The sequence below is a fragment of the Saccostrea echinata genome, unplaced genomic scaffold (assembly GCF_033153115.1).
Source record: "Saccostrea echinata isolate AGI-Se365-2 ecotype Australia unplaced genomic scaffold, CSIRO_AGI_Sech_v1 ptg000010l, whole genome shotgun sequence".
NCBI classification, from domain to species: domain Eukaryota; kingdom Metazoa; phylum Mollusca; class Bivalvia; order Ostreida; family Ostreidae; genus Saccostrea; species Saccostrea echinata.
The window spans coordinates 2,931,852-3,002,500 of NW_026889759.1; the positions used below are offsets into that span (position 1 = coordinate 2,931,852).

Consider the following 70,649-nt stretch of genomic DNA (forward strand, 5'->3'; position numbering starts at 1 on the left):
AACCCCGGGCTGGGGCGGAAGTGGGTATCCTTATAAAAGTGAATTTCTTTGTGCTTTCTATATATATATATATACATGTATAAGGAAATTCTTTATAAATCTTCTCAAGAACCACTGGACCAGAAAAGATAAAATTTACATGAAAGCTTCTCAATTCAAGCATGGCTTTTGGAGTAGGGTTGGGCCACAAAAGGGGATCAAAAATTCACATGGAACTATATAAGATTTTTTAAATGTTCTAATGAAATGTGATAGAACCATTTTTAGGTCACCTGAGTCACTCAGGTGACCTATTGCTATCCGTTTTTGTCCGTCGGCGTGCGTCGTGCGACGTGCGTCGTGCGATGTGTGTTAACATTTGAACATTTTTAGCTTCTTCTCTGAAACCGCTCAACCAATTTCAACTAAATTTGGCATATAGCATCTATGGGTGAAGGGGAACAAAAATTGTGAATTTCATGGTCCCTGCCCCCCTGGGGCCTGAGGGGTGGGGCTAAAACCACCAAAATTAATGCAATCTTTAAAAATCTTCTTCTTTACTCCTGGACATCAAGCAGTCAAACTGTTGGCATCATTGTAATAAGCATTGAGTCCTTTACCAAAATTGTGAAATTCATGGCCCCAGGGTCAGGGGTTCTGGTGCTAGGGCGGGGCTATATAGATCACATAGTGAAAGTGCATTATTTCTTTGAAAATCATCTTCTTTGCTCCTGGGTATTAAATAAACTAACTAAGTATATAGTTATGATGAGTAAGAGTGCCTCTTCCAAAATTGTGAAATTCATGGCCCCAGGGGCAGGGGTTCTGGTGTTAGGGCGGGGCTCTATTGATTATATAGTGAAAATTCATTAATTCATTGAAAATCTTCTTCTCTGCTCCTGGGTATTAAATAAACTAACTAAGTATATAGTTATAATGAGTAAGAGTGCCTCTTCCAAAATTGTGAAATTCATGGCCCCTGGGGCAGGGGTTCTGGTGTTAGGGCGGGGCTCTATTGATTATATAGTGAAAATGCATTAATTCATTGAAAATCTTCTTCTCTGCTCCTGGATATTAAATAAACTAACTAAGTACATAGCTAGGATGAGGAAGAGTGCCTCTTCCAAAATTGTGAATTTCATGGCCCCTGGGTCAGGGGTTCTGGTGTTAGGGCGGGACTCTATTGATTATATAGTGAAAATGCATTAATCCTTTGAAAATCTTCCCAGTTAGCACAACAACGTTATTAAAACGTTATAAAAACGTTATGAAAATGTTATGAAAACATTTTCTAAAACGTTATTACAACGTTATTTTGTGTGGTTTTTTAAACGTTATTATAACGTTTCGCAAAAACATTGTACTGTAATGTTTTAAAAACATTTTTAAAAACGTCTGGAAAACATTTTTTAAAACGTTTTCAAAACGTTTAAAAAATCAATTTTACAACATAATACACAATATATTTCTTATAAGTTAATAAATTTAAATCCATTCATTAATGTTGTCTAAACACTTTTTTTTAACACCTGCACAATAAAATTACAGTCTTCCTTCAAATGAAATTTGTACTGTTTGAAATACAAAAAGATCACAGCATCCTTTTTCCATTAGAAATTATTCTGTCGTTCACTTGGACGTCTCTATTTTCTTCTGAAAAACAAAGATTTGGACATAAAACTTGGACTAAATGATTATCCATTCATACTCGTACATTTCTTTTTAGTTAAACATATCCATGTATTAGGGCATCTGACAACTAACTACACATGCTAGTATATAGAAATCTGATGAACACAAGAAAGTATGTTTTGGCATACAGTTGTATAAATAAACAAAAATTACATGTGTAAATATATCTATATATTTATGATAACCAACTTCAAACATACCTTATCATATTCAATAAATTCCTCCTGGAAAGTATTGATCAAACCTCTTTGTCCCACCTCTCATTAAATCGTAAGTGATTGTCTTTGATGCTTTGTAAGTCTTGTAAGCAGCAGCTATTACAATGTAATGTGAAAATCATTATAAGATATGTAAATAAGTAAATGTATAAACATATTTAACAAAGGCGTCGGAAGCAAATTTAAAGTGGGGGGAGGGGTCTAAACCAACAAAAACGTTGGGGGGGGGGGGGGGTAAGCCCGAATTTTCACTTACTCTATTATGTCTATCTTTGCAAAAAAGGGGGGCTAACACCCCCCCCCCCCCGGTCCCGACGCCTATGTTTAATAGTTACATTAAAACAACACAGCATTACCAGTATTTAGATCATTTTCCTTTTACTGTATACATTTTCCAATGATTTATAAGTTGATATGTTAACTGAAGATTATTGCATTTTCTTAGCATTAATGGTGATAAAACTTACTCTTAATAATTCTTAAAAAGGGTGCACTTTTCAACCCTCTCTCCAGTATCGGTGAACTGACCCATGCAATTTGTTTGTATCATCTCCGCCCTGCATTGGAACCATTGCATTCATCTAAAATGAGTGTTATATTTTATCATGAAGAATGTGGATTTCAAAATCTTTGATTGCTAGCAAATATATAGTCAAGCCTGAGATTGATTAATTATTTCCTCTCCTTTCCATTCCAAAAGAAAATAGGTTTAATGTGGCATTGTATTCTGTAATACATAACACAAATTCGGAAAAATCTAACAAATCATTTTACATGTACATCTCTTAAGAATTATTTAACCCTGTCTTGTTAAAACCCCCTCCCACACCCATTCATATTCCCAACTATGTTTTAATTATGTTTTGAAACCCCTTACACATTTTAAATACATGTAAATAAACCAAACTTTTCAAACAATAAATCGCCCGCCTAATTCAAATGCCAATGAACTTTATAAATTCAACTCAACAAACATATATAGTTATACACCTAATTCTATGAGAATGAAAGATCTAAGATTCTAAATGCAGATGTATTTACAGCTACAATATGATTGCTTAATATAGAGAATGAATATACTATTTAAAATTTAACATACCATACGTTGACATTTGTAAGATATTCTCCTATTCCTTTTCTTTGTCTTACAAGAATGCTGCCAGGTTTTTCAAAACTGTGATTCTGTTGACCTATATAGATCACATGGAAGGATCGGCTGCATCAGCCCTGGCCATGGCATCCTGCTGTGTCACTCAATTAACTCTCGATAAACACATTATCGAAGGGGGAACTTAATTCCCATAGCACAAATAAATGACTCCACTGAATTATTTAAATTCAGGAACTTTGTTGAACAAATATTTTTTTTAGATTTTTTTTTTCTTTTACTCTCTTTTTTATATATAAATATATTTTTTACAATGGTATAAGTGATCAATATGAACACATTTCCGTGTTGTTGTTTTTTTTATTTTTTTTATTTTCGGGGGTCTAAATTTTATTATCACAGCTCAAAATCAATCATAACTCAAACTTTGGAGCTATTTATAAGAAAACAGAAGTTTTATATATATACATGTAACGCCTTACACTAAATAGTAAAAAACTTCTGATGCTTGGAGTTGGTATTTCTGTAACGTTTTTACAATGTTTTGCAAACATTTTAAGACAATGTTGTATTCATGTTGTCTGGTAACATTTGTATTTCATGAAATTTATAATAATTATTACACAAGGTATGATTTTTATTTAATCATGCTATTCAATTTATAGATACACGATATTTTATCATTATAGAAATTCATGTTAAATGCTAAATGTTTTCTGAAAACCTCCTTGCAACAGGAACAAAATGTTATGAAAAACATTTTTAAAATGATTGTATAGAACGTTTTCTAATAACGTCTTTACAACCAAAATAAAACGTTTTAAAAACATTTTATAAACGTTTTATTGAAAACGTTTTCAGATAACATCATTACAACGGGAATAAAATGTTATGAAAACGTTTTGTGCTACCTGGGTTCTTCTCTGCTCCTGGGTATTAAATTCAGTAACTAAGTACATAGTTATGATGAGCAAGAGTGCATCTTTCAAAATTTTGAATTTCATGGCCCCTGGGTCAGGGGTTCTGGTGTTAGGGTTGGGCTCTATTGATTATATAGTGAAAATGCATTAATTCTTTGAAAATCTTCTTCTCTACTCCTGGGTATTATTGAAACACATTAAATACATAGTTATGATAATCAAGGATGCCTCTTTCAAAATTGTGAAATTCGTGGCCCCTGGATCAGGGGTTGTGGTGTTAGGGTGGGGCTCTATTGATTATAAAGTGAAAATGTTTTAATTCTTTAAAAATCTTTTTCTCTGCACCTGGGTATTATTTAAACAAACTAAGTACATTGTTATGATAAGCAAGGATGCCTCTTCCAAAATTGTGAAATTCATGGCCCCGGGGACAGGAGTTCTGGTGCTAGGGCGGGGCTATATAGATCCTATAGTGAAAGTGAATTATTTCTTTGAAAATCTTCTTCTCTGCCCCTGGGTATTGCTTAATCAGACTAAAGTACATTGTTATGATACACAAGGATGCCTCTTCCAAAATTGTGAATTTTATGACCCCAGGTTTAAGGGTTCTGGTGGAAGGGGGGAGGAGGGGCTTCTATTGATTATAAAGTGAAAAAGCAAAATTTCTTTGAAAATATTCTTTCTTCTTCTGGTTAAAAAAGCAAAGAAGCTAAGTGTATAGTTATGATGAGCAAGTGTGCTTCTTCCAGAGTAGTGAATTTCATGACCTCTGGGTCAGATGTGCTGGTGTGAGGATGGGGCTCTTGATAATTTAGTGAAAATGCATTAATTCTATTAAATAATCCTGTTTGCTCCTTAGTGTTAAGCAGATAAACAAAGTGATGATGAGCAAACATATGGTCCAAGGGTCAGAAGCTCTGGTGTTTTGGGGGTGGGGGGTTGGGGGGGGGGCTCTATTGATAATATAGTGAATCTGTAGTAAAAATGCATTATTTATTGAAAAATCTTCTCCGCACCTGGGCATATCTGAGGCAAACAGAGTAAAAGTTTTTATAAGGAAGGGAATTTTTACCAGATTTTTGAACATCTGAACCATTTGGTCAAGTGTTCTGGTCCTGGCCAGGGCTCTATTAGTTAAATTCTACTGAGAGGAGTTATTCCCCTTTGCCATTTACTTTTGATAATTTATCACTGTAAATAATGTACTTGAAAGGTAAATAGAACAAGAGAATTATGCAAAAACTTTTATTGTATAATACAAAAAGTATTTCCATAGTTTTAATGATCAGATAGACTTGTAAGTAGTAGATAAATAAAAATGAGACAAAAATAACTTGTCTTGTTAAATATTCATCAAAGACCAAGAGATGCCAATGTAAGAGATTTCAACAAAGGATTAAAATAGTACAGAAGCATTGATAATTTGTTAACATACTGTATGGTGATAGTGATAAATGGGGAACAGATTAGAACCTAATTTATGAACTGTTAATGAATATTAAGACCAATTATTTTGTTGATCATGATCACCCTATTTTTCTTGCTTTTGGGCAACAAAGCTTCACCTTTCAGTTCATTTTATACTCTATGCATCCTTGAAATTGTTGTATCATACTCAGGTGACCGTTAAGGCCCTTGGGCCTCTTGTTTATTTTGGGAACATTCCCAAGCTGTGTGGATTTAATTTTTTCCAAATTATTATTAAAGTGGACTAAAATCAGGATCAAATTTTACATAATGCATGTGTGCAGGAAAACATTTTTCCTATCCATAACTTAAAGACCATGTTAGTCATATTGATATTGAAACATCCCCATGATGTGCTGAGTCAGAGACCCCCCTAGAGTTAGGGTAGGGCCGTAATATGGGGTTGTAATTTTTCATGGAAATTTAAAAGTTCTTTGAAGAACACCAGGGCTAAAGTAATTCAGGTGAGCATTATGGCCCATTCGACCTCTTTTTGGTTTTTGTTTGTTTGTTTGTTTTTTTTGTTTTTGTTTTTTTTTTGTTTTTTTTGTTTGTTCGTTTGTTTTTTTTTCTTTCTTTTTTTAATAACTTGGAAATAAAAGCAGAAAGGCAAAGTGCTGCAAGTGGAAAAAAAATCAAAAAGGCAAAGTGTAGTTACTTTTAATTATCAAGTTTCATAACAATTTTTGAACCCACGAGGGACTTATGGCTCCTGAAAAGTCAAATTCTGATGTTTCTTCCTGTTTTGGACGTCTTGGAATATGATTTTTTTTTTAAACATTTGGGATTGTATAACTATAATGAAAAAAATCAAATGGTATATCTGCACAAGATCTACCCCTTTTTAAAAAAAAAAATTATTCATGTTTGATCCCATATGTTTGAGTTGTAGCCCCTAAGATATAAATTTGTTATTTTTGGGCCTCTTGTTAGTTTCTAGACAGAATTATTTATATTTTGGTGGTAGTTGTTTTGTCTTTGTTTCCATCAGTGTCTTTGTCTAGTGATAAGGTTTGTGGCATGTACTAATTTAAAGTTCAGACAGGTGTTTATATTAAGAAAACCAAAAAAACCTGATAAATTTGTATCATCAAATAAACTGCTTTTAAAATTTGTAAACTATATTGTAGCCACTGGGGCAGGTTAATATGTTATTTAAAAGTTATATGATTTGCGCAAATTGTAAAAAACAAAAATGGCTGACTAGACAAACTCGATGTACATGCATGTACAAATTCTTTAGCTATCTGATCATCCATTTTGGAATTAAAGTATTACCTCTGAACTGTCACAGTTTTGTTAATTATGGGTCTTAGTTCAGATGAGGTTTTTTTTTTTTTTTGAAAGGGGGGATACAGCCAGGTAAGCTATTCTGCAAGGCTCCTTGAAGTGTCTCTTTTGTAGTTGTAAATATTTGTCAGTAAAAACCGAAGGACTCTATATCCTGATCATTGTGCGTTGTTGGGTGTCTTGAGGTTGCAAAATTGCACGGTTACAATGCAAAATATAATAACGCAAAATGTAATAAACTGGGATTATTACATTTTGCATTATTAAGTTTGGCGTCAAAATCAACACAGAATGTAATAAGAAATTTTTAGGAATATTATGTTTTGTGTTATTACGTTTTGCGTTGATGCCAACGCAAAATCTAATAAGGCAAAATGTAATAGGATATTTTTTGGATTATCATATTTTTTGTTAATATAATTTGCGTCGATATTAGGCAAAATGCAACAATACAAATTGTAAAAACACACTTTTTGGTCAGTTAGGTTGAGAATAATTTTCACACCTATGAATATATATTGCTTTATTATTAGCCATTTCCTGATCTACGAAATAATGCAAGTTCCATTTCAAGGGATCAAATATGCCGATTTCCTGGCTTTCAGGCATGACAATTTTTATTATTATTTTTTTAGCTCATCTGAGCCGAAAGCTCAAGTGAGCTTTTCTGATCACCCATTGTCCGTCGTCCGTCCATCCATCTGTCCGTCCGTCCGTCTGTAAACTTTTCACATTTACAACTTCTTCTCAAGAACCACTGGGCCAATTTTAACCAAACTTGGTACAAAGCATCCTTGGGTGAAGAGGAGTTTAAATTGTTAAAATGAAGGGTCAAGCCCCCTTCCAGGGGGAGATAATCAAGAAAAGAAAAAATAGGGTGGGGTCATTAAAAAATCTTCTTCTCAAGAACCACTGGGCCAGAAAAGCTGAAACTTATGTGGAAGCATCCTGGGGTAGTGTAGATTCTAAATTGTTTAAACCATGACCCCTGGGAGTACGGCAGGGCCATAATAGGGAATCCAATTTCCACATTGAAATATATAGGAACAATTTTTAAAAATCTTCTTCTCAAGAACCACTGGGCCAGAAAAGCTGAACTTTATGTGGAACCATCCTGGAGTAGTGTAGATTCTAAATTGTTTAAATCATGACCACAGGGACAGGGCCACAATAGGGAATCCAAGTTTTACATTGAAATATGTAGAAAAAAATCTTTAAAAATCTTTTTCTCATGAACCACTGGGCCAGAAAAGTTGAAACTTAAGTGGAAGCTTCCTGGGGTAGTGTAGATTCTAAATTGTTCAAACTATGACCCCGGGGTAGAGTGGGGCCACAATAAGTACTACAAGGGGGGAAATCGGGTGAAAAACAGCAAGGCCCAAATTACTCAGGTGAGCGTTGTGGACCATGGGCCTCTTGTTTTTTTTTTTTTTTTTTTTTTTTTTGTTTTTGTGTTTAGTGTAAAATAACATTCCCATGTCTTGTGTTTACGTATATTTGAGTAACTAGTATTTGATTCACCAATTATATCAAATTCCACCGATTTTAAATCATCTTTGTGTTTAGTACCACTAGTATTCAGTGGATATACAATTTTTTATGATAGAAGCGTGCAATGTAAAAAATTATCAGGAAACAAAAACTCAAAATTCTATGAGACAAAGCTTTATTTATGCATAAATAAAGGAAAATTAAATGAAGGACCTTAAAAGCATTTCATACTCCTAACCGACTCATCCACTTCGGCACAATACCTATTCATAATTTTATAACATTAAAGATACGTTTAAATCAATTTTATGATGCTTTGCGTTGAACACGATACAAAAAAAATATTGTTTTGTATAAATGTTACATTTTTATTTTATTACATTTTGCGTTGCTCTCAACGCAAAAATTACAGGCCCGTAGGAAGCAAATTCAGTTGGGGGGGGGGGGGGCACAGCCATACATTTTCAGTTGACAGTTGAGAGGGCACTACCAAAAGCAAAAATTATCTGACAAGCAAAAAAAAATAAAAAGGTCGTCAACTACCAAAAATTCCTCGACAAGCAAAAAAAAAAAAAAGTTTTTATTGAGGGGGCACAAGCATATAGTATCTATGTTTCCTATAGTAATCTATATATCGGCAAAATTATTTGGGGGGCACGCCCCTCCCCCTTGCCCCCCCCCCCCCGGTTCCTATGGCCATGAATTAAATAACGCAAAATGTAATTATCAGAAAGTACATTATTACAATCTGTGCTAATCTCGACGCAAATTGTAATAATGCAAATTGTAATAAGCCTACTAGTATTTAACATGTTTAAAGTATTTTATTACATTTTGCGTTATTACATTCTGCATTGATGTCGATGCAAAATGTAATAGCGAAAATGTAATAATTTTGTGTTGTTATTACATTTCGCGTTGTAACATTGCACTTAAAGCAGAAGCAAAGACATATAAAGATTTGAAAACTAGAAACAGGTCAATGCGTACTTGGAACCTATTATATATTATTAGAGTCTCTTACAAAACCTGTAACGTGTAAACCGGGAACACATGGAGTACAAGTGCACTGGCATCATCAATAGTGATCACGTGACCGTCATCCGGAAGTTCAAAAACGGTTGGAGAAACTGATCAAATGGATACGGGTGATCATGGTGATTAGGTTTAGGCTATAATCTTTTTATTTATTTTAAAGATATTTTTATTAAGAAATTGTCATGAAAAATGTTTTAGTGTAAGCTAATGAACTAATAAAACGTTTTACAGTAAAAATGAAATATGTACACGTTACGTGAAAGCGGATGTAAAGATAGGCCTACACGACGACGAGTTTAAAATGCTATGTAAAAATCATTGACCCTTGAAGCTTTCGTTGATTGTTAAAAATCCACGGGTATCGTGTGTAGATACACGTGATGGTATATTGATCGTAGTCAACCGTAAGCCGTAAAATACCCGAATTACTCGTTGCATTGTGTGCACAGAGAGACGATTGGATTATTCTCAAAGTGGGTGTTTCTAAACAATGTTATGTAACTGAAAAAAACGTGACGTTAGAAATGAGTTATGAAAATATAATAATTTGACTCCAATGCACTTGAGATACCATAAGAAAGTGGATATATGCTAGGAAATCGATAAAATAAACAGAGTACTAGTAGGAAGCAGACGCAAGGACTAGAGAAAAAGACTTTTCAGTGACTTGATTCAATATGACTAGGCAGCAGGAGAAGCCGAGTATGAATGGAACCACCAACGGCCACATTCCAGCATCAAAGGAGGAGAAGAAACCTAACATACTGCAGAGGGTGGCGAATGGTATCATCTGGTTCTTTGAGACAGGGTTTGAAAAGTAAGAATTTCTATTTATATGTGTGTAAACAATGAAATATGTATCCTGGCATATTGTATTTTCAACCTATTAAGATGTTATCCTTGATAACTTTAAAAAATTGTGAAAAAATTAGCTCACAAGGATTATATATGTGTCTATAAATAAAAAAAAATCCAAATTACAGTTTTGTGTTCACTTTAATCTTTATTTGCATGCCATCATATTTTCTTTGCAAAAATAAAAGCCTCTTGTATTTTTGACCAGTCTGTGAATATCTGTAGGATATTCTGCTCAAGGAAAATATATCATTTGTCTTCAATAAAAACATTAAGTAAGTTGCATATTTTGGTTACAAACATTTTATTCATTGGATGTATTTTTCCCCTTAGTGACTGTGCAATTTGAAAAATTGCAATGAAATTATGTTGCAAATTTCAATAAAATTCTGGAAGAAAAGGTCATCTCTATGGAAGAAAAAAAGTTAATTTTATCCACCCCTTTCAATATGATATTTATGCATCTTGGTGACAGAGATCTAAATTTTCTCTCAGAAAAATATTATTAAAAAAATTGGTTATTAATCAATTACAGTTTTTATTAATCAACAGGTAAAGTGGGCACAAGTAAAAAGATGAGAATTTCTCACATCAGATGAAAAAAATGAAAACAATCCTCAAAATTGATTTATTGTAGCTATCTCCACAACATCCGTATTTGTTATGTATTTTTTTAAGTTTAGCAGCCAAAAGTTGTCCTAGTGCTTGTTTATACCTGCATATTAATTGCATTTTTAATTTTTTTGCTATTTTCTTTTTAGAGGGAGAACTTGACCCCCCTCTCCATTCAATCTTGGGTCTCTGGGGTTTGGGACTTGTTCAATTAAAGAACTTTTTTTAAAGACTACTGTATTAGAGGTGTAGCAAAGAAATTGATGAATCTACAGGTATTGATAATGCAACTACATCAAATACTAAATGTTACTGTTAATTCGTAGGCTTATCGCTGGTCTTTTCAATTTTGAAAAATTCCCATTATCCCAAAATATTGATGATTTTTCCAAAATAAGCAGGATGTAGAGAAGCTTCTCAAATTTGTGTGAAAAATACTGCATGTTTTTATATTCACATGCACCTTTGTCTTCATATTCCAAAAAATTATATGTTCACACCACTAGTGACTGAATAGTCATTTTGATGTTGGTAGTCATAAGTGTTAGGAGTAGAAGATTACCACATCTTATTGCCTATTTTTCTTTTTCATTCCACATCATTGTGAGGTTTCTTTGCATTCCAGAGAGCTATCAAGCTTAAAATTGTGCATGAAAAAAGATTAACTTATGAAATTCTAATATTCTTCACTGCAACATGTGATATAATTTTTTTGTGTTATACAGCTGTATATGCAAACTTTATAGGAAAAATCAGTGTCATGTGAAATTGCCAACCAGGAATGTAATACAACACAAGCAGGTGTATGAATATTATATTAATTAGGAGAAGTTTGATTGAATGGCAAAGCATTATACATCACATGTTTTTTGGCTTGGACTAGAATAACGCTTAGTCATTGGATAACAGACATCACGTGCCTGATGTCTATATGTCATTCTGTAGATGGCTAGTTACAAAATAAAAAGGACAACATGGTTAATAAAATTATGCTATCATCCATATGTGAAAAAAAATTGTGCAAACCTAATAAGTAATAATACCACTAGACAATTAGGATTGTTAAGTTATATCAAAAAGTGTGAAATAGTTATTTGTAAATATCTTTTGTACTTTGGCAGGATTGGCACATTTATGGCAACACATCCTTGGAAGACAATACTCACCGCAACAGTTATTGTTGGCCTTTTCTGTATAGGAAATATCAAATTTGGAGAAAATGAAGACAACAGTGTGATCTGGGTGCCATCGGATTCGGAGCTTATGGAACACAAAAAATATGTGGACAGTGTATATCCATCAACAACAAGATTTTTCTACCTTATTCTTGTTGCCAACAATGTAATGGATCCTACTACAATGTATAGTGTAAGTTTTGATGAAATTTTTGTGTTAAAGTGCAAAAAAAAGTGAAAGATTTTTTAATAAACCTTACTAACCATGTACATCAATTGATAAGAAAATTTAATGAATGAGTTATAGCACGACTATTAAAAATATTTTTGACGCATTTAAGACAATTTATTTTCATATTTTAGATTTATAATATCTATGATAACATAACAGCGGTCACTTCAGACTCGGGAAATGATTATTCATCAATATGTTTCAAGTAAGTCTCTGAAACTAAATGTATCATTGATCTGATACATTTATGATAAATACATGTTTCAAATCTTTTATTATTATTAATTCTTATATGATATTTTAATCAGATGTTTGAGATTGACAATCACAAGTATTCTATGGATGATTTTATTACTTATTCTGAGACACAAAAGATGAGCTCAGCTTTCTGGCTAGTTACCAAAGGATATTTTTACAAAATTTGCATATATTTTTATTCTCTTCAAAAGACTGCACCTGACAAAAATATTTTGCTGGCTCTCATTTAGGACCATATTTGTGGATGTTTCTAGCTTCTCACAAAAGGAAAAAAAAGCACCAGAGGGACTTAAATTCTTTTTTATTTCAGTAATTTGTTATATGCAGTTACATGTAGTAGTTCATTATATGCTAGCACTAGATGGAAATTTATTAGTTTATTGTAAGAATAAATTTGTGATATTGATCTGTATTGGCTGTAATCATATTTTGCTGTACAAACCAAATCTGCACAGAGAGCTTATGCTGTATGATGCATGCACTGGATGGTGCATCTAACCTATATTTTACACTTCATTGGCTCAGGATGTAACTAGTTCAAAGCTTATCAGATGCCATACATGCATTAAGTACTGCATCTGACCTATATTTTACATTTCAAGTCTGTACATGTTTACTTTGTTCCCAGCTTACCACAAGTGACATACAGAGCAAACTCAACAATTTAGTGCATCTATGGGTGTTTTTTGTCACAACATATTTTTAGCTCACCTGAGCTGAAAGCTCAAGTGAGCTTTTCTGATCACCCATTGTCCGTCGTCCGTCCGTCCGTCCGTCTGTAAACTTTTCACATTTTCGACTTCTTCTCAAGAACCACTGGGCCAATTTTAACCAAACTTGGTACAAAGCATCCTTGGGTGAAGGGGAGTTTAAATTGTTAAAATGAAGGGCCAAGTCCCCTTCAAAGGGGAGATAATCAAGAAAATACAAAAATTGGGTGGGGTCATTAAAAAATCTTCTTCTCAAGAATCACTGGACCAGAAAAGCTGAAACTTAAGTGGAAGCATCCCGGGGTAGTGTAGATTCTAAATTGTTCAAATCATGACCCCCGGGGGTAGGGCAGGGCCACAATAGGGAATCCAAGTTTTACATTGAAATATGTAGTAAAAATCTTTAAAAATCTTCTTCTCAAGAACCACTGGGCCAGAAAAGCTGAAACTTAAGTGGAAGCATCCTAGGGTAGTGTAGATTCTAAATTGTTCAAATCATGACCCCGGGGGTAGGGCGGGGCCACAATAGGGAATCCAAGTTTTACATTGAAATATGTAGTAAAAATCTTAAAAAATCTTCTTCTCAAGAACCACTTGGCCAGAAAAGCTGAAACTTATGTGGAAGCATCCTGGGGTAGTGTAAATTCTAAATTGTTCAAATCATGACCCCCGGGGGTAGGGCGGGGCCACATTAGGTAATCCAAGTTTTACGTTGAAATATGCAGAAAAAGTCTTTAAAAATCTTCTTCTCAAGAACCACTGAGCCAGAAAAGCTGAAACTTAAGTGGAAGCATCTTGGGGTAGTGTAGATTCTAAATTGTACAAATCATGACCCCCGGGGGTAGAGCGGGGCCACAATAGGGAATCCAAGTTTTACATTGAAATATGTAGTAAAAATCTTAAAAAATCTTCTTCTCAAGAACCACTGGGCCAGAAAAGCTGAAACTTATGTGGAAGCATCGTGGGGTAGTGTAGATTCTAAATTGTTCAAATCATGACCCCCGGGGGTAGAGCGGGGCCACAATAGGGAATCCAAGTTTTACATTGAAATATGTAGTAAAAATCTTAAAAAATCTTCTTCTCAAGAACCACTGGGCCAGAAAAGCTGAAACTTATGTGGAAGCATCGTGGGGTAGTGTAGATTCTAAATTGTTCAAATCATGACCCCCGGGGGTAGGGTGGGGCCACATTAGGTAATCCAAGTTTTATGTTGAAATATGCAGAAAAAAGTCTTTAAAAATCTTCTTCTCAAGAACCACTGGGCCAGAAAAGCTGAAGCTTATGTGGAAGCATCCCTGGGTAGTGTAGATTCTAATTGTTCAAATCATGACCCCCTGGGGGTAGGGCGGGGCCACAATAAGTACTACGGGGGGGGGGGGGGAATCAGGTGAAAAACAGCAAGGCCAAGGTTACTCAGGTGAGCGCTGTGGCCCATGGGCCTTTTGTTTGAAATGTACCAAGTTTTGTTTCCCTACAGAGGGTATATCAGTCTTATAAGAAAAAACTGTAGTGTCGATTTTGTGATATTGTTTACAATTTGTTTGCCATAGTAAAAGGCTGTGATGTGATTTGCAGTCATTTTCTTTTTAGATCTAATGGAAATTGCCTGGTAACAAGTGTATTGGAGCTGTGGTCATACAATAGTGCTACCATTGGTGGTCTAAATGCAGCAACAATACAGTCAGATGTAAACACAATAACAACCAGGTAAATAATATAGCCTTGTGATTATTGCTGCTGTTTCCAATGATGATAAGTGCTGTAATGTAACTAGACAGCACATACACTTTGCTTCTGTATTTCTATATTGTATTGAATACAAGACGAATTCATATCGTTGAATTAAATGTGAATTGAATCAGTTATATTTCTTATATTGCCAAGACCAAAAAAAAAAAAAGTTGAGCATAGCTTAATTTGATTTTTTATGCCCCTGCCATAAAATGGCCGGGGGCATATTGTGTTACCTTGTTCGGTCATTCTGTCATTCAGTCATCATTGACTTTCCGTTCATTATCTCAGCAACAGTTGCATACATTCAACTCAAATTTTAAATATGGATACATCGTAAAAATACACAGGTCAAGTTCGAATTTGGTCATGGTCCAATGATTTTTGACAGAGTTATCCCTCTTGAACTTAGAAAAAACAAGAAATTTTCAGTTTCCGCTCTCTTTCTTTTGTAGGGATGTATATATAAGGTTGAAATTGCATGTGCAGGTATTTTGCCAGAAAATACAGGTCAAGTTTGAATTTGGTCGTGGTCCAGTGATTTTTGCCAGAGTCTTGAACGTAGAAAAAAATTTTTTCGTACAAACAAATTTAAAACTAAAATATGGCATTTGAATTTTTGGCTGCCTGCAGGGGCATTCGTGGCGTTACGGCACATTTAGTTTAAAAAGAATATTTGGCAGTTCTAATACAACCACAAAATTTGAAATGCATTTTAAATGATACACATAATAAATAATGACAAAAGGAGAAAAAGTGCCAATTTTAATTGGAGCAAAAATAGAATTTGTTCAGAAAAAAGGCAATGAAATCAAGGCTGTATTTAACATACTTGTATGTGAATCAATTAGAAATATCGTACCCAAAACCTATATCCATTCACTCTTGAATTTAGGTTGATAAAGTTAAAAAATAAGATTGGGAAAGTCCCAAAATTTGTTCTGACATGCATTGATAAAAACTACTTTAATGATTTACATGTATTGTATAATTATTGACATGAACCTTGCTCTTCATGCAAAGTTGAAATGCTTGGAGAAGTTGATATACTGGTATCTATGGATTGACAACATAAAGAGCTATATTAGTTAATTATCTGTAATAAATACAAATGAATAAATCCCCTTCCCTTTTCTCCACTAGGAGAAAGGGGGACATATATTGTACCGGTAAATATTAAAAAAGCATTTTTGTGTTTCACATTGTACCCCTTGTAAACCCGACTCTGAAGAAATCAGGTTACAGTTTATATTTTCCTCCATTTTAGTCCCATGTACTCATCCCCTTGGGAAGCCACAAAGTATCTTGGAGGGAGAACAACATCTGGATCAACAATAACGGGTGCCAAGGCAGCCTACATCACCTTTTATATTGATGGAGTGAGTAGTTGTACCATTACTTATGCAGCAGTGTCCAAAACTGCCTGTCTGGAAGTTCCATTGAAAACAGAAATTGCTAGGAATGTCTTAAAGATTCTTTAGTCCCACTAGAAAGTTAATACTTGTAGCTTAGGTTTGTGGCTGAACAGAAATTTTTGTAATTTATAATGGCAATATATGTATTAGCAGGGATCACTTTGGTATACCGGGTATATGTAATTTGTTAAATGCACCTGATTTTTAGCTCTACTGGTCAGAGACCAGAAGAGCTTATGCAATAGTAAGGTGTCCGTTGTCCGTCCCTCTGTCCAGCTGTCTGTCCGTCTGTATGTCTGTAAACAATTTTTCAAAACGTTACTCCTCCTACAGTTTTGGTCCGCTTTCAGTATAACTTGGCACACAAGTAGACTACACTAAGATACACAATTCAGTTTTTGATTTCGATGAACAGTGTTGCCTTGGTTACTAAAAATAGAAATTTCTGTGAGATACTTTCAAAATGCTACTCCTCCTACAGTTTTTGTTTGATTTCAATATAACTTTGCACACAGTTAGACTACACTAAGATACATAATTCTGCATATTGGTTTTTGATTTCAATGAAAAGTGTTGCCATGGTTATTAAAAATAGAAATTTCTGTGAAATACTTTCAAAATGCTACTCCTCCTACAGTTTGGTCTGATTTAATATAACGTGGCATGCAAGTAGACTACACTGAGATGCATAATGCTGTGTGTCATTTTTTGATTTTTGATGAATGATGTTGCCATGGTAACTAAAATCGAAATTTCTGTAAAATTCTTTTTAAAGGCTACTCCTCCTACAGTTTTAGTCTGATTGCAATCTTGCCACAACAAGAGGCTAAATCAAGGATCATTATTCTATTTATTGCTGTTGCAAAGTTTCAAGTCCTAGCCTTTGTTATAAGTACAAACCAGTAGAGCTACAGTCTCGACAGAGACTTCTGGTTTATGTTATTGTATCATATATATATATAGATGCAGATTGTATACATTATATTGATGTTAGGCAATTTTGAGATGATATTGATTTTGGACTTTTATCATACATGCTTTGGAAATTGTGTCCCAAAGCCAATATTTCAAATTACATTTACATGTATAAAGTGCTGTTGAAGCCAGCTGTGCTATTGAGCAGTATACCGGTAAACATTTCGCCAGCTCACTGGGGGTGATTTCCAAAATTACTGGCCAATAAAGATGTCTTGTGCATACACTGCAAAAGAGATATCCCCATCCTCTTTGTGACAGAATTTTGTTGATGAAAATTTTGACATCTTAAAGCTTATCATCTTTACTTATTCAATCCTAGACTTTACTATGAAAAATTATGAACTTTGGGATGGAATAGAAGTGAAATATGGTGCAATTTCCATATGGAGTGGGGAATAATTATGTCCCCTGACTGTACCTTTTTAATATATTCGATCAGTGCATATTATCTATTCAAGATATATTACTAAAGTCAGGTACTCTTCACACAATTGCTCCGACGAAAATAGTTCCATTCATGATCAGTAGATACAAGATTACAACAAATGTTAAGAATAATGATGTATATTTAATACGTTAAAGAAAACAAAATTAACGTAAAAAGATTTTAAGAAAATCATCTTTTCCCCGGAAAAGCAAATAAAAAGTTTTCATATTCCTACGCTCGCTGCCTCCTCAGTCTTTTTCCCGAAAATATATAGGTCATACTTCGATTGATAATGATAAATCTTTTCACCAGTTATATTACTGTCATTATTATTGTTCGTTCATTGCCTTATAATTTCTTTTGAATGGATATGTTAATCATTAACTGTGTGTTTTTTTTTCTCTCTTTTAATGAAAAACGGAATGGTTATTATGGTTAAACACCTGCAATCGTAACCTCTCGGCAAAGCAACGTAATGTTCCGAGCTCGTCTGAAAGGATCTTCGCACGTGTGTAGACTTAGGCTATTTGGTCTTGCAAGCACAGGTGTGTGCACCGTTTGCTAGAGACGCTTAGATCACGTAGACTGGGTATCAGTATTTGCTACGGAAATGAAGAAGTTTAGAACTATACACCAGTTTCATAAGAAGTGCAGGTTTTTTACTCAAGCCCTAAATTGGGCTAGAGGGGCTGAGTTATCTAAAACGAGACTAGGTCATCGATCTACTCAGTTTAAAAACACGAAAATATACTAAGTTTATCTTCAAAACATCTGTATATTCAAAATCTATATTAAGTGTTAAATGTCGGATTCAATCCTATGACGAAGGAATATTCAGTGATGCTCCATAGCCGCAACCGATCTCGCGCTTTCCTTTGCGTTTAACAACGGCCGTCAATGCATCTCTCTGGACAAGTTCATTGATTACAAGTTCATTCGTTCTAAAAGGTGACATGTTGACTATCTTTAACATCTGCCTATGGGTGATAGTAATTTAATAGCACAAAATTAAAAAAATAAATTAAAATCTATCCTTGATAGATCTATAGTTTTGCTATTTAAAAAAAATGGGCTATCTTTCATAATCCATAACGGCTAGAACATGATTTGAATTTTTTTTTTACAGAAGATTATATCATTGGAAAGTTAGATGGTACACATGTAGCACAGGCCCATATAGTACGCGGGATTTTTTTCGGAGCCCCCCCCCCCCCTTCACTTTGAAAACGTTGCTACAGGCCTGTAACATGCTATTTGGTTTGAATATTCCTGAAAATGAACGAGGTGTTAAATACATTTTTAAAATTATACGATTAATTATATTTAGTCTATGTTCTATGTGAAATTAAAACTATTTTTAGCGACTTTGTGATAGTCACTACATGCATCTACATCTAACGTTATATATGAACATGCAGTTTGTTTCCTAGTACATGCATATTTTATTCAACAAAAGATGTTGAAACTCAGTAGCCTAAATATTTTGTCGTTTTAGGATATTTATGGCACTTTTATTATGACTTTCTACAGCTTGAGTATCTCTGACGTTTTGTCAGTAAATACTTGTTTTTTTTATTAGAAATCATCTGAGCACAATGAAAATTCGAATAAATTAAAAGTCGAATATCTTGGATATGGGGTATCCCATATCTATTCTTGTTTACATGTTTATTTTTGGTTTTGTAAGTGTTGAAAATTTTACATCATTTCAGGAATAAACTTTAATTCTCAAAATAATATATATATATATATAAAATTACACATATGAATGAAGAAATTTGAAATTTAATGTATTTGTATTAAGTTTCTATCTTATATTGTTTTTTGAAAAATACTGACAAGAAAAGTTTATATGTTTATGATATATAAGAGAATCCTTGAGAGATGGTGTTTTCTTGGGTTTCAGACAAATGAAAATAACAAAACAGCTGCAATTGATTGGGAGAAAAAGGCTGTGGAAAAGGCCAAGAGTCTTCAGGAAGCAGGAATCCAGGTGTATTATTTTGCAACTGTCAGGTAGGTACATTCAATGCTTGGTAAAGTAATAATTTCTCCTTCTTAACAATTTGTGTTTTTGATTTAGTTTGCCTGCTTACATGTATAACTTTGGAAACTTTTGTGAAATTTTATCAAAGCTTTGTTTAGATGGATTTGGATAATGATTTTTTTTAGGGAATGGGAATGCTATAAATTGCCAAGCCTTTGCGTTAGCATTATACACTTTCAAAGTGTTATATTTTATCATTTTATATAATATATTATTATATTATTATTATATTATATAATGTTATATTTTGTTATGAGGGTCAGACAAAGGAACTGATGTGTCCCAATTAATTGTCACTGGAAAATCCAAATAGATTGGATATACATGTACATTATAAACTTATATAGATGGATATAAAACATGACTCAGGTTGTTTCAATGTTTATTTCAGTCGGAGTGAGGAAGGAGGTGGTGCTATTTTGAAAGATGTGACCCTGCTCACAATTGGTTATTTCCTAGTGATTCTTTACCTATTCATTGTCTTTGGGAGGCTCAACTGTGTAGAACAAAGGGTACAATATTACTAGTGCATTAAAGGGTTTTTATCACATCTCAAAATTTTTCTCAAAGTTTACCTGTGAATAAAATCATATATCTAAAAATCTTTGCTAGAAAATTGATATTGTTAATGTTTCAGCGATTCAAAGTTTGAATTTCTCAATATGCATGTTATATGCATGCATATTGCTCTGATGTCATAGGTGTCAATCCTGGTCAAGCAAAGTACTTATTGTGTATACAAAATTGCTCATTTGTTGTGTCTTTTAAACCTGTTAGTAAATAAATAAGTGATAATTGGGATAATTGACGGCTAGTAAAGTATAATTTGTGGCTTTAGGATGCACATATGTGGTTTTAGGAAGACTTTTTTCACATTTCCTGGACTTGGCTGAGATGTGAAAGGGGACCCTTTTTCTACAAATGCAAGGACTTTGTCTCCCTTCAGAACAATCGTTTATGTCCGATCACAATTTTTTCCAATACTATAAAATATTTTAAGGACATGGTACCTTTTAAAACGGAAAAAATACCCAACAGGCATTTTCAACATGCACAGAATCTAGTAGGAATGTTGTGAACTTCGTAATGGTCTTTGTAATGGCCTACGGCGCCATTGAACACTGAAGAAGTGTCATTTCTAGTACATGATATTCACTGGGACAGATAGAAGATATACAGGATTTATTTATGTATAATTTATTGAAATAATGAAGAAATAGAATTTAAAATTCTCATATTTATAAATATTTATGAAGTCAAACTTTAGTCATTTGTTCTATTTAGTCGAAGTCTTGAGTTGTCAATGGCTTGGTCTTCGGTGACCTCTCCTATTGTTGCCATATTTTCTTGGTTATTTCTCTCTGCTAGACGTTCATACATAAAAGATTGACCATCCATAACCAATAGAATATCATCGATGTCAAAACTTTCACCGATCTTATTGTGTAGTCTATTTATTTAACATCAAAATCTATTTGATATATTTATCTTACTAAAAGCTTTACTAGTTCTAGTTGACCATTGACACCTATGATGTTTCAGTACCACGTGACCCCTATCTAATTAATGGAGATTTTTACTTCGAGAACTCTGTATAACGGACGTTTTATTGCCTAATTATGACTGTTTTCAAAATTATTTCATAATTAAACGATGATTATATGTTTCAAGAATATAATAGTGTTTCATTTTAAAGAAATTTAGATCCGTGATAAAAACTCTTTAAGCTTAAATTTCTCTAGAGACTTCATAGCCAAGCTAGAAAGTAGATTTATCTGTCGTCCTACTGCTAATTTTTTATCAAATGCATATATATTTTTCTGTTTCAGATTGGTTTATCTATGGCTGGCATTATTGTGATTGGAATGTCTATAGGATTTTCCTTTGGATTATCCAGTGCTGCAGGTTGGGACTATGGACCACTTCATTCCATTCTGCCGTTCCTACTCCTTGGTAAGATGGTTTAAAATTACAAAAGTTATGTACACTTTCATTTCATCTTCTTTCATCTTCTTCAGTAATCCAGTGTTTTGTATATAAACTTCAAAGGCATTCAAATCAAATATGTCTAGACACATGAATTTTGGCATGACCATGCATATGCCTCTTTTTTGGCCAAAAAGGTCAGAATGATATAAGAATGGACAGTTTATTATGATTCTGTTTATATTAAAATTTGAAATTATACCAAAGATGTACAAATATCAAATATACAGGGAATCTTTGATTTACAGGTATTGGAGTAGATGACATGTTTGTTATTGTGGGCTCATACCAGAGTCTCAGTCACCACGAACTCAGTCTGCCCTTACCCCAGAGGATGGGAAAGTTATTACGACACGCTGGTGTGTCCATTCTTGTGACATCAGTCACTGACATCCTGGCTTTTGGAATAGGTGCTACCACAGTGAGTGATTGTTTTCTCTTACTTATTAAAGTATACATTACAACATGCTTATAACAAATTCACACTTACAGTGAAGTGATTTTCTTTCTCTGAGGTTTTAAAATGTATCTTGAAATGAATGGATATAACAAATAACATAAATGATGAAACAAAACTATTCATTCTGGGCACATTGCTATGAGAGTGTTTTACTGTACTGTGAATTATGACTTTATTATATGCAAAACAATACCATTGTTACTATTTGTAAGACAATTATTCCGTACAATAAATTAACTGGTAATACTAGGAGTTATCTCAATACATATAACATGATACAATACAAGTATCTCAATATTATGATAAATTAGAAAACAATAATAGTCTTAGTATTTTATTTCAATATTTGTCTTCTTGACAATAAATCAACAACAATTTACAGTTGAACTTCGGTATCTTGAACAAGGATATCTCGAATACCATGGATATGTCGACATTCTTTGCAAAAGTGTAAAATTTATTACAGCACATAAGGTCTGGTAAAAATATGTATTTTACCAAGCATTTACTTACCAGACCAACCTTTTTTCTTTAAAATTCAATCATATGTCAGTATGATACTGAGATTGAAAAGGGGGGGGGGGGGGGTATTCTCACTGTTAAATTGAACCTCAAATAGATCCAGAGTTGAGATTTTAAAAAAATGTTTTTATTGAAATGAACAAGCTTATTATTAATAATCTTCCTTTTTAAAATTAAGGTAGTGTACAATTCTATACAATTTTCTCTTTTTCTGGTTAATTGACACATACAAACGAAATTCACATTGTTAAAGATTTTTTTTTTTAAACTTTAAAATGCACTTTAAAATATATTTCTTTCTTTCCTGAAGTAACTCTAAAATATATTTATTCCTTTCCTGAAGTATTTCATTATGGTTACTCTTGTTTAATAATGAAAATGATTTCCCCCAACCGAATCTGTGTATGAGCTATCTATAGATCTATATTCCATGACAGAGGAAATTCGAATTGGAAATAAATGATCATGACAGGGTTGTTATAGATTAAACTTAATCATGCATTACTGCTAAATGGATAGAATAAAGGATATGTGTGGAAAATAAGACAATATGTACATATAAATTCAGATTTTTAGGCCTTAATTTTTCATCGGGCAATCGGTCCTGTATCTCGAATTTCTTTACCGACTCGAACCAAATTTTACCAGTAAAAACCGATGGTCCAGTGACTTTCACATAGACTGTGTTGAAGTAATTTTGAGATCCCAACTACTTATTCCTTATAAGTATTCTACCCTGGATATCTCGAATCCTTGGTTATCTCGAAGTATTTTCTTGGTCCCTTCAAGTTCGAGATAACAAGGTTTGACTGTATTTTATATCAAATCACAATTGCTTTGAAATTAATACTTGAAGTTCATCTATTTCATTGATTAAAAATTTACAAAAACAGTATTACATGTATGTATTTCCAAATGTCTATAAACAAGTTGAGTTTTCAAATAATTATGTAGTTCGATCATTAGTATCATTGATTGAAAATTCATCAAAAACATAACATGTACGTAATTATGAATTGCAAAAAATCTATAACTAAGTTGAGTTTACAAAAAAAAAAAAATTGTTTCAAAATTCAAATTCTTTTTAATGAAAATTACACGGGTAGTGAATCCATGATTTGTTCCGAGCTGTTAATGCCAGATTGACGATAATAGATAATAATATCCTTTCTGTATATAACACACTAATTACAAACTGAGCTTTTCTTGTCCTTTCTTCCGAGGATGCTTAAAAATGAAAATGTTTCACCACTTATCTACAACTTAATAGGTCTAAAGTGTGTTTTCAATATTAAAATATTATCTCTTGACTCTTCGTTTCATATAATTAAGCCACCATTTTCCAAGACAACTTCTTTCATTTCAATTTTTTGATAGGTAGTTTGTTTATCGTTTTGTACCAATGTATTGTAAACTGTATCTTAGCAGAAAATATCAGTTTGTATTGGTATATCATCCCACCTCTAGGTAATAAATGTATAGTTTTTTATTTCAGTTTATGGAAGAAAATATTTTAAAAGGCAATAATTGTTACAAAAAAACTCTTTTTATGTATTTTGTATTCTTTTTGAAATTTTCAGTCCTTGCCAGCTTTGAAATCTTTTTGTATTTTCTCCTGTATTGGAATTCTTGGTCTGTTTGGACTGTCCACAACCTTTTTTCTGGCTGCGTTTACACTGGATATCATGAGGACTGAGCAGGGCCGCAATGCCTGTATCTGTTGTTACAAGCACAAACCCGACTATAAGCCAAACAACTGCAGTCAGAGAAACCTGTTCAACATTTTTCTACGCAAATGCTACACACCTGTTCTATTGAAGTTACCTGTTAAGGTATGCACTTGTATTAATTCTTGACAATAGAAAGTTGGTCTTTATGTGTTGAGGCTAATGAATAGCCAATCCATTTTTGTACTGTATGTTTTTTGTATGAGTTTTAAGTGCTAGATTTTTAACTTAATTAGTCTGCAAGCTCAAATGATTTTTCTTTTTGTTAAATGTTCTCATTTTCTGTGTATTTTTACATTTTTTTCACTTCTGCAATAAAAAACCACTACACCAATTTGAACATATACAAAAAATACGGGTAATTGAGATTCAAGGTTAAGTGATGTTCCTCTTTCCAAGGTGAAGATTAAGACACAGTGGAAATAGGATGTTTCATTCAATAAAAGCTACTAGGGCAGAAATTCACATTTAGCAAATATTACAAGAATCATATCAGAAAGTTTTAATATGATTGCTCAGGTTTTTTATCTCACCTGAACCAAAGGTTCAAGTGAACTTTACTGATCACCAGTCATTGCTACAGGTCTGTTTTCATTCATCGTTGTGCATCTTGTGTTAACATTTGAACATTTTCATCTTCTTCTCTGAAACCACTGAACCCAATTCAACCAATGCAAATAGCATTTAAATGCAATCTTTAAAAATCTTTTTCTTTGAAAATGCATTATTTCTTTGAAAATCTTCTCTGCTCTTGGGTATTATTTAAACAAACTAAGTGCATGGTTACGATAAGCAAGGATGCCAGTTCCAAAAGTGTGAAATTCATGGAGGTTCTGGTGAAAGAGGGAGGGGCTCTATTGATAATATAGTGAAAATGTGTTAATTGTTTTAAAATCTTCAACTAAGTGCATAGTAAGAGGATGAGGGTTGTGAATTTCATGACCTTGGATCATGGGTTCAGGTGTTAGAGTAGGGCTGTGTTGAATTTGTAGTAAAAATGCATTATTTCTTTGATAATCTTCTCTGCTACTGGGCATATCGGAGGCAAACAGAGTAAAAGTTTTAATAAACAAGGATGTTTTTACCAGATTTGAACATTTAGACCATTTGGTCAAGTGTTGTGGTCCTGGCCAGGGCTGTATTAATTTGAATTCTACTGAGAGAAGTTATTCCCCTTTGTCATTCACCTTTGATAATTAATCACTGTAGATAGTGTATTTGAAAGGTTAATAGAATAAGAGAATTATGCAAGAATTTTTATTATTACTTTCATAGTTTTAATGATCAGGTAAACTTGTAAATAATGTGCAAGTAAAAATTAGACAAAAATAACTTATTTTTAAAATGTTTTTCTAAGACTAACAGAGGCCAATATGAGAGATAATATTTTGAGGGTAAAATAGTACTGCTGCACTAATATTTTCTTAATAGTCTGCATGGTAATAATGATTTAAAATGGGGGACAGACTAGAACTTTGTTCTAAGTTGTTACTGAATACTAGATTAATTATTTTGTTGCTAGTTCTTTTGCTTTTGGGCAACAAAGCTTCATCTGTCAGTTTATTTTATACTCTATGGATCTTCTGAATTGTTGTATTATACTCAGGTGACTGTTAAGGCCCTTTGGCTCTTGTTTTTTGGTTTTTTGTTTTGTTTTTGTTTTTGTTTTTGTTTTTTTGATTTTTTTTACTTACTTTTTTAATCAAAACATGTAAGTGACACTGATAACAAAGGAAATGGTGCTTTCAAGCATTTCTGTGACATATATTTAAAGTAGAATTTTTTGTACATGTCAGGGACCAACCTAGATCCAGACTTTAGGGAGACTTCACTTCTCCCACAAAACAAATTTAGGGAGAAGTTTTTAAAAAATCAAGGAGACGTAATATTTTTTACAATAAATAACTGACACCCCCCTCTTCAGTTTTTTAACACTTTTAAAAAAAAGTTTTATATATGTTTAAGAACCCTCTATACACTGCACACTAAAGAGTTCCAATTCCATGGTATTTTTATGCAGTTAGAGTGAGATGCCTTAGATATAAAATGAAATAAATTGAAATATTAATTTATTATTCAATTTGTAATCAATTCAAACATTCTAAACATTTCATTTGGTCTAGTTGAATTAATTGAACACCTTATTTGCATGTATTTCTGCCATTTAAGTAAGCAACAGTGATTTCAGTTCACCAACAATTCATCGTCTTTCAATATTTTTCCTGGGGATAAATGGCAGGTACCCTATGTTGAAAATTAAATAGATAAACTCCATATTTATATCTTTATATGATTTAATTTTCTCAGAGCCTAAAAATCATTTTTCATTGGTGTATAGAGGGTCCTTAAATATGAAAGAAATTTAATTAAATTTTGTTATTAAACTCTTATTCAAATCTACCTAAAGAAAATTCAATATATCAAACTACTGAACATTGTTTAGTTTTATTACAGTCATGATTGATTAAAACAAATTAGTGGACATACTGTTTTTGTGTGTGTGTGTTGGGGGGGGGGGGGGGGGGGGGGGGGGAGAGGGAATTGTTTTCCTAATTGTTTATAAGGTCACCTGAGTCATTCAGGTGACCTTTTGCTATCTGTTGTCGATCGGTCATAAACTTTTGAACATTTTGAGCTTCTTCCCTTGTAGCTGCAGAACTGTAGCTCTCCGGAAAAAAAAAATATTGACAGACTGGAGAGGTACAGTGCCACCCATAGAGAAAAACGTATATTTATTGCACACAATAATTGCGCCCAATTCTGGATTTAATCTCCAAATTCTTACCTCATCTGCACAAAAGCTCGATTTCATAAAATTTCTTAGACCTTTATCAACTACAGATGTAGTTGACATCTGCACAAAGCGCAGTGGGCTGAACTGCCTTGCCACCCAAAATGGCAGTATAAATGAGCGAAATTTTCGATGGTCTCCATTTCAGGCCCAGGTGGGCTATTACCAACGGTTATGGTGAAATGTTTTGTTGTCGAAATAGTTAAAGAATATGTTAGGAATGCTGGGCTAGTAATATTTTGAGATGGCAGTTTAAATATATGGAGGAATAAAATAAGAATCGAGCGCAATTTTTTTGTGCGCAATAAATATACAGTTTTCTCTATGGGTGGCACTGTAGCTCTCCAGTCTGTCAATATTTTTTTTTGGAGAGCTACAGTTCTGCAGCTACTCTGAAACCATTGAACTGATTTTAACCAATTTTGACATATAGCATTTATGGGTAAAGGGGAAAAAATTGTGAAATTTATGACCCCTACTCCCCTGGGGCCTGAGGGGTGGGGCTAAAACTACCAAAATTAATACAATCTTTAAAAATCTTCTTCTTTACTCCAGTTCATCAAGCACAGACTGTTGGCATGATTGTAACAAACATTGAGTCCTCTACGAAATTGTGAAATTCATGGCCCCAATGTCAGGGGTTGTGGTGTTAGGGTGGGGCTCTAATGATATTATAGTCAAAATGCAATAATTCTTCTAAAATCTCCTTCTCTGCTCCTGGATATGTACCGATGAACTAAATACATAATAATGATGAGCAAGAGTGCGTCTTCCAAAATTGTGAATTTCATGGCCCCTGGATCAGGGGTTCTAGTGTTAGGACAGGGCTGTATTGATTATATAGTGGAAATACATTAATTTTTTGAAAATCTCCTCCTCTGCTCCTGGATATTAAGCCAATCTGAGTACATAGTTATGATGAGGAAGAATGCCTCTTCCAAAAATATGAATTTCATGGCCCCTGAGTCAGGGTTTTAGTGTTAAGGCAGGGCTTTAATGATTATATATTGAAAATGCATTATTCTTTGAAAATCTTCTCCTCTGCTCCTGGGTATTAAGCTGATGAACTAAGTGCATAGTTATGATGGGGAAGAGTGTCTCTTCCAAAATTGTGAATTTCATGGCCCCAGAGTCAGGGTTCTAGTGTAAGGACGGGGCTCTCATTCTTTTCTTTGCTTCTAGATATTAAGGAGGCAAACAGAGTACACAACTGTAGTAAGTGAAGGAAGTGAGAGTTACTCCCCTTTGCTAGATGTTGTTAATCAAGAAATCCTTATATATAATTTAATTAACAGGTTATTTGATTGAAGAGAATTTGAGAATACAAGAAAGAATGTTATATATATAGAAACAAAATAAAAATGAATATTTGGTTTATATGAGCAAAGCATGCTCAAAGTCAGATTCTTGCCTGGAAAGCAATATAAAAGATTGACATAAAGATTATTTATATATTTAGCAAAAAAATTTTATTGTACACAGTATACTGTGTATACACTGTGGTGATCTGATTGACAGTAGATGAGGCTGGATAAAGTTGTTTGATACTTTATCAAAGTGGACAAAGAATCAGAGAGAGCCAGGGTGACTTATTATAATTAGTGTATCTAATGGCAAATGTATACCTAAGTCTGTGTGTACTGAATAGTAGCACTAGGCAAGTGACGAAAACATGTCTGTATATATTGAACAGGTTGGAGAGAATACTCGAAATCGGGTATTATCCGTGAAATCGCGTATAGTACTCGATATCAGGGTATCGTTGAATCCGTGAAATCGGGTATACCGTGCAACTTTCTGTAAAAACAGAAAAATAAAGCAACGGCGCATTGTGTCAGTTAGTGTTACTTGTACATCAGTATCTTGGGAGTTTATTTTTATTGAACTCAATTTAAATTGTTGTCTGACAAGTTTAAAATCACACGACAAACACTGCTGGGGTAGCAAAGAAGGCACGGTGGCGTCATTATTTTTCAGTACAAGTTCTAAAAACAAATAACAAACTACATGTCATCTGTGTTTATTTCCCTATAAATTATTCCCCAAGCTTAATTTCTTAACCTGTGCATTATTCACAAAATGTGAAACTTTGAAGAAATTTAACGACTAACGCTGTGTTATGTATTTTTTACTTAAAAATGTATGGTGTCCCTTTCACGTTAAATTTAAATTATTCCTCAGTTGGTAAGTGCATGTATTTCTCATCGATAAAGAAGACCGACGTTTTCATAAGGGAAAAAAAAAATAAAATAAAAACAAACAAACAAACATAAAAAAACAACAAAGGGAAAGCAGGTTGAAAAATTATATAAAATGAATGTCTACATGTGTACATGCATGTAAACTTAAATACATTTTTAAAAATCAACACAGTGTATATTGATAAAGGTAAAGAATCTTTAGTAAAATCATCAGTTCCTCCTATGGTGTATATATACAGTCCTGCAATTTCCGCGGGGAAAGGGGGGGTGCATATTTTTTTAAAGAAAATATTTTAACGTCAGTTTACCATGAAAATTTTCATTCAAAGAACCTGCCAATGTTTTGGTTGCATTTTGATTGATGCAAGCGACGTTATTTTACCTGTTTGTGTTTGTTTGGAAATTGAGAACGAGATGTCTTGTTAAAAGGATTTTCGTTTAGCTGGGGGGGGGGGGGAGGGGGGGGCTTGGTTCATATATATAAATAAAAAAAAATCCAATTCGCACATCTTTTCGTGTGGTTATTATACATTCTCAATATAGAACTAATATTCAAATATGAATTATATATTAAAGTTTTCACATATTATACTGTTTTTATTTTTTATACATATGAACAAACTGAAGTGGAGTGTTCAATCGCGTCCAAGCTTAAGTCTTGAGCTGCATTGTTTTTAATTAATCATCCATAAAGATTAGAGACACCTTCTTTTATTATTATTATAGTATTGGATAGACAGGGTAGATTTTCCCTTCAGAGTCTGTAGTTTATTTTAGGTTATAAAGCTTTAAACCTCATTATAATATGCTAAAATACATTATCTGATTGATTCTAGACAGTTGACAGGGAACTAAAACTTTATAATTCCCTGTCTTTTCTGTAATCTGTGATACTTATTACTCATGGTTATCACTTTTTGTTATTATTTATCTATGGTGAAAAATGTGTTAAAAAATAAACATGAAGTTTAGTTATTTTTAAAACTTGTCGAATGTGGTAGAAAATAACAGATTTCTATTTTAACCTCATATTGTTTCGGCATATAAACAATTATTGCATGAATGTTTTGGAGATATGAAGAATTCTATTCACTCAAGAGGGCAAAATAGGGAATCAATATGATTTTTATTAGATGAATAGATCTTCTCTCATTATCATGCAATGAATATATACCATTCAATGACGTTTAGCACAAAACTCTACAATAACATTTTACATTTAATTTGATTATTTTGAAAGGGGAGGGATGTTTCTCTTGGACACATGCATAACACATTCGAGGTTAATTTTCGCTTGACCGAGATAGTCCGGACAAGGAATAATTAATGTAAGCAGCTAGTAACAACTGTTATAGCTATTCACTTTTGTCCCCTGAAGTCGCCGAAAAATGGTAAAATATTGCCGACTCAGCAAAATTAAATGATACAACAGTTATTTTCTCTCACAAGCTATGTTGCTGGGAACATCATTGTCTTTGCTAAAATGTTGGAGGCGTGGTGAATCCAAAGGAAATTTTAATAATTTAAAAAAAAAAAAATAAGAAAGAATATGTCGCCTTTTATAACTTCTGGGAATTAGCTTTAATTGTCATTCTCTGTTTATAAAACATATATACTGGTACAAGATATATGTAAGGAATGCTATTCAACGACAAAAAAATCAACTGATGAAAATAGATTCATAACACACCCACCCACCCCCCCCCTCCAAAAATACTGAATAATATACGTGTTATATTAGTTTTTGCCGTAATTTGAAACATTTAAACCATTAAATAGTTTATACATTTTGTAATGAATTATTTTTATGCACAAGATGAATGTTAAAGCAATTAATGACACATAATTAAATACGATAGAAAACCCCCTGTTTAAATGTCAGATTATTTTGTGTGTGAAATGTGTTTCCGTATAAATTGAATTATTTACAAAATGTTCATGTTTGTCGTATTGATGTGGAAATATTATAAATTCCAGACTTCTGATTTTTAATAGTTCTGTTGTGTTGGGTATGAACATGAAGAAGATGCAAATACTTTTAACATTATATAAAATATTAAAGCAGAACGAACGTTTGTTTGGGTGCAGATCATGAAATGTACTAAGCACCACGGGATTTGTTGTCCTATGCGCATTAATTCAGACTTCCAAATTGTTATTTGGCTAGTGATACTGTTAGATAACATTTGTTTCTAGGTGAAAGTTGATTTGGCAAAATGCGCCATCCCATTGTTTAAGTTTTATAAGGTGATTACACCACCTATACCCGATTTCGCGGATACAACGATACCCCAATTTCGGGGACTATACGAGATTTCACGGATAATACCCGATTTCGAGTATTCTCTCCAACCTGTTGAATACCTTACACAATAGGCAAGTATTCATTGTGTTTGTATATTTTGCTTTCATTATCATCTCTGTAAGACTTGGGAAAACCAAGTATGATCCCAAGGAGATCACTCAGGTCTAGCATGTTACAATAAGCAAGGGTATTTTTTCCAGATTTTTGAAATTTTTGAGCAACATTGCTTAATCGTCTATCAGATATTTTTGTTTTATACTTCTTTGGATCCTTTACAGTGTTGTATTATACTCAGGTGACCGTTAAGACGCTTGGGTCTCTTGTGTGCAGTAACATTAAGTTTGAGAACTATAGCTTTGTTTTACAGATTGTAGTTGTGGTGATATCAGTAGCACTGTTAGGACTAAACATCTATGGGTTCTACAGCCTCAAGCAAGACTACAATGAAAACTGGTTCTTTCCAACTGATTCTTATGCCTACGAATTCTATGAGAAGAAGGATGACTATTTTCCAGGAGGAGGAGCTCGTGCTGCTGTCTACTGCAGTAAGTTGATTATGATGTCATGTTTTTCATTGTTGAAAATTGTTCCAAATGATCTTAAGTTTGCATTGAATGAATATTCTTTCTATGAGTGGGGGGGGGGGGGGGTAACTTTAAGCAGGGAAAAATTGACAAATTGACCATGAACATGCATTAGACTGCTTAAAGAAGTCAAAGTAATAAATCAACACTGTCAGATATGTTTGTGACAGAGTTTGATTTTAAAGATAAAATACTGTTAACTAATGACCTAGTATACTATTCTTTGCAACAACATTTTTGTGATTTGTCAGTATGAAATCCACCCGTGACAATAATTATCCTGACTAAGGAAACATTATTCATAAATACACCATTAAATAATGAAATTGTGGCAAGAAATATCTGCAAGGATTAGAAGGTACTGAAGTCTGTGAAAAGAATGATTGCACTTAGTGTACAAAACGTGGCCCCCGGTAAATTGCGCAAAAATAAAGTATAGAAAATAGCCCCATGAGATTAATAATGCGATTCTTCTATGTCTAAATCACAACTTTGCGAAATAACAGGAATTAAAAGTCCATAAAAATAAAGAACAAAGGTGTGTTTTGTAAGAGGGGTCACTGCAATTCATGAATTTCCATTGATATTCATAGTTATTCCGATTTTTAAAGCCTTAATACATGGTGAGCGCATTGTTGCCCAAATTTCTAAAAAGGACAGAAGGTGTATAATTGTTGGAAATTCATCATATTTAAAGGAGAATTTTGGGCAAGCCTGCGCTTGGGGTAAACTTTTTGAAAAAAGGTACAAAACACCGTTTCCTTCACTATTCACGGGTATTTACATGTCATTGACCTCATTATGACCTGTTAAATATTCCAATTTATCACGTGATTTGTAGACTCGGGTAACTTTGTGAATACCCAAAAAAATCAATAAAGCACGTGGCTTGAGCACCGATTAGAAATTCAGACCATTACATTTTCAATTGATCAACATTGAATTATTTTTTTCTGCCCAGTATTTTTAGTAGTGCCAAATTTTACTAAAATATTCATTATTTTGTAAGTAAATTTTACATTTTTGAATATTTCCAAACCGTTTTTTTTTTCTGTAATTTTGCTTATTTTTCTCTGTAATTTTGCTTACTAGTATTTTTTTTTCTCCCCATCCGTTCTTTTTGGTACATTTCCTACATTTTTTGCTTTGTTTATTTTGTATCAATTATGTATTTACGTTGACCTTGATGTAGGGAGAGGGCTAAAATAGTCTGACTCTTCTACTAAATTCTATTTACTTTTCTTAACAAATTATTCTTTAAATTAAAACATACATCTATATTGATTACAAGAATTCAATATATACAAAGGAGTTTTTTAGGTATACATGTATAAAATTCCTCTTTTTGTAAAATCCATGCCAGAAGGAAGCAATTTCAGTTTTTGGGGCACAGCCATACATTTTCAGTTGGGGGCATTATCAACTACCAAAAATTCCTTGACAAGCAAAAAAAGGGGGGTATCCGACGTAATTATTGAGGGGGCACAAGTGTATGCTATGTTTTCTACAGTGTTCTATATATCGGCGAAATTGGGGGGGGGGGGGGCTCCGTGACCCCCCTTCCCACGGTTCCTACGGCCATGAAGCGATGATAATAGTGGCATCCAATGGATATTAATATTGTTCAGGTATTAGGTCCACATTTGAAGACAGAAAAAATAATGGTGCTACCATTCATAAGAAAAATTTGACAAATGAGGGTAATGGAATTTTAAATCGGGCAAAATGTAATGATATTTTAGTTTTAGTCCTTGGATTTAGGGGTTCGCTTGGGGGCTCAATGAGTTTCCAAGGCATAGTCTACATCTTAGCAATAGCATCATTCCTCAAAATGTTTTTGATTGTAAAAATTTAGAGATTAAGTATCACTACAGCATCGCAAAAAAATGTTTTGTTTTGTTATTCCGTACACCAGTATTTACTGTGCTTAAGTACGGAGAGAGAGAGAGAGTTTTACAAACTGTATATTATTTTAAAATTTCGATATGGCACTAATCTTTTTGAAAATACAGAAGTTGTTTTTCTTTTATATTATTTTTTTCATTAACATGTTTACATGTACAAGTTGGCCTGGGGCCTGTTTTACAGAAGAACTGACGACTAAGACCAAAATCTAATTCTGCTTATAACTTTTTAATTTACATAATATCGAAAATGGTTTTCTTCTTTTTAAAAGGAATGTAGTAAGATATTTTTACGCATTCAACTTTAAATAGAATCATTAATTTTGCAAAATTTTACAATCAACTTGGGTTTTTGGTCTTAGTCGTAAGTTCTTTTGTAAAACGGGCCCCAGGCCTACTTGGTTTATTTAGTGTTGATTTTCCAAGTATACGCCATGTACCTTTCTTAAATTGTGATCCCTATTTAAAATAAAAAATATTTTCGAAACAAACGTAACCTGTCATTCACCTGTTGTTTTTTAAGTAAGCTGCTATATTTTGTTTATTTACTATACAACTTCAAGGATCTACCAGAACCTACCAAAAATTGGGAAAAATCTGGATTTAGGGAGGGATTACATGTACATCTTCAAGATCCTCCCCCGCACCCCTCTTTCCAAAAAAAAAAATTGCTTAATCCTTGAGAAGTTTAAACATGTTCTTTGTGTTTACTTTTGTGTACATTGTATATTTTTTTTATTATATCATGCTGAGTAGTTCCCAGAAGCCAGGCTATTACATGTTTTCAATCGATCGATGAAATGCCCCGCCTACTCTGAATATTAATGAGACACAATTAAAACCCAGCTCGGACATGCGCAACATTCCGGAATTAACACCCACTAGTGGGCATTTTTAATTACCTTTAATAAAACTAAAGCGTCGTTTTCAATGTAAATTTTCGTAAGTAATGTACCACACAGATAACAAAATATGGGTTAGGTGTAAAAGAATTAAGATTTGAGTTTATTAGATGATGTTAGAGGGGTCCGAAAAAGGGGCCACGGCAATATGCTTAAGTGGAAACATTCTTTCTTGCACTTAAACAAAATTGGTTTACAGTATGTTGAAGGTATAATGATTGACAGCTGGTTAAGGTTGATCTTATCAGAGGGAATATTTATAATATTGATGTAGGTAATAAATTATGGAAGATGTTTTCAAAATCAATATTTAGAAATTCTAGATTTCAAACATTTTAATAAGTAAAAACATAAACTTCATTTGGGTTTAATCTTACTGACTCATCACTTTTTTAAACGAATTTCAATGAATGTTGATCAAAACAAAATCTTTTGTTGGTTTAAGAGGTTTATCCCCCCCCCCCCCCAATAATGAAAGAGTTTAATTTCAACATGTTATTCACAATATAGATGAAGTAAGCCTTTACCCAATTACCTAATGAAATAAACAGATTCAGAATGCCTAACCCAAGGTTAACCTTGTCAGATCTTGGGTTAAAATGCTGACTTGCTGTACATTTTTGTATTTTTAGGTCACCCGAGTCACTCAGGTGACCTATTGCTATCCGTTTTTTTCCGTTGTCCGTCATGTGTTAACATCTGAATATTTTTAGCTTCTTCTTTGAAACTGCTCAAACAATTTCAACTAAATTTGGCATATAGCATCTATGGGTAAAGGGGAACAAAAATTATGAATTTCATGGTCCCTGCCCTCCTGGGGTCTCAGGGGTGGGGCTAAAACCAACAAAATTAATGCAATCTTTAAAAATCTTCTTCTTTACTCCTGGACATCAAGCAGTCAAACATGACATGATTGTAATAAGCATTGAGCCCTCTACCAAAATTGTGAAATTCATGGCCCCAGGGGTTCTGGTGCAAGGGTGGGGCTATATAGATCACATAGTGAATGTGCATTATTTCTCTCTTTGAAAATCTTCCTTTCTGCTCATGGGTATTAAATAAACTAAGAACATAGTTATGAAGAGCAAGAGTGCTTCTTTCAAAATTCTGAACTTCATGGCCCCAGGGTCAGGGGTTCTGGTGTTAGGGCGGGGCTCTATTGATTATGTAGTGAAAATGCATTAATTCTTTGAAAATCTTCTCTGCTCCTGAGTATTAAATAAACTAACTTGAGTTATGACGAGCACGGTTGCCTCTTCCAAAATTGTGAATTTCATGGCCCCTGGGTCAGGGGTTCTATTGATATATATAATGAAAATGCATTAATTCTTTGAAAATCTTCTTCATGATGGGCATGGCTGCCTCCTCAGAAATTATGAATTTCATTGCCCCTGGGTCAGGGGTTCTGGTGTTAGGGCTGGGCCTATTGATTATACATGTGTATAGGGAAAATGCATAATTTTTTTCAAAATCTTCTTTTCTGCTCCTGGGTATTATTCAAACAAAGTGCATGATAATGATATGGAAGAATGCCTCTTCCAAAATTGGGAAATTCAGGGGTCAATGAATGGGTCAGGGTTCTGGTGAAGGGGGGGGGGCTCTATTGATTATATAGTGAAAATGCATAAATTCTTTCAATATATTTTTTCTACTACTGGTTTTAAAAACAAAGAAACAAGTCTATAGTTATGATGAGCAAGGGTGCTCTTCCAGAATTGTGAGTTCATGGCCCCTGGGTCAGATGTTCTGGTGTAAGGGTGGGCTTTATTTCTTTAGTAATGTAGTGAAAATGCATTTCTTTGAAAATCTACTATGCATCTGGGCATATTCGAGGCAAACAGTAAAAGTTTTAATTTGCAAGGGTATTTTTACCAGAATTTTGAACACCTGGTAAATAATGTATATGAAAGATTAATAGAACAAGAGAATTATGCAAGAATATTTATTGTATAATACAGAAAGTACTTTCATAGTTTTAATGATCAGGTAGACTTGGAAATAATAGATGAATAAAAATGAGACAAAAATAACTTATCTTTTTAAATGTTCTTCAGAGGCCAAGAGAGGCCAATGTGAGAAGTAATAATATGGGATTAAAAAATAGACATTTTGTTAATAGTCTGCATGGTAATAGTGATAAATGGGGGACAGATAGATACTAGACCAATTATTTTGTTGATACTAATCATACTAATTTTCTTGCTTTTGGGGAAACAAAGCTTCATTTATCAGTTTATGGATCCTCTAAATTGTTGTATTGTACTCAGGTGACAGTTAAGGCCCTTGGGCCTCTTGTTAGCTCACCTGAGCTGAAAGCTTAAGGCAGCTTTTCTGATCACCTGTCGCCCGTCAGTCTGTCCATCCTTCTGTCCATCTGTAAACTTTTCACATTTTCAACTTCTCAAGAACCACTGGTCCAATTTTAACCAAAATTGGTACAAAGCATCCTTAGGTGAAGGGTGTTTAAATTGTTAAAATAAAGGGCCAAGCCCTCTTACAAGGGGAGATATTCAGGAAAAGACAAAAATAGGGTGGGGTCATTAAAAAATCTTCTTCTCAAGAACCACTGGGCCAGAAAAGCTGAAACTTATGTGGAAGCATCCTGGGGTAGTGTAGATTCTGAATTGTTCAAGTCATGATCCCCGGGGGTAGGGAGGGGCCACAATAGGGAATCAAAGTTTTACATTGAAATATTTAGGAAAAATCTTCTTCTCAAGAACCATTTGGCCAGAAAAGCTGAAACTTATGTGGAAGCATCCTGGGGTAGTGTAAATTCTAAATTGTTCAAATCATGACCCCCAGGGTAGGGTGGGGCCACAATAGGGAATCAAGTTTTTCATTGATATATGTAGAAAATATCTTTAAAAATCTTCTTCTCAAGAACCACTTGTCCAGAAAAGCCGAAACTTATGTGGAAGCATCCTGGGTTAGTGTAGAATCTAAATTGTTCAAATCATGACCCCCCACTGGCCCTAGGGGTAGGGCAGGGCCACAATAGGGAATCCAAGTTTTACATTGAAATATATAGGAAAAATCTTCTTCTCAAGAACCACTTGGCCAGAAAAGCTGAAACTTATGTGGAAGCATCCTGGGGTAGTGTAGATTCTGAATTGTTCAAATCATGACCCCCCGGGGGTAGATAGGGGCCACAATAGGGAATCCAAGTTTTACATTGAAATATATAGGAAAAATCTTCTTCTCAAGAACCAATTAGCCAGAAAAGCTGAAACTTACGTGGAAGCACCCTGGGGTAGTGTAGATTCTAAATTGTTCAAATCATGACCCCAGGGGGTAGGGAGGGGCCACAATAGGTATTACAAGGGGGAAATCAGGTTAAGAAGTTACTCAGGTGAGCATTGTGGCCCATGGGCCTCTTATTTAATTTAGGAAATTGTATTTATATTGAATTTCACAAAGTGCTGAAATCCCCTCAGATACTCTAGAGGTTGTCATGATATCATCTCATGGTAGATCTCATCAAATTCCAAAATGTGATGGTGTTTAGTGCATGATGAATTTCCCACATGAATACATGCAGAAGAACAAATGTTGGTACATTGTACTACATGAACCAATGGGATGAACAAAAACTATTGTTATAAAAGTATTATTTTGTAGTATTCACATGTTTTTAATTTTAATTTTTTTTTTTAGGAAACATTGACTATTTTAATGGAAAAGCCCGATTTGATAATTTGTACATGCAGCTGAACAGCAGTCAGTATATAGCAACAGGTTCCGTGGACAGCTGGTTCCATTCCTACACAGCATGGTTAGGGACTAACCCAGCAGCAGCATCAGGCAAAGTGGATGCTTGTATGTACAATAGGTTAAAATACTCTATCTATTGTGAGCTAAAAAATGTATTCCCATATATCAAAAATAAGTACTAGTATTTTAAGGCATTATAATAATTTACAAGGGTTGTCCCAGAAAAATGTGAAATTCTTATATATTTCCTAAACTACTGAGCTAAAAAATGTATTCCCATATATCAAAAATAAGTATTAGTATTTTGAGGCATTATAATAATTTACAAGGGTTGTCTCAGAAAAATGTGGAATTCTTATATATTTCCTAAACTACTTGACCAGAATGATTTATTTTTTGCACATTATTGGGAAATGATACAGTTGAACTTTGGTATCTCGAACACTGATATCTGGAATAGCATGGATATGTCAAAGTGATTTGGAAGTCCCAGCTACTTATTCTTGAAGTTTACCCTCTATATCTCAAATCATTGGATATCTCGAAGTTTTTTCTCAGTCCTATCAAGTTCAAAATAATGAGGTTTGACTGTATTTTAAGGAGACAAAAATTTTATGAGGTTATCATATACATAATGTAACAGCAATTAACGGGTGTTAAAGCACCTAAACTTTTTAGGTCACCTGAGTCACTCAGGTGACCTATTGCTATCCGTTTTTGTCTGTCGTCGTCCGTCGTGCGTCATGCGTTAACTTTCGAACATTTTCAGCTTCTTCTCTAAAACCGCTCAACCAATTTCAACCAAATTTGGCATATAGCATCTATGGGTGAAAGGGAACAAAAATTGTGAATTTCATGGTCCCTGCCCCCCTGGGGCCTGAGGGGTGGGGCTAAAACCACCAAAATTAATGCAATCTTTAAAAATCTTCTTCTTTATTCCTGGACATCAAGCAGTCAAACTGTTGGCATCATTGTAATAAGCATTGAGCCCTCTACCAAAATTGTGAAATTCTTGGCCCCAGGGTCAGGGGTTCTGGTGCTAGGGTGGGGCTATATAGATCACATAGTGAAAGTGTATTATTTCTTTGAAAATCTTCTTCTCTGCTCCTGGGTATCAAATAAACTAACTAAGTACATAGTTATGAAGAGCAAGAATGCCTCTTCCAAAATTATGAATTTCATGGCCCCAGGGTCAGGGGTTCTGGTGTTAGGGCGGGGCTCTATTGATTATATGGTGAAAATGCATTAATTCTTTGAAAATCTTCTTCTCTGTTCCCGGGTATTAAAAAAACAAACCAAGTATGAAGTTATGATGAGCAAGAGTGCTTCTTCCAAAATTGTGAATTTCATGGCCCCAGGGTCAGGGGTTCTGATGTTAGGGCGGGGCTCTATTGATTATATAGTGAAAATGCATTAATTCTTTTAAAATCTTCTTCTCTGCTTCTGGGTATTAAATAAAGTAACAAAGAACATAGTTATGATGAGCAAGAGTGCCTCTTCCGAAATTGTGAATTTCATGGCCCCAGGGTCAGGGGTTCTGGTGTTGGGGGGGGGGGGGGGGGAGGCTCTATTGACTATATTGTGAAAATGCATTAATTCTTTGAAAATCTTCTTCTCTGCTCCATGGTATTAAATAAAGTAACTAAGTACATAGTTATGATGAGCAAGAGTGCCTCTTCCGAAATTGTGAATTTCATGGCCCCAGGGTCAGGGGTTCTGGTGAAAGGGGGGGGGGTGGCTCTATTGACTATATAGTGAAAATGCATTTATTCTTTGAAAATCTTCTTCTCTACTCCTGGGTATTAAATAAACTAACTAAGAACATAGATATGATGAGCATGGCTGCCTTTTCAGAAATTGTGAATTTCATGGCCCCTGGGTCAGGGGTTCAGGTGTGGGGGGGGGGGGGGCTCTATTGATTATTTGCATTAATTCTTTGAAAATCTTCTTCTCTACTCCTGGGTATTAAATAAACAAACTTAGTGCATAGTTATGATGAGCATGGTTGCCTCTTCCAAAATTGTGAATTTCATGGCCCCTGGGTCAGGGGTTCTGGTGTCAGGGTGGGGCTCAATTGATATATATAGTGAAAATGCATTATTTCTTTGAAAATCTTTTCTCTCCTGGATATTAAATAAACTAAGTACATAGTTATGATGAGCATGGCTGCCTCCTCAGAAATTGTGAATTTTGTGGCCCCTGGATGAAGGGTTCTGGTGTTTTGTCGGGGCTCTATTGATATATAAGGAAAATGCATAAATTCTTTCGAAATCTTCTTCTCTGCTCCTTGGTATTGTTCAAACAAAAGGAAGTGCATGGTTATGATAAGGAAGAATGCCTCTTCCAAAATTGTGAAATTCATGGCCCATGGATCAGGGGTTCTTTTGGGGGGGGGCCTCTATTGATTTTATAGTGAAAATGCATAATTTCTTTCAAAATATTTTTTCTACTACTGGTAATAAAGCAAAGAAACAAGTGTATAGTTATGATGAGCAAAGTGCTTCTTCCAGAATTATTAGTTCATGGCCCCTGGGTAAGATTTTCTGGTGTAAAGAGGGAGGGGGGCTTTAATTATTTAATAACATAGTGAACATGCATTTCTTTGAAAATCTTGTATTCTTCTGGGCATATTCGAGGCAAACAGAGTAAAAGTTTTAATATGCAAGGGTATTTTTACCAAAATTTTGAACACCTGGATTATTTAGTCAAGTATTCTGGTCCTGGCCAGGGCTCTATGAACTTGTATTCTGCTGAGCAAAGTTATTCCCCTTTGCCATTCACCTTTGATAATTTATCACTGTAAATAATGTATTTGAAAGGTTAATAGAATAAGAGAATTATGCAAGAATATTTATTGTATAATACAAAAAGTACTTTCATAGTTTTAATGATCAGGTAGACTTGGAAATAATAGATGAATAAAAGTGAGGCAAAAATAACTTATCTTTTTTAATGTTCTTCAAAGGCCAAAAGAGACCAATGTGAGAAGTAATAACATGAGGTTAAAAATAGATATTTTGTTAATAGTCTGCATGGTAATAGTGATAAATGGGGGACAGATAGATTCTATACCAATTATTTTGTTGATGCTTATCATACTTGTCTATTTTTCTTGCTTTTGGGCAACAAAGCTTCATTTATCAGTGTATGGATCCTCTAAATTGTTGTATTGTACTCAGGTGACCGTTAAGGCCCTTGGGCCTCTTGTTTTACTTTAACAGAATAGCCTTGTCAGCAACGTTTCATTGCAAATTTAAATGGAAATATAATCTTGATAATGTCACAAAATTTACCTTGATAAAATTTCTCTGATTTGTGGTACTAATTGTGAAAAGAATGAATCTTCATACCACTGCTTTCTCACCCCTTTTTTTAAATGCAGAATTTTACCTTTTCAAATCATAACATTGTCACATTATAGCTAAAGTCTTCATAGGTACTCATAAAAGATTTTTTTGGGAAAGAGACTTTCAATATATACATGATACTGATTAAATAAAATTGTATACTTCACTGAAAAATCCCGGCTTAGCCATTACAACAATATAGGTCATTGTATTATTTGAATAAGAAGGTGGGGCGTCTATCAAGTGTGCGATGAGTGTGAATACATTAGTGTGTGTTGGAGGTATACTAAGTTTTATGAATAATTGACACTTAGAACCCCTCTTATTTCATGCTAGAGACAAAATATAAGAATACATTCTTAATTTGGCAGGCTTTTTTCTGTTTAACTTATGAAATTTTTTTTTAAATGATTTTCTAAAAATTCGTTAAAATTATTTATACATTAAATACACAATGGAATCTGTAAACAGAGCGTATAAAGCAGGATACACTATTTTTCATATGTTAAAGAAACCTTATTGTAAAAGAAATAATTTGTTTAAGCTTAATACATTAAGTGTATGATTAGAATTTATTTCAGAGCATATATATAATTTTAAAATCCGAATGCTACAACAAAAATACGCAGGCGGTTGATTTATGATACAAAACTATACTATGTGTACAAAAAATAAATCGTTAAGAAAGTGAAAATTAATGCCCTGTTCACACGGAGAGTTTAATTCGCAGTAAATTAATTAATGCGAAATGATGCGAATCAAACTAATGCGAATTAAATTGCGTTCACACGACAGCTAATGCGAAGTAAACTAATGCGAATTAAAATTTTATTCCTACAACAAGGCTATTCAAAGGCTATTATGACGTCATTTACAAATCACGTCATTTTGTGCAGAGCAGATCTACATTTGACATAATGTCATAGTGTCTGTACACATTTTAGTGATTAACATAATTTTCCTTTGTTTTCCACTCAAAAATAGCACAAGTACCTATATTTGACCATCGACATGTGGCCTGTGACTTAATTCTGCCCTTACGCATGCGTCAAAATTTAATTCGAATTAGCTTCGCTTAGCGTTCACACGGAGCTAATGCGAAGTAATTTAATGTGTAGTAAACTAATTCGCATTAAATTCTCCGTGTGAACGCAGATCAAATTTAATTCGCAGTAACTTACGTTTAATTCGAATTAAACTCTCCGTGTGAACAGGGCATTAAACGTCAGTTTAAAGTCAGTATCATCACTGGTGGATAAGGAAACAACAGTGTCATTGTACTTTGTACAGTCCAGATTGCATTGCTTTGAACGAAATCCTGTTTATTCATGCCAGACAAGTTAATATGACCTTCTTCATTTAGGAATTCAATAATTGTTGAAATCCACTTGTGTACTTTCTGATTTTAACAAACTCTCTTTCCGCGGTAAGATAAATGATAATTTACTTCAAGATATTTTCAACGCCCTCTGTTCATTCAATTGATTTTTTTCTTTAAATACGTCAATCGGACATGTGAAAGCATACAAGTGCATTTTCTTGCTTTTAAACAGTATGCTTTAAAAATACATGCAAACATGGAATTTTTTTGACATGATCTGCAAAAAAAAAATGTTTGTGAGATTTTGTGCTGATGTAAAAGGTTTTAGCATTTGCAGGGTTGCTAGAAGAAACCTCAAGCTTCCATCTATTCAAGTTAGGGGTGCATTTTTTGCAAATGTATTCATCCAGTGACTTTTTATCCGATATGTATACAGGTCTTTTTAGCACTCAGTATTTCAATTTCTTTCCCTAAGGATTATCAATTGGAAGTATGCATTTGTGCACTTATAACAAACAGTTTATTTTTCTAAAGATATGATGAATGAGTGTTTTTCAGATAACGGTCTATAAAGTTAATAACAGTTTTAATTGGAAAAAAAAAACTTTTCTATCTTTCAAGAGTCAATGTCATGAAGTTCTTTTGGATTTTGTGCAGGCAGTAGAGAAAACGATAAGCCGTAGAATAAACAAAACAAATTAAATTTATTAAATTTTAAAAAAAATAGAAAATTTCAAAACAAACACACTCTTGCACACCCTCTCTCACAAAGAAAAAAATTATAACATTAAATTGCAAACCAGATAATATTGACAATGAAATAAAGATTTAACTTTAAACACAATCAATTGTCAATAAAACAGATGGTTTCAAAACATAAATTATAACTTTTAACTGGAAACAATCAAATAATGAAAGTTTAACACGGTATCAGTTTCCGCAGAAAAAATTCTCTTTTAATTAAACAATATCAGTAAATATAAATTCCGTTAAATGTCAAAATGTAATTCTTAACAATGTTTCATTTCTCTAAACTGAATTGGAAGTTTGGCTTTTGGCTATTCAATTTCCTTCCAAAACTGTTAGATTAGACTTTACACCACTGGGCCTCCATACAACAAACACTTCGCCCCTCTCATTCCAGCCCTGGCCTCACAGGTCTCCCACTGGACAACTTGAGAATTTACTCCTCATTTTTACTGCTGTGAACTGTCACCAATGCTCTATATGCATTGTCCACGTACACCACGCCCTGTGTCACTAACTTGTTTTGGCCCCCCGATCGACACACGACTCAAACTCCCTCGTGAGGTCCTTAAACTTACTTCAACCTCAGGTTTATAATCATAACCCCTCCGCACTGAAACAATAATTACCTCATCTAAAACCTAAACACTACTCACTGAAACTACAAATAGTAATAACAAACAATACACCCGTAAAGTTAGAACAAAACCCACAAATATATACAAAAGAAAATTATAGCTTACCGGCTGGAGAAAGAAATGCTCATGCAGTAAAATTACCGACTCCTTGGCTACCCATTTACCAGACTAACTTCTGGAATTTGCCATGGAACATCGACTACAGGACAAAATCAAAATATGGCCGCACACTTGAAAAACAGCCCCGACTCTCACTGACCAATCCGGTTACACTAAAAATAGCCCTATTTACGAACACTCTCAACTACGGAACCAAACTAGGGATATAATTACAACTATTTACACACAGAATAACAAAACTGATAAGCAACATAATTCAACTTCATCATGGTGCGTAGCACTGATGTATATTTAGGAACAAAGGCAAATGTAATATGTATACCCACAGTAATTTAAATTTCAAAATTCTGTATTTATGAGACACAAGCAGTAAGTGCAAGCTATATGCTACAGGTCTCTGATATAGATACCAAAAAAAAAAAATAAACAAAATTGAATGAAATAGCGTTTAATAACAAGCAAATAAAAAATCTTAACACATCTTAATCATAAATAAGTTTTCTCCCAGAATTTCAATACCCATTTGAAAAATGATTTGACCAATGCTAGCTCACAGACACCTATACATGATGTCGTATAGGTGTGATCAAAGCGCGAAAGTGAATAGATTTGAGTCGCGTATTCAGTGCTTTGTTATTCATGAGGTCAAAGGCGGGTTGACATTTGTAAACAAGGTGCCTTTACTATGGAGACAAGCACCCGTGATTTTGCACCTTTTTGGAAAATAATAAATGAGCGCAAGGCTGTTTCAGTTTCTTTCATGGATGTAAATGACTAGTATAACTCTTTACATTGACTGTATTTACGACAATTTGAAACATCCATGCACTCATATAAAAAAAATTGGCTTGCAAAATGGGGGTGTTGCCTAAAGTCTATGAGAAATGGATGTAAACAACGTAACGTATTGATCAGATAAATACCTAATTACAGTGCATGGAAGTAAAAATTGAAATTGATAAACTACAATGTTTGATGGAAAGATTGATGCAAAAATATGTAGAAAATCTTTGATTTAATTCTTTGTAAATTATCGGGGGGCCAGATTTGGACGTTTAAACAATTCATTCTTTTTAACACTGACATCATTAATGGCAATTACGTGATGGTATGCAGGGGTAGATAAATAGAATTTTGCAGTACTTGACCTTGGACAGGTTACCATCATAAAATTACTTGTCCTATGAAAAAATGTTCTCGTCCCCACCTTTCTCTTAAATTGCACAAAATTAAAGCATTAACATTAAATTATTTCTCGACTGAGACACTACACGGGAACCAACCAAGATCTAAAATCACTAAAATTTAGGGGAAAATTTTTAATTTTTAAGGAGACTTTTTAGCCTATATACACATCCCTGGTATTACTTTAACACCCCAAGAATACTCAATCCAAGAAAATTGAATATAAAAGCATTGTTCACCAATTGGGAAAAAATACAACCAAATTGGGAAAAAATTAGCTCATTTTCAATTGGGAATGGGGCTGAATTTCAGCCCCTGAGAAGATACTGATAAATCCCTGCATGCTCTTCTTTTTTTCCCTAAGCGGGGGACACAAATTCTCTTAATTAGCTTGTTTTTAATTAATGTGTATTTATTTAATGAAAAAGGTGAATATAACGAACAGTGATCAATCTCAAAACAACCTACAGACACTGCAAATCAGTGAACACTACTGCATGCCGTTCGATTACATGACTGTGTGATTGCCAGTCAACAGCACCAATCTTAATACCAGTAACATGTCTGTATTCAAAGTATGATAATATTTTGACAGTAACGAGACCCATGGGCCACATCACTCACCTAAGCACATTGGCTAGAAAAAAGCAGAAATAAGTTTAGTATTGAAAAGTTTACGAAGGAGGGGGGACAAATACCTCAGGATGCTTTCATTTCAGTATTACTAATCATGGCTTTGCTGTTCTTGAGCAGAAGAATTTTTAAGATTTTTTACATATAGATATAGATAAATATATTCTTATGTAATACTTTGACCCTCTTTTGTGCCCTAACCCCTGGTGGGTCACAATTTGAACAAATTTGATTCTACAATACCTAAGGTTTGCTTCTGTATAAATATGAATAATAATGGCTTAGTTATACTTGAGAAGAAGGTTTTTAAAGATTTTTACCTTTATATTCCAATTTAAAATTTTGATCTCTGTTGTGTCTGTACCCAACTCCCAGGGGGTCATGATTGGAACAAACTTGAATCTACACTACCTGAGGATACTGACTAATAATGGTTTAGCTGTTCTTGAGAAGAAGATTTTTAAAGATATTTCCTATATATTCCAATGGTAAACTTTGTCCCCTGTTGTGGCCCTGCCCTACCCCCAGGGGTCATGATTGAAACAAACTTGAATCTAAACTACCTGAGGGTACTTCTAAAATAATTTGACTAATCTTGGCTTTGCTGTTCTCAAGAAGATTTTTAAAGACATTTCCTATATATTCCTATGTGAAACTTTGACCACCTCTTATGCCCCTCCATACCCCTCGGGGTTATAATATGAACAAACTTGAATATAGAGTATGTAATGAAGCTTTCACATAAGTTTCATCTTTTCTTGCTGAGTGATTCTTGAGGATTTAAAAAAAAAAATGCAGTCAAATTTGAAAGAGGGCATGGCACTTCCTGTGAATGAAATTAAATCCCCTCCACCCAAGGATGCTTTGTGGCAAGTTTGCTTGAAATTGGCCCAGTGGTTCTTGAAAAGAAGCCTTTGGTTCAGGTGAGCTAAAACTTTTTTGACGACATCAATACCTGCCATGTTTTATGACTTGAGTTCCATCTCACTATTCAATGTAGTGGTCAACAGCAGCGAAAACAGGTGCTTTGCTGTGATTCATGATATTTTAAAAGTGGTAACACAAAAGACATTTGAGTATATGATATTTTGTAAATGGAAAAGCACTTGTCCAAGGGCAGGCATTACAGTTTATCAAATATCTTGACCACCAAACAAAATTGGTTGTTCCAGGTGTCAGGCAATTCTATTTGTCTAGCCTGTGATATGCACACAAACACTTTCTGGTAAATATATTTTCAAAAATGGCAACAACAGGTGATAATGTGGTGCACCATATTCTCATTCAATGATGTGTTAAGTGGAGTATCACTCCTGTCTATACAGGAAAAGAGATTGAACATCACAAACATGTCTATACTTTTTGACTGGTTATTCCACAGAAGAGGTGCTTGGTAGATCAACCAAGTTGACATTAAACTTGAAGATCAGGAGCTGGAGTGAAGCTCAATCTGCAGACTGTTGTTAGCTAAAGAAGTTGTATCCTGATCAGGATTTGGAAATTGTCTATTCAAAGAATCAATTTTGCGATCCTCTGATGACAAAGTGTGTTGGAGATGGGTACCTTGGTTACTAACTGAAAATCAAATGTGTCAAATTTCTGTCATTTTAAAATTCTACAGAAAAGACGCGAGATTCCAAAATAATTTCACAAATGCCAAAAACTGCGTTTTGATGTCATGATCGAGTGTAATACTGGGAGAAAAATTTTATTTACATATTTTATTAAAATTTGTATGTAGTATTTAAAGAATGTTGATTATTTTGCATGCCAATTTTTAAATTTATAATATTAAGAAACAATAACTATTGTAAATTTTCACGATTTTCAGGGACAACCCGCATATGTCTGTATTTTTAGAAAAATGTTAATGTTTGTGAATTGTATAAAATGTCACTTGTGAGGTATTTTTTCAAGGTCATATTATAAAGTGAAATTCATAATCATGCTTAGAGCTAAACATGACTCCTAAATAGACAAACGCCATATTATTTTTCCTATCTCCAATATCAGCACTTGAGTTTATACCCTTCACATTTATTCATTTCACCTGGAACTCATGGCCAAGTAGTATTTCTTGCGTGTCTTGTGATTACGTTTTGTTTTATTGTTTTGCATGCAATTGTCTTTTTCTTTATTCATTGACCTGTGCAATTGATGGGTTTTTTTCTCCTGACATGGTATAGTTGCATATATTTGGTAATTTTATTGCGACTGGGTTACAGTGGTGACATCCACACAGGTGAGATCTGTACAGCAAAATACTTTGAACTGTGAAGAAGTCAGAGGCTTATATAGAGGCACAAGAAATAAGACAAGCATGAAGGAGAAATATAGCAGACAAGGATAAATCTCTCTCTTTTAGGATTCATGTTCATCTTTAAAACTTAAGGTCAAATAGAAGTTGCAACCATACTGATTACCTATTTGCCATTAGAAATACAGTCCACAAGCATTAAAAAGTGAGGTGTATACTTTATTCTGTCAATTTGACTCTCTCTTAACAAAGTCAATCGAGGCATTTTATGTCTTTCAATTTGTATAATAAGTATTTACTTTTTAGCTCACCTCAACGAAGTTGGGAGAGCTTATGTAATACCATCGGCATCCCAGGTTAAGGTTTTTGGAGCAGTTTTCTTTTCAAGTACTTCTATGGCCTATATTAGTCAGAGATGCATGGAGGATGCTTCTAGTGTGTTTCATTGTACCAGTCAAGGTTTCAGATGCTGCAATTTCAGCTAAAGAATCATCAGGTTAATTTTTTTGGAGCAGGTTAAAGTTTTTGGAGCAGGTCTCATTTCCAAGTAACTATAAGCCCTATATTGACCAAACTTGCATGGATGATACATCTAAGGATGCACACTACTGGCCTTGCCTTGGATGCTGGATCTGACCTATATTTTCCGGATGAGTGACCTGGTTAAAGTTTTTGGAGCAGATCTCTAATTCAAGTAACTATAAGCCCTATATTGACTAAACTTGCATGGATGATACATCTAAGGATGCACATTACTGGACTTGCTTCGGATGCTGGATCTGACCTACATTTTCTGGATGAGTGACCAGGTTAAAGTTTTTGGAGCAGATGTCATTTCCAAGTAACTGTAAACCCTATATTGACCAAACTTGCATGGATGATACATCTAAGGATGCACACTACTGGGCTTGCTTCTGATGCTAGATCTGAGCTACATTTTCCAGATGTGTAACCAGGTTAAAGTTTTTGGAGCAGATCTCAGTTCCAAGTAACTATAAGGCCTATCTGAACCAAACTTGCATGGATGATGCATCTAAGGATGCACACTACTGGACTTGCTTCGGATGCTGGATCTGACCTACATTTTCCGGATGAGTAACCAGGTTAAAGTTTTTGGAGCAGATCTCATTTCCAAGTAACTATAAGGCCTATCTGAACCAAACTTGCATGGATGATGCATCAAGGGACGAACAATCTCAATTTTGCTTCGGATGCTGGATTTGACTTACATTTTCTGGATGAGTGACTAGTTTTAAGTTTTCAGATAAGTCTACTCCCAAGTAACTGCAAGCCCTATCAGACCAAAATTGCATAAATGTTGCATCTAGGGATGCACAAGATTATTAGTTTAGTGTGGGACTCTGCCTTACTTAAAGACATCATTCGTTGAGGTGAGCTCTGTAATCTCTGATTACCTATGTTTCTAGTATTATACTAAATGGAAGCAACATCTGAAAATATATTATAAACTGGAAATTTCTCATTGGAATTTTTTTGCTTATTTTAGCTTTGTATCCAACTAATGAGGCTAACTTTGTGGATCTCTTGTATACCTTTGTCACCACGGAGGCTACAGGAATGCGACATGCAAGGGAGGTGATCTTTGACAGCAGCTCAGGAACAAGGGATATTACTGTAAGTCTATATAGGGCCTTATCAGGTGTTCCTTTTTTCTTCAAACAAGGCTAAACAGCAAAAAATCTATCAACAAATAAGTATGTGAGATATGTAAAAGAACAGATTTCGTACTTTATACTCTCAAAGTAAAAATATTACCATTTACTGAATGGCATCCTGTGACAATATAACAGCATGTAAAATTTTTTCACCATCTCATTTACAGACAACGTACATATCATATCAGCACCTGACTTTTAGCACTGCTTCAGAAGAAATTGTGGCCATGGAAGCAACAGAGGCATCTGTCAATGGGATTTTCTCAGAGTCTGAATGCTTCACATATGGCAGACTTTATCTACAGTGGTATACAAATAAAGTAAGTTAACTTTCTACTGATATAAACAGAGAAAAAATGTCTTTTAGGTTTTTCTCTAATACTTGTGTTCTTTTAAAAACCTTTTTGTTTTAGCACTACAGTAAAACATGCTTATAACGAAGTGCCAGGGATGGACGATTTTGCTTTGTAATAAGCATTATTCGTTTTATTCATTAAGTTTACAATATATTTTTAACTCATAGGGAATGAAAATCACTTCTCTGTAAGCATCAATTCATTATAAGCGTGTTTGCTTTAAGCATGTATTACTGTATTTGTCTGTGTAAATTGGAGTGAAAACATTTATTTTATAAATTACCAGTATATTTTGAATTTTTGACTATTAATTTCGATTTAGGTGATCAAAATTGAGCTGTTTAGGAACTTGGGCTTGGCTGCAGCCTGTGTGTTTGTGGTCACCCTGATCCTAATAGCCAACCTTTGGACCAGTATTCTTGTCTTCTCTTGTGTCATCATGACCCTGGTAAGTAGAAAATATAATACCTGTAGTTCAGATAGCAAATAGAGATACTAAGGTGAAAACTCTGTGAAACATGAGAAAAAATGCTTTAGACAGATAATACATGTACTGTTATCTGTGGCTTTTTTTATTGCAGACAAGGAATTGTTTTGTTCAGTGGAATATTGTTTTACTTTTTTTAGTACATGCAAGTTCAAAAATAGTTCAGATGATGTCTGATACATTTATAGAGTTCTTATTCTCATTATACAAAGTGCAGGCTCTGGAATTGAACTTAAACCATTTATTTGTTTGCATGCACCTGTTCACATTCAATGCTAAATATAAGAAACTTGAGAACAAAACCACTTTCTTTTTTCTGTGGATACTTAGGAATCATTTTCAGCTTTACCTTTGAGAATTTACAAGGTTGTGAAAAGAATTTATGTTTAAAAAAAAAATTATTTTAAAAGCATCCTAAAGAAAAATAATGTCATATCATAGTAAATATAAATGAATATCACTATAGGTGGATGTAGCTGGTATCATGCACTTTTGGGGTCTGTCCATCAACATTGTGTCCTGTATTAACTTTGTCATTGCTATTGGTCTGGCAGTGGATTACTCGGCTCACATCGGTCACTGTTTTATGACATTTGTTGGAGATAGAAATGGTAAGAAAACAATTTCTGCTCCACATTTATATCTGTACAAGTAATTATATAATTACAAGTCAGTTACTTGTCAAATCTGTGTGTGATAATTTTCTAAAAAAAAATTCATCTGACATTTTATTAATTTGTTTGCACAGTTAATAAACTCTTTTAGTATGTTTATGTTAATCATCATGTGATAATGAATAAATTGTGTATTATCAAACAAGATATTTATTATTAACCCCTGCAGAGCGTGTGAGGGCGACGTTGGTAGAGATGGGAAACCCAGTCTTCAGTGGAGGTTTCAGTACATTCCTAGCCTTTATTCTTCTAGCAGCCGGTAAAAGCTACGTTTTCATAACATTTTTCCAGGTAGGGTTTCCAATACAATTACTTTTTAGCTAACCTGAGCTGAAAGCTCAAACGAGCTTTTCTGATCACATTTTGTCTGTAGTCCGTTTGTTTCAAGAACAGCAAAGTCTTGTTTAGTCATATTGATATGGAAGCATTCTCAGGTAGTGTAGATTTAAGTTTGTTCAAAGGATGATCCCTGGGGGTAGGGTGGGGCCACAATGAGGGATCAAAATTTTACAAACTTAAGGAATATATAGGGAAAATTCTTTAAAAATCATCTTCTCAAGAACAGCAAAGCCATGTATAGTCATATTGATATGTAGATTCAAGTTTGTTCAAATGATGACCCCCGGGGGTAGGGTGCGGCCACAATTGGAGATCAACGTTTTACAAGGAATATATAGAAAAAAATCTTCTCAAGAACAGAAAAGCCATGTTTAGTCACATTGATATGGAAGCATCCTCAGGTAGTGTAGATTTAAGTTTGTTCAAATGATGACCCCCGAGGGTAGGGAGGGGCCACAATGGGGGATCAAATTTTTACCCCTGTAAACTTTTCTATACTGAACTGATTTGTGCTTTTTCTTAGCCAATGTGCTCAAGTGAGCAATGTGACCCATAAGCCTCTTGTTAGTTTTTTGCATCACAAGTAATAAACATGTTAATAATGTTTATGTCGCCTTCATAGAATCGGTGTTCTTTTTGAAATAAAGTTAATTAATTGCTAGACTTCATCTGCTTCAAATACCCATGAGATATGAGACACATAAAAAAAATATGTTAGAACAAATTAAATACCTTTTCCATTCCTGGCCCTGGGATCATGAAACATCTTAAGCTTAAGTCAAAATCTTTATGTGTACTTAAATGTTGTAGAAGTCATGCACTCCAAAATCTAAATATTTTTCAAAATTACTTTCCAAAAGTGTTGTTTTCTGCAAATTTAGAGATTAATTCAATAATTAACTAACATTTTTCAGACAATTGAAAATTTGACTTAAGTCTAAGTCTGTTTTTAAATGTGATCCTAGGGCCTGGTCATTTTTTTCTTGAATGTCAGAATTATTTGAATGACACTTTAGAATTATTTGTAGTCTTTAACCCGATAACCTTTCAAACTTTGTAGTTGTCAAATACATAGAAAAGTGGTTGATGAAATTATATAAGGAGATTATCTTCATAATTTTCATTGGCAGAAAGGTTTTCGTGGTATTCATCTGTTTCTGATATTGGTGAGAAAACATGTCTGAGGAATATGATATATCCCACAAATCACTGTTTACTGTAGTAAGCACCAAAGTTGAAGTTACTTTGGAAATTGCAAGCCTCATGTCTAATGACAATTAAAAAGTTAAGGAACTCTAGTTGCAGAAAAACCGGTGACTACTCGCACAAGTTATGGAACCTTGATCTCCCTTAATTTACACCACTAAAAATTTTCAAACTTTTTGTATATTATTCCTGCATAAATCACGCACAAACCAAAATTATGTAGCAAAACATATAAATATTTGAAGTATGTTTCTACCATTGTGACCTTATGACAGCCAATTAAGTCTATTACATGCACAGCAATGTCTATAGGACTATGTGAGATTATTCGTTTGGAGTGATTATATAATTTAACTATTATGGACTTGGTGAATAGTCAATATGTGCTTGTAAGAACCCATGTCAAGTGATATTAATCTCAGACGAAAACAACCTTGTTAGCTCTGTCGATATTACTTTTTGTGTCTTGGCGGTCAGCATCATCTGACATGGGTCCTTATAAGCACATATGGACCTACAGGGAAGTCCATAATTGTATATGTAGTTGAAGTATCAAAATAAATGAAACAGTTATAAACTAGTATATAGATTTTAATGTTTTTGTTTTTTCATGCAGATATTTCTTTTGGTGGTGATATTTGGCCTATTTCATGGACTCGTGTATCTGCCAGTATTATTGTCGTGGATTGGACCCTCAGCGTACACCAGTGCAGACAGACGGTATAAAGCTGATGATCCGGAATCCGGAGAGGACAATAAAGAATCCAAATTACAAGGCCATGATAACCTTGCCATGAAAACAACAGTAAGTGTCAGTCATTGAAAATGTTAATCGTAATGGCTTTAGTGCCTAGAAAATTTTTATATTGTAAAATTGTGATAGATAATAGTGGTGATCTGATTTGCTCATGTAGACAATCACCAAACAATAGGTCAACTGTAAATAAATTAATATTATAGTGTTACGTACTCACTGACTGATCAAAATTGTTGTAAAGTGAATGAGGAAATGAGTGTCTGTAATGAAAAAATTAATCTTGTTTAAGGTAATATAAAATAATGTGCTATTAATATAGCGAGCTTTTGAGATTTTTAAACTGATTTTTATATTTCTTTTATTTTCATAGTACAAAACTGGTAAAAAAAAAAAAAAAATTCATGTTGTATTTTGGGTTTTTTTGCTACTTCATGCATGTTGTTTTGGATTTTGTTCATAGGACAATGCAGTAAAGTAATCACAATGTCCATCCATCTGTCGATGTTTTCTCCTTTTCAAAATCCATTTATACTTTATAAGTTGCAATATTTGAATGATATTTAACTTAAAGACTTTGAATTATGAAAAAAACCTACAGTTTATCAAAGGTCAAGATCTTTATTATAAGGCCATTCCAAGTTTTTTCTATGTTTAGCGTCCACTCATCCTTCAAAAACCTACCTACCTATTCACAAAAAACAAACAGATCAAAAATGTAAAACTCAGATTTTATAGTCATAAAAATGATTTTATTCAAAGGATTTTGATGTCATGAATTTATTTTTCTCATAGAAAGACCTATACTTTAGCAAAATCAAGTTATTTAATGCTTAAATTATACCTAATATGACATATTATAGACAAATCATTACAGAAAATGACAGAATTCAAAGATTTCAACCAGAATACTAGTACTGTAGATTCCTAAATATATGCGAGGAATTAATTATCGCGTAATTACACGAGAAGCACTATTCACGAAATAAAATTACTCTCTTTTATTTTTATGGTGCTTTAATGTATGTAAAATCTCTAGATAAATCGCCCATTCGTGAATTATTGTTCTCGCGATTTTACGCCCTTGGGCCATTTCGCGATATTAAGTACTCGCGTAAAATAAGGAATCTACAGTAATCAATTTCAGTTCTTCTGATTTTAATTGTTTTTTTCTGATATTGGGTGTCAAAAACCTAGGCGCACGCAGATGCTAAACATAGAAAAAACTAGGATTGGCCTAAGTATTGTTGACGTTATGCAAAAACTAGGATATGCTAAAGGTTTAATGTTTTCTGGAAGGTTACCAAACTTCAAAGTTAAAAATGAGAAGAATGGTTATTTTTACATACATGGAGATAAACAAGTTCCACTAAATTTTGATATTATTTACTCAAAGGTCAGTGTTATATGATCAAGAATATTAATATTGATATAAGCACACTGCGAGGCCCGGCCTTCCTGACTTTGAGATTTTCAAGTTTGTTTCTTTTGTTTGTTTAGATATACAAAATTTAAATTGTTTGTTGTGTAATTTTCTTTTTTTATCAAGCATGATGGTATGGGTATATGTACACTGATATAAAGCTATATTTTAAATGAGCCAAAAATAAAAAGATAAAACTAATCATTCTTAAATTTGAAAGACAAAAAAGATATTTTTGCAGCTTCATGTGTATTTTTGTAAGAGGGATATTGCCTACCAGCTAGGCTATCATACTCCAGCTTGTAGATATACTCTCCATTGTTTAACTGCATCTAATACTTGATGGGACTATTTATTTACAACATAAGTATAAAATGTATGATTATATGAAATACATATTTATAATTCATCTATTTGGTGTATCATTGACTAACATCATTTAAAAAAAAAAATATGGAACTTTTGAACAGGTATTAATACTTTAATTTTGTGCATGTTTTATAATCATGATGTTAAAAGAAATTCTAGTCAAGAAAGGGAATTAGAAAGTAATGAGTAATTTGTCCCATAATGCATTTCTTCACTATCACTTCAAGATGCAAAATACACTGGGGAAAAATCATAATTTTTAAAGGGGGGGGGGGGTTATTCCTTCTGAAAATGTACATGTTAATCTGTTTTTAAGAAAAGATTAAAGACTTTAATAAAGATAACTTTAAATAAGCAGATGGTAAAGAACATATTCAAAATATGAGTGTTAAATATTCATCATCTGTGTTTCAGTATATCATATTATAGCAAATGTGTGTGCAGATTTTCAATTTACAGCATGCACACCTGATACAGCAATGTAAAACATCTTTGAGTGTTAAAACATTCACATAAAAATAGATGTTTTTAGTACCTTCAATTTTTTATAGCAATATCAAGTACTTCCTTGGCTAAAACCTGCTTGATCAGTTGTTTTGTGTGTTTATCTGTGCAGTAAAACTTGCTTATAGGGAACTAATTTAGAAGGCATTTGTGCTTAAAAGGGGCAGGTTATTTTGAATTCTTAGCAATTTTTTTTTTAAGTTTTTGGAAATAATTTTGTCTAAAGGAACATTCTCCATTGTATGAAAATGTAATTATAAAAATTAACAAGACACATAATTGTTTTATCAAAAGTTCTGTAAAAAGGGGGTAGGCTCCAAGAAAGTCTATGTCATCTTTTACTCATCTCGGTATAGGTACTTAACGAGGTTCGCTCCTGAGCTTTTGAGCAGATTCTTATCTTAACCTATATTTCAAAAATTCTGCATAATGTTTTAATTCTTACAATAAATTTGGATTCTACAATGCCAATTTAACTATATTCAGTTAAAACTCCATGATTAAATTCCATACCAAAAGCATTAAGTGAGGGACTATATTTTGTGGCGGAAGGTTTTTTAGAAGAAAATGATCATTTTTTCTCTTTCGAAGAATTAAAAGTATGTTAAGTTTGGATTCCTATTTTTACATGTAGTCTGCACACATAGTTCTTTTGTGCAGTGGACTGTTTTATACTGGTCCTAAATTATCTATTAAAAAAACTGTCATGAATTCTATCATCATATTTGATAAATATAGCAAATATATTGTGGAAATGAAGAAAAAAAATAGCCCTAATTTAAGCTTAAAATTAGCACTATTTTAGTAATATCTAAAAATTAACATCACAGACCCCCACTTTTAATTTTCTTTTCTGAATATATATGATACTTTTAATCATTCTTCTTAAATTCAGTAAAATGTCATTACTTTCAAATGATTTTTTTTGCTTGTTAAATTTTAATACCAGAAAAATGAAAATGTTTGAGTGCAAAAAGGTCAAATAATTGAACATGCAGAGTAATTCAAAAATTTCTTCGTTGTTACAAATTTTAATGTGTCTATTTAAGATGAAATAAGACTGTGTTTGTTCACCATAATTTATTTGAACAAAAAATATTGAAGGAAAAACTTTAAAAATTGATTTATGTGTAAGACGTATTTACAGTGCAGAAAGGTCAAACTAAATGCTCTGTAGCGCCAAAAGAAGCGCATTGACCCCCATTTTTTGTTTTGATTTTTAATAAAGCTATGTGTATAAATTCTAAAAATATACTTGATAAAAAATTCTCATTACTTTTGATGGCAGGATCCAACCTCCTTAATTATAGTTTTAACTAAATAGTATGTAGAAGTAGATCAAAGGTGACGAAAACATTGTGTATAAAAAAATAACGAATAAATTTGAGAAAACTTTTGCAAAATTGTATTTGCATTGCTAATCTTATTGTGTTTTTGTCTTCAGATAAGTAATGGCTATGTGTCAGAACCTCCTCCAGATTATCAACAGACAAATTTACCTTACATTCCTCCCCCAGACTACACTCCTCCCACAAAGCCACGGGGACAGGCCAATGGAAGAACTCCCCAAACAAATGGCAGGATTACACCTATCAGTACATGAGGGAATGTTTAATCTTGCCAATTCTGTTACATCTGTGATAATTTTTTTGTTAACAAATGATGTTAATTCTAAGATTACTACATTGTGCCAGTGAGTTTGCCAGTGTTTTAAGGAGATTCTTTTATGTCATTTTGTCATGCATGTTTGTAATTTTTTAAGTGTAATGTTGATTTGTTCTTCTTCTTAGTTCCATCCGTAACACTACAAATATGTATTATTGCTCCCTTGTCAAGATCTGAATGTGTTACACATAGACCCAGAATCTCTCTGGTTTGTAGAGTACTAACGTTATATATGTATTTAAATTTGGGACAATCAAATCCAAGTTTTTCTACATGATCTGAGGTCATGACACTTTTAGTTTTGTTATTAACCTTGTTAGTAGGTTCATGTTCTTGAATGAAAACCGGTATAGGATGCATATGTTTTTTTTATCCTGCTAAGCTGTTGGTATTTGCCATTTGTTATATTTTATCAATATTTATTAATATGTTATATATCATTGCTAATATATGCTATACAGATAATTTTATGCTGGATTTATTAGAAAGTTGATTAATTTATAAATAATAAGGTATGCACTTGTAAACATATATACTGTTGTAGAGGTTAGGGGTACAAATTGTAAAGATTACATAACTGTGTTACATTTTAAAATTAAGCATTTCTAGGTAAAATCTTACAAAACATATTAATGAAATAGTTTAAAAACCAGATTAAGTGCCTACATCAATTCATTTTTTTTTTTGTTTAATTACCATAATTTTTTTTGGTTATAGATCGTCAAAGATGTACATATTAGAATTTTGTGCCATAGTGCTTATAGTTACCCAATATCAGTGTCAGCTTTTTTGAAGAATCTCAAAGACTGGTTGTATTTGTAAGGGCTCTGTCCTGCATCAGTATTCTGTCCAATATTACTTGCCTAAAGTATATTTTCTTTCCGTTTCACCCATTCTGGCTCATACTTCACCCTGAGATTGTGTTTGGATATAGGGTAAAGAGTGACATTGATTCAAGTTTCTATGGAAAATGGCAAGGCATAAGTAGGTCTCTCTGTAAAATCCTTGTCCAGAGCATATCTTCCTCCCTTTAGCCAAATCTGGCACAATCTTCAACCACACAGTGCCCCACACAGTGCCCATGGGTACAAGAGTGTAAAAATAAAAATGACCCAATTTTCTTCCTAAAAGTTCAAGGTCAAAGCAATTCTCAGTGTACAATCCTTGTCTAGAGCCAAAAAAATTTCCTTTGCCCAATCTGGCTCAGATGCACTTAGGTCAAGGAAATGCCGTAACCTTGATCTAAGTTTCTGTTGAACAGGTCAAGGTAAAAAAAACAGGTCTCTTTGTAAAATCCTTATCCAGAGAGTATTTTTCACCCTTTGACCCAATCTGGCAAATACTCAACAACAGACTGTCTTTACTTAATGGGTTTGCAAATTTCTAGGTCAAAGTTCAAGGATGAAGGATGTCTTTTTTTTGTAAATTTCTTGTCTGGTAATATACCGTATAATTTGTGCCTTTTTGGCTAACAATTCACCCATAGAGTACCTTGTAACAAGAATAAGCAGTATTCAAACAACCAAGTCAAAGGTTTGTGTGCATTCCATAAAAAGAATTGTCTCCAGTTACAGTCCATTACAATTCCCCTTTACCCTCATGTCCTCTATATTAACTTAAAGCAGGGGCCATCATCTCGATGATGTCTTGTCCTATTTGTTTACCATTATTAAAGAGAAGGTACTGCAAAGCTCATATTAATTTACATGTATTTACAGTGATATTATATCTTATCTGTGAGTATGTGTAAGGTATTTGTTATAACATATCAAAGCTAGGAATTATACTTTAAATATATCTCAGGATTTTTCTAGATCTGTGTTGTCTCAAAAGAAATTACCATTCCAGCTGGAGATCTATATAAACTTTGATGTATAAGAATTGTAGATTAAAAGTAAACATTGTCTTTCATATGTTATACAATGAATGTTGATGCATGTGCTTGTGCTTAGCTTTTGGGTCTGGAATGAAATATTTATTTTCTGTAAGAAGAAACATGAAATTTTTGTTTTTGACATTTTTTATTAAAAATCCTATAAATGAGTGAAATTTTATGTATGATCTTTATGCGTGAACAGTCATTTCCTGCCACAGTTTTATGTTGTAATTCTTAAATACTATAGATTACTAACTCAACATAGGCAAGGAGTTTAGTATTTAATCCAGTCAGATTTATTTACATTTGTTTTAATGGAATAAAAATGTTTTCAATCAAAATATGTGTAGTCCTTTCTTCAGTTTTTGCTCTTCTGGTAGGAGACAATTGCGGGAGGGGCACTTTTTGAACACCTAAGATTATGCTTATGCAGATGGACTGTGTGTTGTCTGCAAACACTTTTTTTTTTAAATACTTGTCCCAGGCCCGTAAGAAGCAATTTCAGTTAGGGGGGCATAGCTATACGTTTTCAGTTGAGGGGGCACTATCAACTACCAAAAATTCCTTGACAAGCTAGAAAAAAAAAAGAAAAAAGGTTTATCAGACGTTTTTATTGAGGGGGCACAAGCATGTAATGGCTATGTTTTCTATAGTAAACTATATATCGGCAAAATTATTGAGGGACACGGCTGCCCCCCCCCCCCCCGGTTCCTACGGCCATGCTGAGTTTTAATCCGATTTTAGTAAAATTTGGCACACAAATTGAAAGCAAGATACAAAATTTTATAGATTTAAGATTTTGGTGAATAGTGTTACAAATGTACTATAATAACCTAAAAAAAGAGATTTTTGTTGTGACATTCTTGAAATGCTACTCCTTCTACAGTTTGGATGTGATTTCTATATTATTTATTTATTATTCCAAATCGGGGCCCTTTTGAGCATATTACATACATTATTATGAAACAGAAAATATAGGTATAATAATTATTCACAAAATGTGATAATAGTAATATTCAGCATTTTCTTAATGCATATACTTGGTCTATTTACTCATGGTTCATAAGTTGATATAATTGCTAACATGTACAATTGTGATTTCTATAAATCTTGGTGCAACACATTTTTAAAAATAAAACAAAAACCATATATATGAAAACATAAGTCGTGCGAGTACACATTTTGTATGTAAAACTAAATTGAAAAAAAAAAAATAGTCTAAGTGCAATTTTTCCCTCCATAAGCTATTATTAATAAAAACCACTTAGAGCTACCATCTCATCAAAGACGAGCTAGTTCAAGGCCTTCGGAAGACACCCCCTTCTTTTTTTAGGAAAAAAAACCCCCTCAATATATTGATTCTGTATCAAATTAATTCATCATTCGACTGGTTCAATTAAATGCCATTAGATTTTGTTTATTTACTAGATCTAAAAGAAGTAGAAAACGGCTAAGAAGTAGGTTTCCCAGACCCTCCCCAACCCCCCTTTCCAGAAACCCTGTTGACGGCTTCTTGGTTGTAACACCATTTTGGTTCGAACATTGTACAAAGTTACGAATAAAACACATGAAGCTAAGAAGAAAGTTTGAAAAGCCAACTACCAACTTCGAAAAAAATATTACATGGCAATAAAATAGAGTTATCTCGCTTCCCATTTATTTTGTCTTTAGCTGCAGAACACTGCACTAACATTAATCTGTTTACTGGAACTATTACAACCATCTATCATGCAGAATGTCATTATTTATAGGATCTTCGGTTTTCTTGGAGAAAGCAATTTCGATAAAAGTCATTTTGAAGATGTACGGCTATGCTGGTGACAGATTTTATAGAACGAGTAGCGGCATTTAATGATGCGCTGTGTATTGATGGCCGTCTCGCTGATAAATCTTTCCTTGTGGTAGTAATGGTACATTTCCAATCGATGGCTACTCTATTATTTTGTCTGGTCATCAAAAACTAAAGGCCTCGTCACGCATCCATTATTCAAGAAGTCAAATAGAGAATAATAAACGATTCGTATTTGAATCTAACTTTAATTCTTCGGACGCGAGGAGAGCCACTTTAAAATTCTGTAAATCGATCTTCACAGAGGATTATATACATGTATATATATATATATATATATATATATATATATATATATATATATATATATATATATATATATATATATATATATATATATATATATATATATATATATATATAAACCGAGGTGTCGTGTCGCAGTAGGTGTTCGTATAAGAAAAGAACCCCCACCGCTGAATGAATGGCCCTAAGTCTAAATTTGCGGTCTTCAACCGACAATTGTGGCATCCTAATTTCAATGGCCATAAGTGACAAGTGTAGGTCTAAATCTGCAACCACCGACAACTGGTGGCGTCCCAATCTCAATTAGCCTTGTCGAGCATAGGTTTCCACCTAGCTGCAATAATGTAGCCCTCTCCGATTTTTTTTAATCTGATATTTTCAGAGCCTCCCCCCCCCCAAAAAAAAAATCGGAGAGGGCTACATTTTTGCAGCTAGTTTCCACCAACAAATTGATGGCGTCTCATCCCTTCATTGGCGTCGGAAGCAAATTGAAAGTGGGGGGGGGGGGGGGCTAATTGAAAGAGAAAAAAAAAAATCGAACCTGAAAAACCTTGACAAGCCAAAAAAAAAAGGGGGGGGGGGAATTAGTAATTGTCCAGATGCGAAAAATCCTATTTCTTGGGGGGGGGGGGGGGGAGAGGGGGGATTAAACTTCTTTCAGTACCATCCCCCCAAACCCCAGCACTTACCTTTCTTTGACTACACTGCAACCTGTGCCTCTTGAAGGGGGGGGGGGGGCTAAACCTACGCTCCAATGTTCAATGCCTATATTATGTCTATCTTTGCAAAAAAAAGTGGGGGGCTAAGTCCCCCTAGCCCCCCCCCCCCGGTTCCGACGCCTATGCCTTAAGTGCCAAGTATACGTCTAAAGGAACGTAAAGCAAGCAAACAATCATTACCCCCTTTCCCCTTTTCGATCATGGACAAGCGTACCTTTCAACAGAATATCAATTTATGTATATCATAAATGCAGATGATCTCAGACCAGTGGCGGATCCAGAAATTTCATAACGGGGGGGGGGGGGGGGGTAGTAGAAGACAGGGGGTTTGGGGGCTGCAATAAAGCCCCCAGTGGGTCTAGGGCAAAGCCGTAGTGGGGGTCCGGAGGAAGCTGACGATTTCTTACAAATAAGAGATGGTTTTTTCCTTTGCTTTTAGGATAATGGACATATAAATTCTACATACAAAAATTTGGGGGGGGGGGGGGCGTGCGCCCGGCGCACCGGCCCTGGATCCGCCTTTGCCAGACTTCAGATAACCATTTTCTCAAATTGATAATTAAACAAGAGAAATATTTGGATCCGAGCATCGTTTGGTAGCTTTGTCTCGATTGCTTTCAGCAAAAGCCGACAGTTGGATGTATTTCTAATCTTCGTATAGTGTTCGGACCATTTCATGAAGAACGGTTTAGGAAATCAGTCTCAGAAACCCAAAGTATTGCAGCTGTCCGCTCTTTTAAAATTTGACTCTGAACCTGTTCATGAAAATTTAATAATATATTTGGCATTCGTTGCACGTGCTACTGTTTCTCTCAGTCAATTTCGGTCGTCTGCCACCGGTTCCTGACCCCGGGAATTCACGTGCTGAAATTGATTTTTACGATTTTCAGGTGTTTGTTAGGAAATCTTATTGTATCGAACGATTCTGATTTTACAAATCTCCACTCTCTCCTAAATTTGAGTGACGGATAATTTACAGTGCGACACGAAAACCGACATTGAACCAAACAGTTACTTTCTTTTGTTTCTCCCTTGTTTGCTGCATGCGCCATGTGCCACATGGCGTGCGGGTTCCGTATTCCCAAACCGTAGTACTTATTGGTTATTTTCACAATTAATGATACTTCAATGATGAGATATCAATTATGGATATAGCTTTGGATAAAATGGAAAATGTTCGTTAGTCACCACCGAAAATATCAATATAAGCCAACATCTGCAGTTCTTTCACCTGTACCGCGATGAATAGTTTTCATTGATTTGAAAAAGTTCAAAGACAATAGATGGATCGAAGCCATCTGTCTCTATCCTTTTTTTCTTTTCCGGAAATTACCTCGGAATTACCTTGAAGAACTCAGATCTTGGAAATTTGTTTATTTGTAAAGGTTTATATAATTAAAAGATTGCGAAATTGAGAAAGGTTTGTCTTTGTTGTTTTGATGAATTTTATCCTTTTTTTTGGGGGGGGGGGGGAGTCAAAAATACACGTTTTAAATAATTGACATTGTACGTGATTCAGTTTCATATCACAAAACTGACAATAAACTGCATGTCGGGTAACTCCAAGTTTAGTGTTTGATGTAAATTGGACTTTCAAACTGAAGGACGTTACTTGCATTTGATGTCGGATTCTTCCTGTTGAATCAGGGGAAACAATAAGTATCACCTAGCAACGCAGTTGTGAGGGAATGAATTTTGTCGCCATATTCATATTGTCGCTGGATACTGTATGCACCTACACTCACTGTACACATTTCGTTCATCGGTCCTAATTGACACGAGCGATATAATACCGTGTGACGGTACATATTGTCGTTTTGTACATATTGTCGTCGGCGACAATATGTACTTACCCTCACTGCACATACTGTCGCCCATCGGTACATATTGTCGCCGGCTGAAAAGTTACACATGTACATATTGTCGCTGACGACATTATGTGCCTCACCCTCACTGAACATATTGTCGCCCCACAGATATTGTTGCTTAAAGATTTCTTTTGTTGTTTTTTAGTAATTTTGTGAATGTTATTGGTGTGTGAATCACACTGACGTGTCTCGTATGTTATTTCATGCAGCGTGTTGTGACGGTACATTTTGTCGTCCTGTTCATATTGTCGCCGGCGACAATGTTTACCTACTCTCACTGCGCATATTGTCGTCCATCAGAACATGTCGCAGGACAATGTATGGCAATGCTCCATGTAAATATCATTAATCATTGCTTTGCTCTTTTTGAGAAGATAATTTCCATATACATGATTGTATTCATATATAATTTAATTCTGGTTATAACACGATTGGATAAAAAAAATTTACTTTATATCGTATAAATTGGGTGTTCTACGTCACAATGACTTGCGTCAAAAACGTATCGATCCGCCTTACTTTACATTTAAATTTTGTACAACCTGAAGTCATTTTTAAGGACAATAATCTTTTTTCTTACACTAAATGAATGAAAATAAAATTATAAGGAATGAATTTAATAGCTACCCAAATTATACGGTATAAAGTGGGTTGGAACAGTTTACGCTTTTATTTAAACCGCTTCGCGGTTTATAAAGCGTAAACTGCCCTAACCCACTTTATACCGTATATATTGGGTAGCTATTAAATACATTCCTTAAGTAAAACTTAAATCGCCCATTGTGGCCCAATGTACCCTAGGCCCGGTTTGATTTGAAGATACTTGAATCTGTACTACCTGAAGATGCTTCCATTTAAACATCACTAATTACGGGCCTACTGCTGCTTCTCAGTGGCGGATCCAGAAATTTCAGAACGGAAGGGGTGGGGGTGCGCGGTTCAGGATTGTTTTTGAAAAGCAAAAAAGAAGTCAATTGTATGTAAAGATGTGTTATTGTATATGTTAAATAAATTATGAAATTTTAGCTATAGACTAAATTGAGAGTATAATTACATGTATTATACAAGTTTTTACCAAAACCACAAAAAAAATCAAACCCCAAGCGGGGGTTGAGAAGGGGGGGGGGGGTTGCGCCGGTGCTTCATCTGTCTTTGGTTTTTTAGAAGATTTTTAAAGATTTTCTGTATATATTCCTATATATAACTTTGACTGCCCATTGTGGACTTATCCTACCCATGGGGTTATGATTTGAACAAAATTAATTTTGTTTTTGTTTGTTTGTATGTATGTATAATGTCCTTCCCGAGTATTTTTCATTCATATGGAGACGTGACCACCTGCCGGTGGATGGCTGCAAATTTAGACCTATACTTGGCACATAGGGCCATTGAGAGATCTTGTTCGTGCCATCACCTCAAAATTGAACGTACGCTATGTAATGAAGCTTTCACATTAGTATCTTCTGACTCAGTTCTTGGAAAGACGATTTTGAAAGATTTTTTTTTCCAAATATTCTATGAAAAACTTTGATCACCTTTTGTAGCCACACCCTTCCCCGTAGGGACATGATCTGAATTAAACTGAAACTACACTTCATAATGAACCTTTCACATAAGTTTCAACTTTTCTGACACAGTGGTTCGTGTGAAGATTTTTAAAAGGTGTCACTAAATTTTCTGAACTCCTTCCCTTGAAAGAGGATATGGCCCTTCATTTGAACAAACTTGAATCCCCTTTATCCAGGATGCTTTGTGACAAGTTTGGTTGAAAATGACCCAGTAGTTTTTGAGAAGAAGTTGAAATTGTGAAACGTTCACAGACGGACGGACGGTCAGACAAAATGTGATCAGAAGAGCTCACTTGAACTTTCAGTTCAAGTGATCTTAAAATTAACCCCAACACCAATTTTATCGGCACATGATTGTATATATAAGAATAACGCAAAAAATAATTTCCAAATAATCATTACTACTGAACAAAAAAAAACCCAACAAAAAACAAAAACTAATACATGTACATATATTCAATCTCCATGTATATATTAAGAAAAAAGAATAGGCTGACTTATCATATATCTGATGAATTACGGTATCTTGACGTACATGTATCATAGTGATGTACTTCAATTCTGGACAAAATTTTTTGACCAAAAAGTTTTCTTCCTACAGTATTGCTAGGAATGCTGTCTGTCTCCTCCGTGTGCGTGTGTGTGTGTTTGTTAATCTCTTTTTCCTTTCTCAAGTAAATATTCGTCAAAACAGTATATCGACGACAATATATACCAACCTTGACTGTACATATTGTCGCCGACGACAATATGTGCCGGTGCTTGACTGTACATTTTGTCGTCCATTATGCAGGAGGAAAATAAGGCTCGTCTCGGTACATATTGTCGCCGGCGACAATATGTACCGATGGACGACAATGTGTGCAGTGAGGGTAGGTACATATTGTCGCCGACGACAATATGTACAAAACGACAATATGTACCGTCACATACCGTATCTGCCAAGACGAGCTTGTACATATTGTCGTTGTGTACATATTGTAGTCGGCGACAATATGCACCTATCCTCACTGCACATATTGTTGTCCATCGACACATATTGTCGCCGGCTGAAAAATTATATACATGTATGTACTTATTAGCGCTGGCGACATTATGTGTCTACCCTCACTGAACATATTGTCGCCTGACAGCTAGGGATTGCTTAAGAATTTTTTTGTGGTTTTGTAAATGTAAGAGTGTGTAAATCACACAGATGTCTCGTAGCCTATTTCATGCAGCACAATTGTCAGGATACATTTTGTCGTCCTTTACATATTGTCGACGGCAACACTGTGTACCTATCCTCACTGTACATATTGTCACTCCACTGTTTTACATAGCAATATGGATGATGATAATGATGATGATTGATGAAGAAGATGAAGGTAATGATGATGATTTCATGAGATTTCTTATTTGTTATTGAAGCAGCTGTAATGAACGCTATATTTAATATACATGTGATCAATTTCTATAAAGCTGAGTATAGTGCAAATAACATGTTATTATATATTCATAAATCTCTCTCTCTCTCTCTCTCTCTCTCTCTCTCTCTCTCTGAAACTTCAATCAAATACCCACTTTCTGTTAAAAATAAAACTTTCATAACTTTTTGCTCTCTGATATCCAGTACACTTTATAGCAAAACGTTTTAACAAATTTTACAAAATGACTAGATGAAGAAGCAGTTTTAAAGAATATACACTGTATATAACGTCTACAAAAGCAGGTTTAATTTAAATTTCTTTATTGCATAATACACCCGTTTGGATCGATCAATACAATACAAAATAAAAAAAAAAAACAGAGAACAATGAATGTTTATAAACAATAAGTACAATTTAAGTACATTATATGTTGCACCGATGTGGACCTTTTATTTCTTAATTCTAATGATTGTTTTATAAAAGTGCAAACAGCCGGTATAACTTCAAGTGTTAGACTAAGTATATATTCGAGTTTCTGTATGGGTGATTTGAGATAGAATGAGGCATGGTTTTCACTGGCAAATTTAGAGGGGGCCCAGGGGGCCCAGCCCCCCCTTTTTTGTCCAAAATATGCATAAATATTTTTGGTGTGGCCGTGGGCGCCTACTCCAACCCCAAACTGCCCCCCCCCCTTTCAAGATTCCTGGATCCGCACTGGTTTTTATAAGAATATTCCTTGCTTGCATATTACAATTACATACAATTTGTAAAATGAAATGAAATTCATCATCAATAGCATTACATGAAGTGCATAATGACTTTCAAAATATGTCGACCCCAAACCCAATAATATCGGTACATGTATAAGAACTACACAAAAATATAATCCAGATATTGTGAACACAAAAATTAAATATTAAATATTAAAAATTAAATATCCATATATATATATATATATATATATATATATATATATATATATATATATATATATATATATATATATATATATATATATATATATATATATATATATATAAAACGAGAATAAAGAATGGGAATTTCGGTATCTTGGCATATCATACTGGTGTACACCAATCCTGTACACAATTTTCTGTCCAAAGTGTTTTCTCTCTACACTTTTGCTTGTTTACTTATCTATCTGCCATAGACTTTGTCTATCCTTCTGTCTGTCTGTGTGTTTTTCAGTCTTTTTTAAGACCCCAGTAGATATTCTTGGAAACAATACGTTGGGACAAAATGTGCAAATGTTCAAAGTACGTGTACAATATATGCCGATGTGTGTATATTTTATCGTTCATTCCGCAGGAGGAAAAAAAGGCTCATCTCGGCAGATATATTGTAGCCGCGCGGTGACAATATGTACCGAGGGACGACAATATATGCAGCGAGGGTAGGTATTGTCGCCGGCGACATTATGTGTAGAACGAAAATACCGTCACAGGTGTGAACCCCCCCCCCTCCTCAGCAGAACTGGCGACAAAAATGTATCCGTACATATCAGCACCTGTTGCAGTTTCGACATTATGTGCTACAAATATCTGCAATTTTGTTGCCGAAAATAGTGAATTAAAGTGTGTTTTACTGGGGTCGTGAAAAGAATGATTCTGGGTCTTTTTTTTTTTAATTAAATAAATTTATTTGAATTATGTTATTTGCTCCCTTTTACTTGTAACATATTAAATATAGCATTTATGCAGCTGTTTCACTGGAATATAACATGACAATCAATTAAGTGTATATAAAAAGCATTCATTTGTCTTTTATTGAACATGCCATCTCGTGAAATTTCCACCATCCATATCATAACGGTTGAGCCACAATATGTTTCAGTGACAGTTGGTCATATTATCGTCGGCGATAAACTTTTGCAACCAGCGACAATATATGCTGATGTATCATATTGCAAATATTATATTTACCACCACCTTGTAATGTTCAATGAGGGGATAGGTGCATATTGTCGTAGCTACAGAACTCTAGCGTTGTGGTTTTATATTTTAGTCATTGACCATAACAATGGTCAAAGACTAAAATATAAAACCATAACGCAACAGTTCTGCAGTTAATATTGTCGCATACGACAACAATGTAATAACTGCCTTAGTATTCATAATGTTGTGAGTACTAAAATTCACAGTGTATCATGCTGTAAAATCATACTGTTTGGTGATGCTTCGCTTGTTTTGGTTATGTCCCTGATTTAACTTTCATGCAACCCCATTTTAAAGATATAAAACTTAAGAAATAGTCAATTTAAACAAAATAAATTGTTTCATTCGAAATCCAGTCTATAAATGCGAGAAGCAGGGGTGGATAGGGCGAAAACAAACTTCGTGAATCAACTTCTTGCCAGTAACAAAACCTTTGAATAGATTGTATATAGGAAGAGGTATGCATTCAACGATATACACACCTTTCCTGTTAAATCTTGTAATTTAAAGAACTCCATGACTGCCTATTTAGCATTTATGATTGACCTTACTTAGCTTTTATATCAGAGAGAAATTTAAGAGAGTATTGATTCTCGTTGATATTTACTTTTAAATGATATCTTCCTTATTTGTGCTGCAAATAGGCCAATACAAGTGAACAACTGAAGGAAGGAAATTTAGCTAACAAGTGTGGAAACATCACGCCTTCTAACAACATTCAT

At 34.0% G+C, this 70,649-nt stretch overlaps 1 protein-coding gene across 2 annotated transcripts; it reads left to right on the forward strand.

Moving 5' to 3' along the window:
- The first annotated feature begins 9,521 nt into the window (after window positions 1-9,521).
- LOC133184151 (protein patched homolog 1-like) lies at window positions 9,522-60,654 on the forward strand. 2 transcript variants are annotated; one of them, XM_061319038.1, is made up of 19 exons: window positions 9,522-10,020; window positions 11,792-12,038; window positions 12,209-12,282; window positions 14,636-14,752; window positions 16,044-16,155; window positions 19,503-19,612; window positions 20,035-20,155; window positions 21,473-21,596; window positions 21,878-22,050; window positions 24,192-24,443; window positions 32,003-32,180; window positions 38,680-38,841; window positions 50,492-50,619; window positions 50,828-50,980; window positions 51,339-51,464; window positions 51,970-52,114; window positions 52,347-52,468; window positions 54,339-54,527; window positions 58,217-60,654. In XM_061319038.1, exons 1-19 carry the CDS (start codon window positions 9,881-9,883, stop codon window positions 58,373-58,375), a joined length of 2,832 nt encoding a protein of 943 aa, XP_061175022.1. In that variant the 5' UTR covers window positions 9,522-9,880; the 3' UTR covers window positions 58,376-60,654. The 2 variants fall into 2 exon arrangements, with proteins under 2 accessions (XP_061175022.1, XP_061175023.1); XM_061319039.1 differs by having other exon boundaries at window positions 54,339-54,537; window positions 58,217-58,331.
- Window positions 60,655-70,649: the final 9,995 nt, after the last annotated feature.

What these genes read in the sequence shown, in the direction of transcription:
- LOC133184151 (XM_061319038.1), top strand. Translation starts at nt 9,881, where the DNA reads ATGACTAGGCAGCAGGAGAAGCCGAGTATGAATGGAACCACCAACGGC. An exon ending in TTTGAGACAGGGTTTGAAAA is followed by an intron (nt 10,021 to 11,791) that starts GTAAGAATTTCT and finishes GTACTTTGGCAG; the next exon opens with GATTGGCACATTTATGGCAA. An exon ending in TATTGAAGTTACCTGTTAAG is followed by an intron (nt 24,444 to 32,002) that starts GTATGCACTTGT and finishes TTTGTTTTACAG; the next exon opens with ATTGTAGTTGTGGTGATATC.